The 71,288-nt window shown below is 46.1% G+C and overlaps 1 protein-coding gene and 4 long non-coding RNA genes across 5 annotated transcripts; 3 read left to right on the top strand and 2 right to left on the bottom strand.

Annotated features, from left to right (window-relative positions):
- Window positions 1-17,103: 17,103 nt before the first annotated feature.
- Window positions 17,104-22,842, bottom strand: LOC147572147 (uncharacterized). The gene is made up of 3 exons (XR_015247029.1): window positions 22,693-22,842; window positions 17,723-17,865; window positions 17,104-17,496 (listed from the first exon to the last, which is right to left on the bottom strand). It is a non-coding gene; the product is annotated as an uncharacterized LOC147572147 (long non-coding RNA).
- A 7,181-nt stretch (window positions 22,843-30,023) lies between these two features.
- Window positions 30,024-40,349, bottom strand: CLXN (calaxin). Its single transcript, XM_086695962.1, has 6 exons — window positions 40,209-40,349; window positions 35,014-35,172; window positions 34,189-34,293; window positions 33,363-33,514; window positions 32,973-33,077; window positions 30,024-30,132 (listed from the first exon to the last, which is right to left on the bottom strand). Exons 1-6 carry the CDS (start codon window positions 40,264-40,266, stop codon window positions 30,073-30,075), a joined length of 639 nt encoding a protein of 212 aa, XP_086552088.1. The 5' UTR covers window positions 40,267-40,349; the 3' UTR covers window positions 30,024-30,072.
- LOC147572146 (uncharacterized) lies at window positions 33,451-35,209 on the top strand. The gene is made up of 2 exons (XR_015247030.1): window positions 33,451-33,880; window positions 34,208-35,209. It is a non-coding gene; the product is annotated as an uncharacterized LOC147572146 (long non-coding RNA).
- Window positions 40,350-40,486: 137 nt separating the features above from the next.
- Window positions 40,487-45,373, top strand: LOC147572145 (uncharacterized). Its single transcript, XR_015247028.1, has 3 exons — window positions 40,487-40,646; window positions 42,089-42,193; window positions 44,666-45,373. It is a non-coding gene; the product is annotated as an uncharacterized LOC147572145 (long non-coding RNA).
- A 13,205-nt stretch (window positions 45,374-58,578) lies between these two features.
- LOC147572144 (uncharacterized) lies at window positions 58,579-64,627 on the top strand. The gene is made up of 2 exons (XR_015246509.1): window positions 58,579-59,147; window positions 61,539-64,627. It is a non-coding gene; the product is annotated as an uncharacterized LOC147572144 (long non-coding RNA).
- Window positions 64,628-71,288: the final 6,661 nt, after the last annotated feature.

The following is a 71,288-nucleotide window of genomic DNA, read 5'->3' as shown; positions in this document are numbered from 1 at the left end:
GCAGCATTGTTGATAGGTTTTCTTGTGCCAAGCATCATACTAAGTTGTTTTACAAGCATGACCTCATTTTATTATCACAGCCGCCCTGGGAATTAGACCTTGTTTTCCCCGGTGTGCAGATGAGGAAACAGAGGTTCCAGGAGGATATGACACTGGCTCAAGGTTGAACAATTACTAATTGATGTAGTTGAGTCTCTACCCAGGTCTACCTGATTCCCTAATTAGGGAATAAGAATTCCAAATAGATGCATAGTTCTGCCCTGCAAATATGTTTTCTGTTCTCTTTGAGTAACTTCCTTTCTCAGTGTTTTCTCTCAGTGTAAAGCTTTATCACAAAGCTGTTCGTGACTCTCTTTCCCTTGAAGGCCGACTTTTGATACAAAGAATGAGACACAGTCCAGAGTGCCGATTCTCCAGAATCACCTGACTGAGGGAAGATACCAGACAGAAGCTGAGGGTCTCTTTCCACGCTTAAGTTCACCAGTGAGGCCAAAGGGGTGACCTCCAGAGGGGATTGTGACTTTTCTGCTACATTCCACGACATCCACCACTCCCTGATCCCTCCTTTGGGAAACTCCCGCCTCCCTCGGGTTTCAGACTCCCACAGAACGCCTCACAGCTTGGCCTTGGAGTCAGAGTGACTCCGTCTGCACTCCACCATCTCTTACCACTGGCCTGCTGGGAAACTTTCCCACCCTGAGCCTCAGTCTCCCCACTGCGGTGTGGGGAATCAGCAGGACCAGCACAGGTTTGCTGCAAGGATCGCATGAAGTGATGCTTCTGAAGGGTCTGGTGCACACACTGAAGCATCGTGCGTCCCTTGCCCCTTCCCCGAACCTGGAGACGATATGAACCAGGGCCACTCATCAAATGAGAAACAAGGCACTTTTTAGTCGGAGCCGGATCCTTAACTTCTCCTGCTACAGAGGCCCATTGGGGTCCCCCTTAGTTTCTCACCCTTATTCCGAGGAAGCAGGGCCCCCCATTGGTATTGAAGATGAGGGACAGGGCTTGCCTTGTGATGCCTGCCACCTCACCTGCAATATCCTGAGAGGGAGCATCTCCTTCAAGTTTATGGCCAAGTTCCAGACTGGACACTGAGCATCATCTATATTTCTATCTTTCCAACTAGAACTTCTGGTTGGCCCAACTGGGGTGGAGGAGGAGGCCTCTTACATATTTCCAATGACATAAAGTTGACATTGAATAAAAGTTAGCTGGACACGTGAATTATCATGTAATCACTCTTTGGTTCTGGGGAACCATATGAAAGCAAGAGACGTCGGAAGACTTCTAGCCATTGTATTAATTCTCCTGGGCAAGGATCAGCAAGCTTTTCCTCTGAAGGGCCACATACTAAATATTTAGGCTTTGCCAGCTATGCTCCCTCCATTACAATTACTCAACTCTGCCATTGTGGTGCAAAAGCAGCTGTAGATACACATAAATGCATGAACATGGCTGCGTTCCAGTAAAACTTAATTACGAAACGGGTGCCGGGCCAGATTCGGTGCAGATGCGGTCGTTTCCTGCTCCTGCTTTAAGGGGGGGGCACGGATCTCGTGTTTTAAATTCAGTGCCATAAGCAAATTTTCATACTTGGTGTTTCTCAAACATAAAGCCCTCAAGCGGCTATGCTTACCCTGGTGGCAGGCTCAGGATGTCATTCATTCATTCATTCATTCATTCATTCCATGATATTGGACCCAACGATGGTGAAACATTGTCCTAAGTGTGAAAAAAGAATGCTCCCAGACATATAGTTTTATTAAAAAAAAAATCTGCCCTGAGATACTGCCTCCAGAAGTATGCTGCTTATTATTTCACTTCAGTTGTTACCTGTGGCTTTCTGGAGGTTTCTTGAATGCCTTTTATGCTGTACCTGCCTCTGCAGCATAATCTATATCTTATCTCAGTTTGGCATGGCCTGAATGAGTGCTCTCCTTGCAACTTTTGGAACATTCCAGTGGCTTTCTTGGGCAAAGCCCCTGTGGGATTGGTGCTAGATCCGGGAATGGGACCTTGTACCCTTTCACCGCCTCTTTGGGCTGACCTTCCAGTCTTGGCTCCTGGAAGGAAGCTGGACACTAAGAGGTTTGGTGTATTCCTGATGTCTTTTCTGAAAAAGCAGAGTGTGTGTGTGTGTGTGTGTTTGTGTGTGTGTGTGTAATTTTTTTAAATTGTAACTAAAATTTTAGGAGAAAAGTAGTAAAAATAACAATTTAAGTCATGAGGTGTATACCATTGTTCTATGTTTAGACAAGAATATAATTTAAATGGACACACAGATATTTAATGTTTAATAATTTAATTCAATAATTTCAATAATTAAATAATTTAATCAAATATTAAAATCAATATTTTAATATTAATTTAATATTGATATTAATAATTTAATGATTTAAATATTTAAATTTAAATATTTTTAAATTCGCAATGATACTGGCATAATGGTGTCTGAATTGTTTTGACTACTACCATTTTGGTAAATTGTCTTCTGGGAACTATGACCAAATAAATTTCTTTTTTTGTTTTAATTTTTTTAACGTTTGTTTATTTTTGAGACACACACACACACACACACACACACACACAGAGTGCGAGCGGGGGAGGGGCAGAGAGAGAGGGAGACACAGAATCTGAAGCAGGCTCCGGGCTCTGAGCTGACAGCACAGAGCCTGATGTGGGGCTGGAACTCACAAACCATGAGATCATCACCTGAGCCGAAGTTGGACACTTAACCAACTGAGCCATCCGGGCTCCCCGAAATTTATTCCATAATCAGAATTTATTTGCTTATTTCTATAAAAACAAAATATCCCTTACTGTTTCCTTAGGAAAAACATTTGGGCAAGTAGATCTCCTTCAAATTGGCTAGAATTTTCATACACATGAGAAAAGCCAATAAAGACACTGAGCCATTGGTGTGCTGGTAAATGTTTAGCAACCAGCTATCCAGAAAGAAAAAAACAATGTGTGCATCTCTACACACATAGCTTTATTATGAATAATCCTGACATGAAAATAATTTGCATACAGTTTACCAACAGTAATAAAATACACATGATTCTTTATCATATACTCCATTTGATTCTCAAAGAGTGCATTTGTTGACTTGCTGAAATCTTAGGTCTGTAGCCAACCCAGCATTGCCGCAGATGTACAAACGTGGTTCTGACCTGACCGTGGGGTGATTTACTTGCCTGATGAAGCCAGCAAGTGAAGAGAAAGTGAAATAACGAAGACGGATGTTTTGGCTTCACGGGTTCTTCATGGTGTGAGTGCCTTCTTCACTAACTTGGATCGCCAGTTTTGAAAACGGAAGGAGGATCCTCTCAATTTCTGGTGCTGCCTTCGAGGGTAACAGCTAAAGGCACAACACACGTTCAGGTTTCATCTGCAGCATGAACGTTTTCTTCAACCTTGTCATGAGCCTCAGCAGACGACGAAACACTAAATCAGACCCCAGCTGGTGACATCTGCTGGTTTCTGTGGTGTAAAGACCCTCACCGATGACACGTGACTAAGCACGGACTTAGCTCCGCATCGGGCGGAACTTCCGCCCCACTGATGTCGTGGGGGACAAACCCCTCAAGAGCACAGGACACAGCGAAACAGAGTCAAATGCTCAGGAAGTGATGATGTTTCAGCTCTTATTACCTTGCATTTAATATAGTAAGATATAGGTTTATATACTTGAATATTAAATCACGGTAAAATCAAAAAGCCAAAAAGCTTCCTGAAACTTTAACAGGTGTCTCTTATGTGCCACGATGAGCTGAAACCACCAATCACCCAGTTGAGTTTGGCGAACGGCTCAATCGTTAGCATTAAACGTACCTATAGCTTGAGAAGAGCCTTGTAAGAAGTTGTACTATCTTATTTGCAGAACATGTAACGCTGGTTCCTAACAGGATCAGTTGCTGGCATCTCTTTCATGGAATTAGCTGTGAAGCACGTAATATATGTGGCAACTTTTATTGAAACATATCAGAATAGATATACGTATTGCAGTAGTGAGCCAATTAATTGACCTAATTGCTAACACTAGACGTTGTGGGTTGCCTATTGACAGTGAACATGGAACTTCGTAAAATGCAGACTGTAAATTCCATGGGTGTGGGGACTGGGCCCTTCTAAATTCTTATAAAATAACATGGGTTATTCTTGGTAATTTGCATCTAATTATTATAGTCTATCATTATGATAATGTGTCATCCATATTTAAACCACTTAACACAGGTAAAACCATTTGTGAGGTTTATAAAGTAGAACTTGGGACCCAAGCAGTGATGATTGAGTAAAGATAGATATGAAGGAGGACAAGGCAGGATATGTGATCTTAGCGTGAAAACTTTGGGTCTCTAGGTTACTTTTAAAATGTGGGAGGATTCTCTAATTATTCAAGTGGCATTAATGTGAAATTAATTGACTTCTTTCAATATGCACTTCTTTCTGTTCTGCTTCCTGCTAAGACACCTGCTACTTCATAGTGAACTGGAATGGTCGTGGGTCCTGTGTGTGAAAGCCCCAGTGTGTGGGGCTGCTGCTTTGCACACATGTGTGACTCTCCAGAAGGCAGGAAGGAAAGAATGAATGAATAAATAGTGTGCGAAGCAGAGTATCGCTGCTTGGGAAGTGATGGCTATTGCTGGAGGACAGAGACCTCCTTACAAACCTGGCCAGGCCAGGCGTGGGGGCCAGGAGAGCCATCAGCACACTGGGCAGCGACCCTCTGGCTTGTGGCTGAACCGGGGACCTGGAGGTAACACCTCTCTGTGACCTGGCCACCTCTGTCGTCTGTGCAAGTGTCCTTCACCATCAGCTTTAAATGTTTAGCTCACTTTTCTTACTAAGGATGCGTGATTTTCTCCCTAACTGAACTCACATTTTCCCCTGGGTGATCTGCTTATATGTATAAAATTGGATAGAACCTTTGCCAGCAGGGTGGAATGCACTCCTTGGGTTTCCTCTGGGCTGGCTGGCCCGTCAGGAAGAGCTGACATCCCAGTAATTGGGCCACGAACAGCATTTCCTTTGAACCCGACCCGAGCAGGAACAACAGCTCTGTAGCGAGGTGCTGTCACTCATACTTTATGATCCCTCTCCTCAAAGACACAGGTAGACAATATGTACAATAAACACAATTAATGAATTCACAGGGAGGCCGGGCCCATCCCTCCTTGGCATTGTTAAACCCGCAGCTTCAATCACTGTGAAAAGCTTGATCGCTCAGTTCCCATGCTACGTGCAGGCTTCCCAGATTTGCTCTACCGTAGGGCATCTTGCGCTGGCCTCTAATTGGTCTGCATGCACAGAGGATGCATATTCCGCGTATTGAACTAGGAGGTGCGACTTGGAATCTGTTGCAGGAAAAGGTCCAAGGACAGGACAAGTGCCCCCCCCCCCCAGAAAACGATCCTGCTCGTGACCCCCAGAAAATGACCCTGATCGCTCCCCTACCCACCAGTCTGAAACAAAACACACAGCCCAAACTACATAAGCTCACGCCAACATCTGCACTGGGGGTGCACGCAAGGTCACCACCACCTTGCAGTGTCCATTTCACACGCGGTTGCCACGTTTCAACAAATTTTATTCCACGACCGTGGTTTTTAGGTGGGGCTAATGAGAAGAAAGTCGGATCACTTAATCTCAGGTTCGACAAAGAATGAACTAAGCCTTCCTATGGAAGATAATCTAAACACGTAGAAATGGTGTCCTAGGGAACCAAACTCTATCGGAGAAAATGCTTCTAAGAAGTTATATACTAATAATATTAATTACAATGTAAATAATAGGTAACACTGTCCTCAGTACGTACCATATTGATATCAATTCCTTATTTTCTCCTCAAAACAACCCTCAGACATCAATAGCAGCTTCTTCTTCCCCAGGTCGGAGAGACCTGAAGGTGGGACGGACGCCTGCTGTGTTCCAGCCCTGCACGGTAGATGGGGTCTTGGAGACATGGCACCTGACGGCTTTGGGCACCTTCTGCTTATACCAGAGCATCAGGTCCTGTGCACCTCACAAGTGGGGCAGGAGGAAAGGGGCTTCCAGACGGAGAGAGCAGTGAGAGCAAAGCCTTCAAGTTCTGCAAGGCTGGAGAGGGCATGCCAGGAGCTGTCCCTCCATTTGCTTGGGGTGTGTGTGTGTGTGTGTGTGTGTGTGTGTGATAAAAACAGATAACACGACTTCTACCCTCTTAGCGAATTTTTAAGTGCAGGGTACAGGAGCGTCAACTGTAAGCACGATGTGATACAGCAGGTCTTTGCAATGTATGCGTCTTGCAAACTGAAACTTTATGCCGTCTGAACAACAATGCCCCACTGCCCTCTCTCCAGTCCCTGCCAGCCGCCATTCTACTTTCTGTGAGTTTGACTGCTTCAGGCATCTCATAGAAGGGGACTCATGCGGCATTTATCCTTCAGTAACCGGCTTATGTCACTTAGCGTAATGTCCTCCAGGTTCATCCATGTTGTCCCGTATGGCAAGATCTCCTCCCTTCTTTAAGGTGGACTGATATTCCACATGCCCCACAGCTGCTCTGTTGATAGATACCAGGTCGTTCCACAATTAGGAACAGAGTTCCCGTATGATCCAGAAATGCCCCTTTTGGGTACTTATACAAAAGAAGTGATATTAGGATCTCGAAGAGAAGTTCACATCCCATGTTCATTGCAGCACGTGCACACGCTTTCGCACGTGTATTTTGGGATGGGAGGAGATCAGACTCTCCGATGTCTTGCCAAGTGCTCAGCCGCCAGAGCTGTCACAAAGAGCTTGGAGTGTGTGTCCTGTTGAAGCATCAGGCCGGAGCGTCGACACACGGAAGGATGTTTGAAAGCAGGGGGGGACTTTGCCAAGGCTTTAGAGCTGGGGTTTTAGGCAAGGATTATCTAGTAGCCTATACGGAGGCACCCCAGGTGTCTGGGCCTCACCACGGAGCCAGGAGCCCCGCGGGACAGTGTCAGGAGCCACAGCAGCCACAGGAGGTCTACTCGCACTCCTGGCGAGGGCCCCCTGCCTCGATGCGCCTGCATCATAAAACCAACGGGTAGGAAAGTCACGCGTCAACACTCTCTGTGGGACTCTCTCTTCCCCCAAAGAGGTAGATGGCCTGGCTGCATTCTGCGGAAGGATAAAGTACAGAAGCAAAATGTCTCCCTGAGCTAACCTGCTCTCAGGATCCCTTCTTCTGTTGTTCCTTTTCATTCCCTCAGCACCCCGACTGTCATGGCGACGAGACATCTGTCCCCTCCAAACAAGAGGAGTGACCCACCCGGCGTGTGAACGTTGCTCGGACTTTGTCTGGGGTTCCTCCCTCAAGCACTTCTTCCTAAGTTCTTGAATGTACGAACCACCGGTGCTTAGACTGAGACCTGGGACTGGCCTTACACGGGTACGACTTGGGTACAGACGTCCCTGGGGCTCACAAGGGGGGCAGAGAAACCTTCAGGCTGCGGTCCCTCATGAGCAGAAGCCACCTCTGTGGGAAGTCATCCTGAGGAGAAAACGGCTCAGGCCTGCTCTGAAAACTAGACGGCCTAAAGCGGAGTCTGGGCCCGCAGTGCCGGGCCCCGTAGAGGGACTGGTGGCGGGGGGAGGGGGCGGTATTCCAGGCCACCGCAGGGGCTCACACCAGCATCAGCTTCACCAGAAAGTGAGTTTCCTCTGTGACCTCTGTTCGGACCTCAGGCCCCACGGCCAGCAGGGCTGGGAAGAATGGAATAGTACACAAACAAGGCACGCCACTGTAAACTGCAAAGGGCTCCCTTGAGAGAGCTGCTGTGGAGAAGTGCAAGGAGATCTCTGCTCCCCGCCTGGCTGGGAGCCCCCAGGGGCTTGCACCTGGGTCAGAGCCCCCACCATAGCCCCTGTGGCCCTGGGGCGGTGCCGGCCGGGGACCGGGGGTCCACAGAGCGTGGGGATCCAGGCCGCGCCTCGTGGCCAGCACCGGGAGAGGGTGCTGGTGCTTGGGATGGGCCGCAGCAGGCAGGGGTCCCGGCGGTGGTGGTGGGGGCCGGGTGTGGGTGGCCGTTGCATCCTGGCTCCTCCACGGAGCCGTGTGTCTGGGTCTGTGATTACTGGAGGCAACCGGCTGCAGGCCTGGACCCGCCTGTGTGCTTAGCTGCTCTGAATGTGCATGGGCCCTTCTCGGGCGCAGAGCTCCCCAGGGGCAGGTGAGCAGGTGCGTGGGCCTGGCAAATGTGCCTCTTCATGACCCCCCTGGGGCCCAAGGTGCGTCCGGCTGCTCTCAGACTCCATTGGGAAACTCACGGAACAGAAAGTGTTTGCCACTGGAACGCGACCGGAGGTATAGAAGACGAGATGAAAACCGAGTCTCCGATCCCCCATATTTCTCTGTTGCTGAGAGAATATCCTCTGGTTTATTTACGATCTGAGTACCTCATAAGAAAAGCAATATGATATTGAAACAAATAATGTGTTAATGTCCTATAAAAACAAACCTATGCAATACAACTTATGAGAAATGTGATTCCACACAAATATCTTTGCACTAAGAAGCCATATTTATTTACCTTTGGCATTCCTGTATAATCCGAAACCTAAGTGGCTCGCGGCAGACGCTCAGAGGCCTTGGCTGGTTTGAATCGGGTGCTCTGACCCCGGAATCCTGTAGGAACCAGGTGTCCTTTATCAGCAGTGGTAGGCCACATGGCCCATGACAGTCTGAGACTACAACGTTGGATCCCATATTACCCCTTTTTTCCACCTGTACTTTTTAATGCCACATTTAGGTCACTCGAGCTCCCTAATGACGTCCTAACCAAGGGGCACGTGGATATAATCTATTTCCATATAATCGCTTTCCTTTAATCGTATTTATGTTATTTGGTGCATTTACTACACTGGGAAGAAAGTTTATAGGCCTTACAGAAGCCACGCACAAGGAGGTTAAGGGTGCACTCCAGGACTGACGGGAAGTCCCACATCCCTCGGCTCACTGCCACCCCTCAGCCTTCGCCTCCTCCCCAGCCCGGGAGTCTCCAGGCCTGACACCCGGTCCCACAAAGGAGGGCACACTCCCCTGCTTCAACCCACCCTCAGACCGGCGGCTTCCTCCAAGGCCTGACAGTGGACAATGATCCTCTCTGTCATAGGGGTCCCGGGCGCCACACAGGAGTGTGGGCTGGCCTCTGGTCCTCAGGAGCAGTTGTAGGATTAGCTGGGTCGTGGCTCCCGGAGGACGAGCGCTGTAGCCTTCGCGGGTAGTGCCCGTCAGGCCCGCCCACCGAGCCCGGGGGAGCCGTGTTGGGGGCCACAGCGTCTTTTTCGGTCTCTTCATCGAAGTCTGAGAAAGTCTGCTGCTGGCCTTGCCCATGGCTGTAGCGACTCCTGTGGGAGGTGCATGTGCCCTGGCTTTGCTCGTGTGGAAAGCGAAGAGGCAAAACGTGGAACATGGTATTTGCTCAGAAGAGACGTGCCGGGGAAATCACACGTTGATTGTAGGGCAGCAGTGGAGATTTGAGCTTTTCTTTGCACACAAGGCATCAGCCCCCCTGGAGACAGCAGTGTCTTCTGTGCTGTTTGTTGGCCGAATTACCCTGGACCCATTACTTGGTGCCAGTTTCCTTGTCTGTAAAATAGGGTAGTATCAGAATCTTCCGCTATGTTTTCCTCAGTCCTAGATCTGTGAGCTAGCTATGAGTCCGGGCCCCATCTGGGCCACACTCTCCTGTCTACAGGATGGGCCCGTGATCTCTCTGGACCCCACTGTCTCCACCTATCCCCCAACCCCAGGGTTAACTAACTAGGACTTAAATGAAAAATTTGAAAATAAAATAAAATTAAATTAGATATAAAAACATACAAATGTCGGTGCTATTTCAAGACCCTTTTCAGATGTATCACATTTCTCCCATTAGTGAAGGGCCACAACTGACTTTCCTTTGCTTCAGTTGGTACAAAGCCAGCCATGCCAATGGGCTTATGCTACTTCTCTCTCTTTTTTAAATATGAAATTTATTGTCGAATTGGTTTCCAGACAACACCCAGTGCTCCTCCCAACAGGTGCCCTCCTCCATGCCCATCAGCCACTTTCCCCTCCCTCCCACCCCCCATCCACCCTCAGTTCATCTCAGTTTTTAAGAGTCTCTTATGGTTTGCCTCCCTCCCTCTTTGTAACTTCTCATTGTTAGTATTTTGACTGTTTGTTTTTTATTATGCGTGCTTATTTTTTCAAATTGATATACTTCCAGACCCTCGTAAGTACATAGGTCTTTCTGAAGTTCACGTTCCTCTTCCTGAGCTGAGAAGCAAGCTCTTTGACTGCATTCCTCCCCACCTAGATTTTCTATTAGTCTCCCCTTGCGAAAAAAAAAAAAAAAAAACCCACAATGCACTGAAACTGGGAAATCCCTCACCAATAGGAGTTTTCCACCACATGTGGCTGTGGAGGGGGCATCCTGTGGGACCTTAGCACCTTTCACCGGCTCCTTCCACTTCCCACGGGGAAGTCTCCATGTGACGGCAAATCTTGGCTTCGTTGTCTGTGCTACAAGGAACCCAGTGTGGTTCCTTCATTATTACGGCACTATTACCCGCCCCGCCCCCACTTTTGTTTTGTTTGTTTTTAACCGAGAACCCTTTGCACTGCAATTTTTGTGGGCGGTATCCTTTCTATGATTTGGTGGAAGTGAGAAGAAAAGCCAGAGGGAGGTGTGATTCAACACAAGGTGGCAGAACTCTTTGTCAAGAGGAGTACTTCCTCAGAGCCCTTGTCTCCTGTCTCCACGACTCCTGTTTCCAGGCAGTTATTGGAGAGACAGGTGTGTGTGCGTGTGTGTGCGTGTGTGTGTGTGTGTGTGCGTGTGTGTGCGTGTGTGTGCGTGTGTGTGTGTGTGTGTGTGTGTGTGTGCATGACGGATGCGTAGGAAACAAACTGAGGCCTTGAGGGTCTCCACTTCCGGGAAATCTCCTCGCTATGGTTGAGGCAGAGAAAACAAAATCCCTGATGGTCTCTCAACTTAAAAACCCTTTTTGTTTGTGTGTTTGTTTACAGAAGTTTAAATATTCGGCAGTTTGGTGATGATAGTGATGCAGTCACTTTTTTTTTTTTTTTTTTGAATTCTTTGAACTTTTTAAAGCCCTTTGTGTTTTCCTAACTGTTACTCACGGGGCCGGGAGAGGAAAAATGCAGGCAGGCTGGTGCCTGCTTCTGAGCACTCAAGTTTGAGCAATAGCGTGCCACACAAACTCAGCTAGTTACATGTATGCTTTTCCCTGGTGGTGGCAGCAAGAAGTTGGATGGGTTTCTGGGCACGTCTTGTTCTCCGGTCAAATGAATGATTTCCTTTCAGCCCCGCAGGTTTGAAATGAGTTCCTGACACAGGCTCTGTGTCCTGTTGGGAGCTGCTTGTCTGTGAAAACAGCCATCGGACACAGGGCTCCAGGCAGCCCAGGTCACTCTGTGCTCACCAGCCTAGACGCCACCTTGTCTACCTGAGGGCTGGGCGGGGGCGGGGGGGGGGGGGGAAACAGGCTGTCACCGCCACATTGACCCCTATCTCCCTCCAGGTGTCTTAAGCCAACTCCGGGCTCTGATGTTTTAGGACATGTGGTGGGATGCTCCTGGCAGGAGTTGCTGCTGCTTTTGAAGTGGCCTTGTGGCCGGTCTTGGTGGGCAAATGGCCAAGAGATGCTATCTTTCTAACATCTGCTGTCCTCTCTGTTGTGTGGGAACTAATGGCTGCGTTTGAATAATTAGGCCCGCGCACACAGCACAACAGAAGCACCCACCGCTCCATTAAAACAAACATAATTATCGTGGTGCACGGATTCAAAGCCCCTTTCATCCCTTCAGAACCTGCGGCCTCTGGGAAGGTCTGTGCGCTGGAGTGTTTGCTCGGGTGCCGCGGACGCGGTCCCCTGCGGGGTGAGGACGACTCTCTGGGTGGAGAGCGCATGTCTGGGGGGTTTGGTCTTCGGACCTTCCTCTGTGCTCCATTACTCGTTAGTCAGGCCTCTGCTTTCGCGTTCATTGTCTCTTGGGCGTCGTTTTTCCTCCTAAGCCGCTGGGGTCCTCTGGGCCAGCACCGAGATCCTGTCCACAGCCATTTCTCTTGCACAGACTTTGGAGCTGAAGTCTGCTGACCTCTCTGCGCCTCAGTTTATTCATCCATTCATCATCACTTCTGCCCCAGCCACTTCCAGGATGGCTGTAAAGATCAAATGCAGTCATGGATATAAAAGTGATTTGCAAAGTATAAAAATACCACACAGATAATAAAAATCCTACAGCTACCTGGGTTAGGGCACAGATACTATTTAACCAGCCCTGCCAACCATTTGACTCAGGATGTGGCTCTTCAATGAATACTTTTGAGAGAGAGGATTTGTGTTCCTGGTGGCCAGGATAACTTTAAAAAATGACAGTCCTATTTATGAGAAACTCTGGTCTTCAGCTTCCTGGGCGCTGTTCCCTTCAGATCAGTGATCAGTGTGTTCTTTTCATTAATCAGCTGATCAACATTTATGGAACACGTGTAACGTGGAAGGCACCGTGCCAGTTAATGCGAAATACGAATATGCATGCGGGCGGTGGGGAATATAAGGCTCTCCAGTCCCTTGAATCTATCAAACTGCGCCAATTGGTGGTAAATCCAAAATGGCGTCAGGAATTCAAAGGACAGAGACGGGAATTCCTGGACACCGCTCTCTTTTTCAATTTTTGCTATTTGCTGATGAACCTAGGGCTGGAGATGTGTCATGGAAGTAGAATTTGACGTGAAGCTTCAAGGACGAACAGCCTCTTTGTCAACGGAGTTGAGATGCACTCATAAGATGTACTCATTGATGTATTGATGCTAATCATATTTTGGAATTTTCCCTAAGATAGTCAGCCACCTATTGCTTCCCTACGTGGCTGTACGCTCCACAGTACATGTGATGAGCACTCATTACGACTGTCAATTATGGGAAAACCCAAGGTTAGCCCGAGACAGACAGGAATCCTCAAGGAGCTGGTGGTTGCATTGCATTGTGGGTGAAAGGGGAAATGGGAGGTAGAACTCTTCACTTATGTCAGCTCCTGAATGAAGAAGTGTTTTGTTCTCCCATTTGGAATTTTAAGCCCCATAAAGAAGGATTCAAATAGGTTTTGTTTTGTTTTGTTTTGTTTTGTTTTTAGATCTTAGCAGTACTCCTGGGGTGCTCTAAGTTAGAGGATCCAGACACCCTTCTATCCTCTGCAAATCCTTCGGCTTTATAGACGCTGCCCAGGCTGCATATAGAATCCTCACATCGGTGAGATATTAACAAGTCATACGCAGACGAATAGGCACATTTTATTCCTGGAGGAGCTCATCTTTTGTAGAGTATAAAGGTACACCAGGAGGAAGTTGTAAGTGGCTGAGTACCTTTGGGGAAATGTCAGCGTTCCATAGAGTTGATGAATTTGGTCTGAGAACACTCTTCACGTATCTGTCACTTTAGTGGAGAATTATCATATGTCAGATGAAGGCACTGAAGTGAATTAGGTCCCTGGCCCAGGTGAAATCAAAGTGGATAAATGAGTTCAATGTTCTGTGATGCCATAAGAGAGGTCTGCACCACGGACCCCGTACTGGAGGTGGGGTGGGGTGCAGACCTCTTGGCCAAGACCGGGAGGGTTTGCAGTGGAGGTGAAATTGGACGTAAAGGGTAAGTGGAGTTTGTCAGGCAGGACGAGGTGGAAGGAAGGCCATTTCTGAAGCAGGAGTGGAGGTGACAGGACTCCGGTGGGCCAGCTACGTGAGCATCATGGCAACAGTGGCCTGAAGGAACTCGCACAGTCAGCTAGCTGTCTTATGAAAGCCCTCCGGGACGTTCGAGAATCGGGCAACCTTTCAGAAGCACCAAACTGCTCTCACACGTTCTCCGCATCTTAGAAATTGTCCATTTCTAAAATTCAACAGATGACTGCTAAGAAAGGAAGATTTTCCTCGGCCAGGGCAGCCCTTACCATGTAATCCCTAATCCTGTCGACCTACATTACACACTCCCTTCCTTTGGGAGTTAAGATTTCGTGGCTAGCCATGCACTGAAAACCATGAGATTCGAACCTCTCGGCATTTTCCCTTTACTCAGGGCTTGGAACAGCAGTAGAATCATCATCCTCTGGAAACAATGAGCCCCTCCGTGGAGGGGCTCATCTTAGCCATCACAGAATATGGGACAAGCCAGTTTTTTAAGTTTCACAACGATGTTTGTTCCTTAGCTGATTGCCACAGCTCACTGTGGCCGTATCAGTAGAATAACCTTCATTTCGGTCAGACCAAATTTACTCTGCACTTCAGCTGGAGTCTATTTACTTTTGTTCCATTATTTGGAAGATATATTCCACTTAATAAGCTTCCATGTGTAGAGTTCCAGGAAGGCCTTGACTCAGGTCTAACTCTTCTCCAGGCAAAGAAATGTTTACCCCTGTAATTTTCCCAGGTACGTGAGTGTCCCTGGGACACTCATGAGGGAATAACTCATCTTATTCCCTAAGGGGCCGTGTTCAATTTTGTTTGCTGGCCGAGTGAACAGGATGCTACTGAGGCCCGGGTGGTGATGAGTAGAATAAAAACACTGCCTCCTGCTCATGATTTCATACAATAAATCAGAGGCCCTCAGGGCTGCTGCGGACCAAGGAATGCTAGTTCAGCCTTCCCTTTGTACTGTTGAGTACATAATAGTGTACATCAGCCTCCTCGAAAGACAACGCTACCTTGAGGACACAAACTCTTTTGAGATCCGATATAAAAAAATTGATTTTCCCATAGCACCTGTCTTGGGATTCAGTCATTCAACAAATATTTATTGAGTGCCTACTATGCGTGGCGTCAGTGAAGACAACCTTAGCACTGACAAGGTCTACACGTTCCTGCATTTACATGCTGGTAGAAGGAAAAACCCAAGAAAGAAGTAAATAGAAAAAAAGAATATAGCAGAGAGTGACAGCAGGCCGACTTGAGGCCTCGGCTAGAGACCGAACCATGTGGAGGCCAGGCTGGGCCTCCCCTCTGAGGGCTGAAGTCGTAAGCCTGAGCTTCCCTTTCATAGTACTGAGGTGGTTTAAGACAGTAAATGGTGATGATGATGCTATTGAACTTCACCTTTACCTTCTAAAGTTTAGGTGGCTTAGCTTCAGGCAATGTTTCCCATTTTTTGATAAAATTACAGACAGCAGTATTAACACTGTCTAAGGATCAAAGGCTTTTGGAGAAGCACAGGGCCGAATGAAGCTGTGTGTTAGGGGCAGGGGTCCCAGTGTAAGTTTTCAATGTCATGTAGACATCAGAACAGAGGAGAGCCCTCCTAGAGAGGTTGAGGTCCTGCGCCCTGGCAGTGGCCATAACGCCGTGTTGGCTCCCCGGATGTGCAGAGAGGCTCCCGGTGGCAAGCAGAAGTTCTAGGCCTCTCGAGCACTGAGTTCTGGGGGGGGCTGCGGGAGTCACGGAGCCCAAGGATGGCTGAGGGGGAAAGGAAAGAGATGCCCCGTGTGGAGGACGGGAGGGCAGGGCTGAGTGGGAGCCGGCAAACCCCGGCTCCACCGCAGGCTCTGGGGAAAGGGGAGCCCTCCCAGGGCCAGCGGGGCTGTGCGGGGCGGGTGGGCGAGTCCCCCCCGCCCCACGGACACTGTCCTGCCGGGTCTCTGCCCTCTGCGACTGCACCTCACTTTGGAGCAGCCCGCGTGTGTCATCAAAGCCGCCAGAGCTGGAAACTCCACCAAACCCCTCCCACCGCAAACCATAATCTTGCAGGCAGACAATGAAGATAGGACAGCTATTCAGAAAAACGCGTGGCTTTGGAGGCTCAGGACATGTCCCAACTGCACCTGCAGGTTTTCCTTTCCCGGGGCCGCCGGGCCCTGGCTGTGCTGCACCTGCCGCGGGCCAGCTCCCTGCCTCTCAGTCACATACCTCGTGCTGGGCGTGCAGGCCCCGGCCTGCTCCGCATCCTGCTCTGCCCTGACGACAGCGCCTCCAGTCCTCGGACTTCCCGACACGCTCCGCGAGGGAGGCCGTGCCTCTGCTCTCCGACTTGGGATCTTCTGTAATAACGTGAAAAAAGAGAGAGGAGCACCACTCTCTTGGCCCCCTCCTTGCCATAGTCCACGGTGGGCCCTCACTTGTCTTTGTCCGATCCATTGCTTGTCGGTTCCTGTCCTTATGATGGTTTTCCACGAAGCAAACCGATCTGATATACATCGGTTTAAGCTGTGGGTGATCTTGGAAGAGAGATAACCCCAGTCGGGGAAACAGGAACTTGGGAGGGCTCACAGGCTTCTTGGGGAAGGGGCCGGTTGTGCTTTGCTGTCGGAACGCATCGATCAGCTCTTTGTGAAACCAAACGCCATCTGCTACCCTACCTGTTTTGAAAATTTCAGAATTTGTTGCAAACTCTAGGAGAAATCTACAGGAATGGGATTGTTCGGAAAGACGTGGTGGGAGACACCAAGAAAGAACTGGCCGTGTCAAACTCTTCAGCCGTGTGCATGCACGAGGGAGGGGCGGTGGGCTGTTCCACTAAGTCACAGATGGCCCCACTCCTCTGAGCTCTGTGAACTACCTGTCTGACTCACTAGTGAGGATTTGCCTGGATGGCTTTTAGTAATACCGCTTCTGTGATGTGTTACTTAGCACTAGAACAATGTGAAGATTTTGCTACTAATGGTTAAGCACATGCCATAACTTTCCTGGCCCAGGTAGTGATGAAAGTAATGAAAATATTCTCTAATGACAGGAGTTTAAAGTCTTGTTATGTGCTTCAGTGGATTTTTTTTTTTTTTTTTTTTTTTTTTTACTTAGACATTTGTGTTTCCTTCGAACTCCTATTTTGTGTAGGGCTGGGACGACACTGCAGCCATGCGTGACTGGCAGGTGGGGACAGTCCTGGACGATGGTGGCACAGAGCTGGAGGCTGTGAAGTGAGTGTCAGGCAAAAGGGAGAGAGGAAACCAGGTTTTACCCATTTGTTCAAACGTCCCTCCTCCTGACACCCCCTCATGCAGGAAACACTGTGTGTGTTGGGGGGGCGGGGGGCTGGGCCACATAATAGGAGCAGTGTAGGCTGAACAGGCAAGAGGAGGTAAAAATAAACAAGATGATGTGTGTCTTAGGGGGAGGAATATTTTCTTGAGGGATTAAATCATGGCGTGAGTACATAGCAAGCCACAAATTACTGAGGATGAGGCCCGTGCTGTTCAACACGCCAAAGGATGCTGGCGATTGCAGGGAGGCTGTGACAGAGCAGGGGGCTTTCTGGGACGTCCTCAGCAGCCCCTGTGTCGCTCCTGACCTTCCGAGTGAGGGTCCGTGTATGTGCACGAAAGGCAAGAGGGAACGCTGGGTCCGTTGGATGTACACATTGAGGTAAAATCTTTTCAACGCTGGGTCTACTGGGAGGCCTTCAAAATCGTATCAGCTCCATTCCTTCCCGTCTATAAGCCCATGATCGTTTCAGCTATCCAGACTGCTGTCCTTAGGCTGGCTTCGAACATTCCTGCAAGGGAAAACACATATGCTATTGTTGGACTGATGATCTATCAAGACGTTCTTCTTCACATCTTACCAAATCATTTCTGGCTGCAAGAAAGACCATTGCCCAACCCCCCCCCCCCAACCTTTTTTTTAACTTTTTTGGCTACGAGCAAAATCAGACTGGCATTTGGATGAAATCAACTGCCCAGTTTTGTTGTTCGTTTAGGACTTGTGCAGTGAAATCGAACCTTGGTTTTCATTTCTGTAGGTCAGATGAGTGATTTCTTTTGCAATGTGTGATGTTTGCAAAGCCTTTACCGGTCCTGAGGGTCATGCTTGGTTCATCTCCAGAGCCGAGCTTCTCAGTCATGCCTAGTCTTCTCTGCAGGATCTAGGGAAAGGAGGGTTCCTACTCAGCCGGGCTGGTGGGGCCCGAGACCCTGCATTCTAGCTCCCCGAGAGCTATTGCCCCTCTACGGGCAGCAGAGTACAGATGCTCTGCGGCCAAATGGGTCCTCGGTATGTCCAGATCCGCCTTCTAGAGAGAAGGGGGCGCCCTGAGGTGAACACGCACTTGCACCTGTGCTGAAGCACGGGCCCGAACAGGGAGACTCCATCCTGCGGTCGAGGGGCGCGCTCTGTGCCCTCCCATCCCTGTGCTCACCTCCAGCACCCTGTGTCCTTCCTGCTGTGACCAGGGGATAGGGTGACCTGAAAACAGGTCATTCATTCCCAGGAGCTCTTTGTCATCCTACCCGCCCCCGGTTTATCGAGCTGGGCCATGTGCCACGAGCGTGGGATGCACGGGGACACTACTGGGAGCAAGGCGGCCACTTTCTGCTCCCTACACAGCCTCAAGTCTGGTCTGTTTATTATTCCTGGAGCCTGCACTGAGTTAGTTCCCCCTCGTGTCCGTCAGAAGTGGCTTTTCCTAGAGAAGGTAAAACACGGCTCTGTTTTCCTAGACCACACACCTGGCAATCCCTAGATAAGGCTGAGGCTCATGCCGTTCTTTCCTCTTCCTTTCGTTTACCTTTCTCCCTCTTGCCTCCCCTCGTCTTCTCTTCTCTTATCTCCTTCCCTCTTCCCCTCACGTGCACCTGGCTTGGCATCGGCCGCGGACAGCCAGCAGTCCACACTTCTGTATACGCTCCTGTTGTAGCCCCAGATTGGCACTCTTTTGTTGACCGTTTATATTTTTCAAGGATACGGGTTTCTTCTAAGCAGCAGGATTCAAGGAACTCACTTGCGTAACCATATAGAGTTGTGTGGCCTGGCTGACTCGGGTTTTCCTTCCCCGTCCTCTCGGCACTGGGCACGGGGCACGAGGCAGCTGGCTGCCCCCCTGTGTCCGCTGAGGCTGGAGCCCAGAAGGGCACTGCTTTTGTGGATGGGCCTCAGGGAGACGGTGACCAGGACAGATTTTGGTCTGAAGGCTGTGGTCAAAGTCCCGGAGGCGTATCTGTTGCTGTGATCCCAAGACTGTGTCCAGCTCGCCTTTATTTTCTGAGCCCCGTGTGGGGTTTATTTCCACATCATCTTCCATGAAATCACCAGAAATGGTTAACAAGGGGAGAGATCGGCAGGAAGAGAAAAGCACACGATAATCTGGAGGCATTCAAGTCAGTGCAAAGACAGGTGGAGCTGGGCAGCGGAGACCTGAGAGACTCAGAGGGAAGAAAGCCTCGCTGTGCGGACAGGTGAGTTCAGGTGTGTGCGGATGAGCACGTTCGTGGGCGCGCACACACACGCACACACCACATGCAACGGCAGCTTAAATTTGGGCCAGATAAGAAAGCACACTGAAGCTCCCATAGTAATGGATTGTGGTTTCGTGGTTAGTAATAGATGTGAAAAAGGATTCCTGGGGCACCTGGGTGGCTCAGTTAGTTAAGTGTCTGACTTCAGCTCAGGTCATGATCTCGCAGTCCGTGGGTTCGAGCCCCGCGTCGGGCTCTGTGCTGACAGCCTGGAGCTTGGAGCCTGCTTCGGATTCTGTGTCTCCCTCTCTCTCTGCCCCTCCCCCACTAGTGCTCTGTCTCTCTCTGTCTCTCAAAAATAGATAAAAATAAAATGTAAAAAAATAAAAAATTTAAAAAAAAAAAAAAAAGAAGTAGCCTGTGTGCCTCTAGGATACTATTTTTGTAAGGAGAAATCCCCTGCGTGTTCAACCAATAAGGATTCAGATTATGACCAGGAGTTAGCATCCTAGGATGCTTCCATTCTTAGCTAAGAACTTTTGTAGGGAAGGTATTTTTATTTGTTTGTTTGTTTGTTTGTTTGTTTATTTAACATCCAAATTAGTTAGCTTATAATGCCACACTGATTTCAGGGGTAGATTCCTTTATGCCCCTTCCCCATTTAGCCCAACGCCCCCTCCCACAACCCCTCCAGTAACCCTCTGTTCTCCATATTTAAGAGTCTCTTGTGTTTTGTCCCCCTCCCTGTTTTTATATTATGTTTGCTTGTAGGGAAGGTATTTTGCCTCGTATACTGAGGAATCTTCATCACCGTTTAACGGTGGCTGAAATGCACCTGCCTTGGCCCCTTCCAGGCACGCCCCCTTAGGACGCCGACCCCTGGAAGAATTCCAGTCCTGCTCAGAAGTGCAACAGATTGGCGGCTGGTGGCCCACACTCAGTGCCGTCTGAATGCTGTAAGGGGTAACCAAGGGACCAACTGACTGATCGTACGGCTACTCTTGAAATCATGACACCGAATAAGAAGATTCACGAAGTGCAGCCAAAGCATGCAATGTTTACATAATAAGTCATCTGTACCGAATAATACCAGGAGCTCACATTTATTGAGCATCTATTATGTGCCAGGCACCACCCTAAGTGTTTTTAATCTATTCACATGTTTAAACCCTCTGCGGCAGACGTTCTGCTGACCCCCACAAAACTAGACCGGCATTTGGATTAAATTAAACTTTACGGTCGTGTAAAGTAAGGCAGAGCGGTCAAGGCGTCTGTCCTGGGCCACGTGGGCAGATGGTGGGAGCAGTGCTCAGCCCTGCCTGGCTTGTAGAGCCCACGCTGAACCCTGGCTGTGTGACCTTTCCAGGTATATGCAAAGGCTACGGGGGTGGGGTGCTGTGCATGGTTTCGGAAGGAGGGTACCCCATTCCTGGCATGCTGCCCAGTGGCCCTACCAGAAGTCATGCTTGCTTGATCCTGGGGGTGCAGCTCTGGGTTCTGGGGTGGGACAAAGCACAAGTCCCAGGGTCCCTCCGACTCAAACAGGAGCAAAGGCCTTGCTAAAGAGGGGTGCTGTGGGGCGCCTGGGTGGGCTCAGTCGGTGAAGCGTCCGACTTCAGATCAGGTCACAATCTCAGGGTTCATGAGTTCAAGCCCCGCATCAGGCTCTCTGTTGACAGCTCAGAGCCTGGAACCTGCTTTGGATTCTGTGTCTCCCTCTCTCTCTGCCCCTCCCCTGCTTGTGCTCTCTCTCTCTCTCTCTCTCTCTCCCCCCCCCCAAATAAATAAACATCTAAAAATCTAAAAACAATAAACAAAGAGGGGTGCTGTGCTGCACCTGCTCCCGTGGGGCTGCGGGACAAAGGAGTTCCACCACCTCTGGTTCTTCGCGTTCAAGGCTACAAAAGCCTCAGTCCAACTCCCCGGGCCTCCCGCCCCCCTCCCCGCGTCCTGGGGTCCAGTCTCAAACTGTTCTGTATTCTGACTTTGTGCTATAACCATTCACACCCTCGCAGCCTCCAGAGCAGGGCTCTCCCCTTTCAGCATCTGAAAGGATTTGCTATTCCTGCATTCTTCCCCTGGAAGCAACAGGTCCTGACAGGGCATGCGGTTGGAGCCTCCGCCTGCGTGCCCCAGGTGGACGGAGGCAGGCCAAGAATGAGAGGGGGAGGTGTGGGGCGGCCAGAACGCAGTCACCTGAGAAAGGAGGAATTCAAGCCCGAGTAATCCCTCGCCCCGTTCCGTGGGTGCCCCTCTCCCCACCCGCCTGGATGCTGCTGTCTGCCCTCCCGGAGCCCCACAGGCCAGGACGTGGGAGGAAGGATCCAAGCAGATGTGCAGGGCCTCCCCAGCACGCGGCTTCACGGGACACCTGCCTGCCTCTCGCTGTCCCGGTGGCCTCGTCGGCCCCCCTCCAGCCGCACCTCCACACGGCTCACCCTCGCCTCCCTCTGGCCTCTCTCCAGCCACACTGCCGTGGGCTGTGCCGTGGCTTGCGTGGCTCTTCGGGGGTACTGCTAGGGAAAGGACCAGAATGTTCCTTGCTGTTTTCTCGAACTGTTGTTCTGGAGGCCTCTTCATGCCGCAGCACTGCCTTTTCTGCCTCACTAGATCTTTCCCCTGGTTGCACATCCGGTCAGAGAGCAATTCCTTTCCCTCACACTCTCCTCGTTCCTTCGGTCATGGGCATTGCTACAGCAACTGCTATGCCTCTGTGACTGAAATTTCTAAAAATACACTCTCACATTTAACACATCCTGCCCTCCCCACCCCCCTTTCTAACAGACCTCTCTGGACAGGGTGGGAGTTTCTCCTTGACCACGTACTGGGAGTTCTCCTCTTTCCAGTTGAACGGGACAGTGGCTTCTCTGCAAAACTGCCTCTGCTCACAGGTGGCGAGAGTGGCCGAGAGGACCTTTAAAAAAGGACACTGAGCCACAGCAGCGGTGGTGACGCTGTGCTGGCTCCCGGGATGTGCAGAGAGGCTGCGGGTGGCAATCGGGAGTTCTAGGCCTCTCGAGCACTGAGTTCTGGGGGGGGGCTGCGGGAGTCACGGAGCCCAAGGATGGCTGAGGGGGGAAGGAAAGAGATGCCCCGTGTGGAGGACGGGAGGGCAGGGCTGAGTGGGAGCCGGCAAACCCCGGCTCCACCGCAGGCTCTGGGGAAAGGGGAGCCCTCCCAGGGCCAGCGGGGCTGTGCGGGGTGGGTGGGCGAGTCCCCCCCGCCCCACGGACACTGTCCTGCCGGGTCTCTGCCCTCTGCGACTGCACCTCACTTTGGAGCAGCCCGCGTGTGTCATCAAAGCCGCCAGAGCTGGAAACTCCACCAAACCCCTCCCACCGCAAACCATAATCTTGCAGGCAGACAATGAAGATAGGACAGCTATTCAGAAAAACGCGTGGCTTTGGAGGCTCAGGACATGTCCCAACTGCACCTGCAGGTTTTCCTTTCCCGGGGCCGCCGGGCCCTGGCTGTGCTGCACCTGCCGCGGGCCAGCTCCCTGCCTCTCAGTCACATACCTCGTGCTGGGCGTGCAGGCCCCGGCCTGCTCCGCATCCTGCTCTGCCCTGACGACAGCGCCTCCAGTCCTCGGACTTCCCGACACGCTCCGCGAGGGAGGCCGTGCCTCTGCTCTCCGACTTGGGATCTTCTGTAATAACGTGAAAAAAGAGGGACGAGCGCTAACCCCCTTCACTCTCCTGCTCGCCTCTGTTTTCTTTGAAAGAAGTCACTCCAGGGAAACCTTTGCTCCTACTCAGTTCATCTTATTTTAGTTTCCGTCTCTTCCTCCTCCTTTCCAGGAGGAAACCTCCTTCTCCTGTTTTCCGGGACAACAGCAAGTCTCATTTCCCAGATGGTTTGCTCCTGGCGGGTAGGGACAATGTCCCTATCCCTTTCTCTCTCCCTGTCCCATATCCCTTTTCCATGTCCCTTTTGCTGCCCGGCGTATAGTCTGCAGACATTGGGTATAGCACCGTGCACACATGATGCATAAATCCAGACATGATCTTCAGGGTCCTTGGAAAGAAGGAGGGTGCGTCCCCTTCCTAGTAAATAATTTGACGGTAATTCCTAAGGCTGCTGTATTCTTTTCTGCATGTGCACGCATCAACATACAGTGATATTTAGAAATTCAAGGAGGACAGAAGCCTGTTTTGCCCTTAGTCAAATTTACACTATCCAATTTAAGAACACAGCATGTGGACCAAGGTGTGAGCTTGGCTAGTTGGAGCTCACACATGGATGTAAGTTCATGTTTACTCACGGGTTTCTGACTCCTGTGCATTCACACAAACCACGCATCTTGTTAAGTTCTCTCTAATACGTCAGCACGTTAGAGCCAGCGTAACAAACACATCAAGCCTTGAATGTCATTAATCACGACTGTAGACGTTAACAGTATGGCGCCGATGGCCTTAGAATTCGTGGTTATCTTGACTGGATGAGAGAGAAATTCAAGACACTCTGATGTGTCTGTTAAATAGAATAAACTACCATGTGTATGTCTGTGAGTCTAAGAGAGATGTGTGTGTGTGTGTGAGTGAGTGAGTGAGGGTGTGGGTGGGTGTGTGTGCTCACAGGAGAGGTAATTTCACTAACACTAACTCCAATCATGAGAATTCCAGTGTTGGTTGCACTGAAGTTTTGTCCTAATTTCATGAGATTCGTTTCTGTAAATACATTAGATTACTAAAGATATTTTTAGAGGCATCCTTCAGCTTTCTTTAACTGGCTGAGTGGCTTGAGCAATGTCAAGCATGTGGTCAAATGCCTCTCATTTCCAGGTTGTTGATGTTCTTATTGACTCATCGTATATGAGCTCCTACTGAGAACACAAACATGTCCCAATGCAGGGTGTGTGTTCCACTGTCTAGCGCATTCCAATATCAATCTATGTATTTATATCATACTTCACAGTTTACAAAATGATACCGTAGACATGAGCTCATGCAATTCTTACAAAAACCCTGTGAGGTGGAGACACCAAGAGTTGGTATTATCCCCATTTTACATGAAATGTAATTTGAGTAATCTGTAGCCTATAAATGGGTGGCATGCATATGGCTTTGCCTGGGATGACACTGTCCCACTGTAATTATGAGCATCTCCTTCCTCTCTCAGTATCTTTGGTCTGGATGACAGATAACCATGGTGGCCCCCACCAATATACACACCACCTTTCACTTATATCAGACTTTTTTTTTTAATGTCTATGTATTATTTTTGAGAGAGAGAGAGAGAGAGAGAGTGTGTGTGAGAAGGGGAGGGGCGGAGGGAGAAGGGGACAGGGGATCCGAAGTGGATTCTGCACTGATAGCAGTGAGCCCGATGGGCTGAAACTCACAAACCTGAGCCGGTGGGACGCTCAACAGAGTCACCCAGGCGCCCCTATTTACATCAGACATTTTAGGTTCATGCAACCTATGCAAGGCCATGTGATACCTTGTGACAATTAGAGTCAGTCGGAGCTACAACACAGTGGGGCTGGGCTACAAATCCAGCTACACCTTGATTAGCCTCCTTGGGCCAGTTACTGGCACCCAGTAAGGGCCATATCATAATTGCCGGTGATAGTCTCTCATCACTGGCATCTTCTTCAGATGGACGTCTTTCTTTGGCATCACCCAAGATGGCCCAAGAAACATTCTTTGTCCTTCTCCATTTGAGGGGCCCTGCCCTTCCTCTCCTTCTGGAAGGACTTCTGTCTTTCTCCTCACAAACCAGCAATGGTCTCAGGCTCTGATTTCTCCTTCTGTTGTTCGTTGACCCTCACTTCACTTTTCCCCCTTTGCTGACCATGGAGTCACAAGGTCTGAGGGCCCGGCCACCATTCATGAACCCCATTTACCACAGGTGGACTTTGACAAGGCAAGGTCCCAGCCCAATGTCTAGATTCCTATTGGTACCAACCACAGGCACACCTTTGCATCCAAATCGGAGACTGCAACTAAAGGAAGGAAACTCCAAGGTGTTTCCGATGAGGACCGTGCCCTGGAGAGAGTTGTCAACATCTCACTTCCTGGCATGCCACATACCCAACACTTCCAGGGAGCCATGAAGGGGCGCTCCGAAGACTCTTCAGGAAGCAGGGGTGCTCAGTTATTTCAAACATCAGGGGGATGTATGGCAAGAACACATACTGCTTCAGAGAAGGATCTTCAATGTTAGAACTAAATGCAGCCTGAGTCTTGGCTTTGTTCTTTACCAGGGTAGGACGTGGAGAGAGTTTCTTGATTTTCTTACACTCCTATTTCCTCAATCTGCAGGATAAAGAAGTAACTGATGTTTATGTTTACCTCTTAGGACGGTTGTGAGAAATGAGTGAGATAGTAAATGTAGAGTGCTTATCATAATACCTGGAACAAAAGTGCTCATTGGATTTTTGTATAATGTGTTATTGAGATTGCCAGGACGGTTTTATCCCACTTGCCCACTATATTGCATTTCTGAAGGACTCATTAAGGAAGACTTGACCAAATGGTTTTAATTACTCTTCGGGAGTGCTTTGGGCTTTGGAGCTAATCACTCCTACCAGGAGGTGGTGACTCAAGCTCTCAATGTCTCTCGCAAGGGAGAACTTGTAAATTCCTCTGCTTCCTTCCAAGCCATTGGCCATCTTCAGGCTCACTGTTGCCCGGCTCTTGGCTGAGGTATGGCCTCGGTCCACATGAAGACTCTGGAGACAGGGACAGGAGACGGGAAGGTGCACCTCGGGTGAAGGGGAGGACAGCCTGTATTTCACCCAATTTATTCAAATGCCCTTTAAGCTGACAAGCTTCTCACCCAGGGAACTCTCTGTGAGTCTGGCTGGGGCCACATAATAGGAGTAGTGTGGAGCTCAACAGGCAGGAGGGAGGTAAAAATAAACAAGAGGATGTGTGTCTTAGGGGGAGGAATATTTTCTTGACGGATTAGGTAGGAGGCAGGAGGTACACAGAAAGCCACAAATTACCAATGATGGAACTGTGAGCCGTTAACCGCTGCTCAGGTTAATGGCACTCTGATAAAGACGTTTCAAGTGTGGAAGCATGCAGCAAATTTCCTGCCTTTTTTCCCCCCTCGTTTGAAACTGAGCAAGTTTCCTTGAGAAGATATCTCATGAGAAGGGGACGTTGATTTGCTTGGTATGTATTTTGGCTTCTCCTTCAGGAGTAACTGAGACTGGAAAACACTTAAAGAGATCGTCTGCTTCACCCTAACAGAGAACATGGTCACTGAATCAGGAAAGACACATGTATCGTTTCTCCCTCTTTTTGAAATATTACCAGCCAATCCTCAAGACTTGCTAAAGTGTAGGTAGCGTATGCATAGGTTAAGTTTCTATTTCATTACAGATTGTTTATAATAATCTCTGCGTGTCAAATGCAATGGCCATCCTTTCTTGGCCACACCAGGTGAGAATTACCATCCGCTCTGGATGACTGTGCAAGACTTGGGGTGGCGGGGGTGGAATCCTGCGAGGGAACGGACACAGATTAAATGCAGTCAGCAAAACTGGGCCGTCCAAGGAGCTGTTCCGCGTAGCCTTTCCCAGACACGGCTGTCCCCACAGTTTCGAAGTATATTTCATTCTAACTCCCTCTAACCACGTCCTCTAATTAAAAATGACATAACTTTTGGGGGGAGGGGTGAAGGGCAGGAGAGGGGCCGTCACTGTGCTTCCAGGGAGTGAAGGGGATGACACAACACGGCTGTCGCAGGCACGAGTGAGGTGACGGCAGGGTAACCCAACTCGCGCTGTGTTCACCCTCGCAAGGTGGGAACCTGGTGAACGCTGTGGATGACTTTATGCAAGCAATTGCAGGCTTGGCTTCTTAGCAAGTGCGATCTTGTACACAAAGCTATCTGCAGGTTAAGAATGCGGGACTACCAGTTTTCGGGGGTAGTTTCTAAATCCTGTAGTCTGAGACATGTGCTTGATTGTTTCCCAAACAGACTCTCTGCACGCTGTGAGCGAGGCAGCGTGTCTGTCCCACCGGGGCCCGGCTGGCTTTCTGCTGGTCACCCGAGGGCAGTGGGAGAAGGGAAGCCAACGTTCCGAGGAGCCGGTGGGAGGAAGGCTACGTTCGGTCCTCCAACTCAAACTGCTCATCCACGGTGCCGCCCCAGCCACCCAGAGGCAGGCAGAATGGGATGGGGTGAAGTCAGGGCAAGCCGGCAGCAGGCAGGCAAGGCCCGGAGGAGGCCGCCGAGCTCGGAGCGAGAGGAAAGAGGCTGTTTCCTCAAAGGTGCTCTGTGTCCTCGGATGGCCCTGCTATCGAGCTGGGAGGATGGTCAGTGTGAAGATCATTTATGAGTTGTCGCAGCAGGACAAGTGAGAGAAACCGGAAATCCAGACACAGGCACAGACGGAAATGATTTGGGCGGACACGAGGCGGAACAGCGTAGGGGGTGTGGTCTGTAGTATTCGGGGCGGGGCGAGGGCGGGGCGAGGGCGTGGGCGGGGCGAGGGCGGGGCGCTCTCACACGGAGCTCGCGAGTCCGTACAGTCAAGTGCTGACGCCATCTTAAGTTCCACCGAAATTACTCGGGCGTATCTAAAAAGGCCTTTTCCGGGGCGCCTGGGTGGCTCCGTCGGTCGGGCCTCCGACTTCGGCTCGGGTGGTGAGCTCACACTCCGTGAGTTCGAGCCCCGCGCCGGGCTCTGTGCGGACGGCTCAGAGCCCTTGGGATTCTCTGTCTCCCCCATCTCTCTGCCCCTCCCCTGCTCGTGCTGTCTCTGTCTCAAAAATAAATAAAAAAAACATTTAAAAAAATAATAAAATTTTAAAAAGGCTTTTCCAGTTTTAAATAATGTCAAGTAACAAAATAGGGTCATTCACATGTAAGTCACTTTTTATACAAGGTACAGTACCAATTTCAGGTGCAGGTGTAGAAGAATAGTTCCCTAAATGATAACTCAAAACCATGGTCAATCATGGTCCACAACATCCGCGAAGACGTTAAAAGAAGGTGCACCCCAGAGAAGCGGACCGGGCAGACTGGGCACCAGGCACGGCAGAAACCCCAAAGCCAGGCCCCTAACCCAACATTCGCTTTTACACACGTACCCCGAGTAAGCCCGCACTGATGCATGTGAAGAGATTTATTTACGAGGACAGTTCACTTTGGAAATTAACTGTAAAAAAAAAAAAAAAAAAAAACCCAACCAACCAACCAACCAAAAAAACGTGGGAACAACCAAAATGTCAGTGACGGGGAGGAGCTTAATCAAGTCTGTTGTGATGGACCAGGTGGTCATGGCACGTCAGGCTGTAGGCAAATAGAAGTCGACCTGAGAAAATGCCATGAGCGGGAGGTCCATCAAAAAAAAGCTTTTGACAAAGGGCATTTTCAACGTGATCATCTAAAAAAAATCTATAGGTCTACTCTGGGCAAAAGTATAGCTATACTTACAAATGCCTTCAGAAAGCCTGAAAGAATGTATACCGGAGTATTCATGAACATTTTATTTTTTAATTTCCTAAACTTCTGAAATGGTCTTCAGCGAACCTCTCCTACTTCATAATCAGAAAACCATAATTTTTACAAAATCAAAGCACAAGGCAGGAAAATGGTGTCGAGGTCCATCTATGTAAGAATCTAAAATTTTAAGAAAATACATAGGCGGTAAAACACCTTTTATTTCATGGAATCACTTACTCCATTTATTTGTATCAGTCCTTTTTTTTTTTTTTAACACAAGGTACTCTTTTGCTTAAACTTAATACGTATGTTAACGAAAGGGATTTGATGTCTCAAGTAGGCTCTGAGTGTTTATCTGTGGACGGAGGGGAGAGCTGCAGATCTATCTGCACGCTCTCAGCTGCCTGCACGCATGTGAGAAAGGGGTGAACGGCAGCTACCGGAACCTAAGCGGGCCCCATCTTTCTCAAGCTGCGCCCAGTGCCTACAGGCACCTGCTGGACGGTAGGAGGCCGAGGAAGCAGCTTTGCCTTCGGGAGTTCACGGCTGGAAGGAGGAGATGTGACGCGCTCCCTGTTAAGGGGTGCGCGAGGGGATGCCAAAGGTGGGGGCATGACACGAGGCACCCCCAGGTGGGGCGAGGGGGGCAAGGGATGGGGCTGAAGCGGAGAGGCAGAGGGATCCAGCGCAGAGAGGGGACTTTACAACCGGCCGCAATGCGTGAGGAGCCTCGGGGTGACCCCAGAGATGGACCGAAAGCTGTGGCCGCATCACGCGTTATGTCCAGAAACAGCCCTCTCTTCCCCCTCCGCTCACCAAGAGTCTGGATTCATCTTGCAGCACTTTGCGCTTTTCCCTCCACGCTGTTGACTGCGTACCCATTCTATGCAGGCGACTGTCCTCACCGCTGTGCCAGACACAAATATGGGTTGCGGGGATCCCTGCCTTCAAGATGCTTACTGTCTCCAAGGCTGTTCTGGCAAAGCCTCAAGCAATAATAGGCATCATGCTGAAGTAGGTCCCATGCCGCTTTCAGCTCTCGGAATGTCCCTCCAGGCCTAGCGGAAAGGTGTGGAAACGCTAACTGCCATTACCCTTTCCTTCTTTTGATGTGGTCTTGATTTACCGCTCCAAAGGAAATTCAGTAGTCTCACTGATTTTTCAGTGTATACCCAGCCATCTTTCTGACATGACGAGTATCTGCCTCTGCATGATTGTATAATCGATTTGTTTCACGACAGTTCAACGGATAGTCTACGTGATAAGATATCTGGCAATGTTAAATTGCCAAACGCACACTCAGAATGGGGCTTCTTGTCTCCCATTTGTTCATTTGCATCTTCCACCAAGGTTGGATGACACCTGTTGGTGAGTCCCCTCCCCCGCCCCAAACACAGGACTCAACATCATCTTTCTGAGCTAAGGAGGAGAAATAAACAATACGTATGCGCCTCCTTTTTTACTCACTCGAGACAACACAGACATTTAGGTATTTATATATCATTGAATTCATTCAGATCTTTAAAAACTTGGGCTTCAAATTCCATCTCGCTCTGTAAAAAAAAAAGTGCTCAAATTAGCACAGACTTCCAAAAAGGTAAGGAAAGCAAAACGTTCTGTATGTCTCCTTCATGTTTGAAGAGCTACAAGATAACTGAAGAAGAGTGGGGACCAGGAACTTGTGACACTCGTGCACTTTCCACTCACGGGCAGGGACAGTGTTCTGTTCCAACACAACACTCGGTCTGGGGCCACAAAGATGAGCAAAGGGGCATGACGCAGCTCTCGAGGAGCCTCCAGCCTGGTGGCCAGGTGGCCACAAATGGAGCTTAATTCATGGCGGGGACGGTGTCAGAGGGTGACTACATGGGAGCTGCGGAGTCCAGGAGGCCTCGTGATGTCACAGCCAGGCTGCGGCCGGAGCCGAGCAGCTGCACTGAGAGCTGGGGTGGGGAAGGGATGTGGGCCAGCAGGACAAGAAACCAAGAGCTCTGCGCTTGGGACCTACTAACAAGTAGGGTGTTGTGACCTCAGCAAGAGCAGTTTTAGGAACGGGCTGAAGAAACCGCGGTGGTGTGGGTCACAAATACAGACCATTCTCTCACGACGTTTGACTGTAAGGAAGAAAGCCATTGGACAGGAAATAGAAGTACATGTGGGATTAAAGTCCTCCCTTCCTTCCTCTGCCTTTTCCTTTTTCCCTCCCTGTTTCCTTCCCTTCCCCTCCCCCGGCCCTTCCCCTTCCCTTCCCCCTTCCCTTCCCTTATCTCTCTCTCTCTCTCTCACCATTTTTCAGATTAGGCTAAATTTAAATTCTGAAGGGCAAAATTTTGTAGTGAGGTAAGAGGTTGAAGATGTAGGGTAAAGAGAAAGGCCAGTGATAAAGTACTTCCTGAGGAGATGGAAAGAGGCAGATCTAGAACTCACTATTGGGCACTCCTGAGATCCATCCATCCACTCAGCATTTACTAAGCACCTACTGTATACCATGTGCTACACATGGTATATGGGGAAATATGGTGAAAAAAAAAAGACTAAGTTCCTGCCCTCAGGGAACTTCTATCCATGTTTCGAGACAGACAAGAAGTAAATGAGTAGATAAATACATTCTATATGGTGATAAGAACTACAAAGCAAAAAGGGGCAGTGGTAGGGGGCGGAGGGGATGGAGTAGTTAAAAGGGTGGATGGCATCTGCTCAGAGACTGAGTGAAGTAAGCATCTGAGACATGCTGAGGTCTGGGCACAGGACACTCAGAAAGAAGCTACAGCAAGTGCAGAGGCACCTTCTGTAGGGAGAACAGGCAGGTGGCTGCTCCAGGGGCAGGAATCTTCCATTGGGAAGGTAGTAGGAGACCATGGTTTGGAGAGAGACATAGGGGCCACCGAACAGGCATCAGAACACACTGGGGATTTCAAGCAAGAGAGAGGCACGACAGCATTTGTGTTTTCAAATACACTGGATGTTACAGAGCATAGTTTGTGGGGGGCAACATCAGAAGCAAGAAAGCCAATGATATAGGCTGAGTGTCAGGGTGGCAGCTTGATTTAGGTTGGCAATCACACACATGTGGAGAGGCTATACTCAAGGCCATATTTTGTTCATTTTTAAGAGAGAGAGAGAGAGAGAGGCAGAGAGCAAGAGGGACAGAGGATCCGAAGCGGGCTCCACACTGACAGCAGTGAGCCTGACGCGGGGTTCAAACTCAAAAACCGCAAGATCATGACCTGAGCTGATGCCATGAACTGACCATGAAGGTGCCCCAAGGACATATTTTGAAGTAGGAGCTGCTATAAGAGGGAAATTAAAGGTGACTTAGGTTTTTGACTGAAACTGAGTGCAGAGCCATGCCATTTACTGAGGTAGGGAAGATGGGAGAGAAGTGATTTTTAGAGGAAAACCAAGAGTTCATTGAGATTATCTACTGGACATGTTGAATAGGCAGCTGGATAAAACAACCAGAGATTGGGGAAGCGGGTATATGGTAATATTTATATATCACGTCACTCCACCTGCTTAAAATCTTCCAATGAATCCTCATGAGCTTCAAGACAAAATCCAAGCTCTAAGCACCATAGGACTTGGCTCTCCTATGCATGTCTAGCGTCAACATGAGTCTCATACTACACTGAATGCTCTTCTAACACAGTCCTTCTTTCTGTCCCCTGTCTTCCCCTCCCATGCGTATGTCTTGCTTAGACTGCTCTTCTCCATTTGGACCTTGCTAACTATTGTGGCCTTAAAACCCAGCTGAGCCTTCCTTGTGCCACCAGCCATTCACCAGTGATTCCATCCAGCTGGATTAGATGCCCCCGACCACCGCGGCACTCTCCGGCACATATCTCTATGGACTGGAGCACCAGGGCGCCCAGGGTACTCCGTAACTGGTGACCGACCTGGGGCAACTCGCCAAAACTCTCTGATGCTCATTTTCTTCATCTGTAAAATGAGGATAATAATACTACCTCCTTCATAGCATTGTTGGGGGGATTAAATGAGGTAATAAACATCGCCTGACATAGATGAAACACTTAACAAGTCGGCATTATTATAGTAATACTTATCACACTGTTGTGTAATTAGTTTCATGCTGGCTTTTCCCAGGAAAATATTAGCCCTTGAGTGCAGACATGGAACCTTTCATCTGTGTTTCTGGAGTACATTATGCTTCAATAATTGTTTCTTACCTGAATGAATGAGTTAATGAATGGGAAAAATGGCATTAGGCTAAAACGGTACTATGAGATGAACCAGCAGGTGGGCTTTCCCTACTTAGAAGCTATTCCTCGTGGGTGAATATAATTCATCTGATCCTTCACTCACCAAACCTACAAGTCCTGGGTTGTTGACTCTCCGTTATGTATTGGTCACTGTTCAGTGAAAGCGATATTACCTTTGGATCAGGTAGACATGGTCCGAAAGCTTCTAGTAGAAGGGTCTCTTCCCTCACAGCCTGTTCATAATCTGAGAAAGACAGCTTCCCATCATGATCATGGTCCTGGGGGGTGACCAGCCACACATCAGTCGACATGAAAAATGCTTACTGCAAACACAGACTGTCTTTTGTTGGTCAAGTATTGACAGGAGAAAGGTGATGGGAAAATGAGAGACTAAATAATGAAATTGAAAAGAACTTTCAATATTATAGTAAAAAAGAGCAACAATGTAAGTGTTTCATTTTACCAAGCAGGAAACTGACAGTTACTATAATTTGAGTTCTAGTGCCTTACCCCATATCTGGCCTGTAAATTTCAATATAAAATCCTAAATTTCCCACATTTACCATTTTTTTAAGAGTTATTTCAACCAAATCTTTAATTCCTTCATCAGGGTCTTCTTCAGACGGCTGTTTGAGAAGGCTGTTCTTTAACATATGGAACATCTCCTCCTTTGAAATGAATCCATCACCATTCAAATCAAACACCTCAAAGCAATCTTTTAAAAAAAAACAACCAGTTATGAATCTCATACTCTCACTAAGGGAAAATGTGCTCTTATACAGTTTTCATGGCCAACATCTGTATTGTGGATGTTCATGTCAACCCCGCAGGCTGTAGGGCAATCTGCTTTTCATAGTAAATGCTTCATGGACGCTTGCTGTATATAGTGAACGACCCTTAGAAAATGAGTCCTTACACTCATTCGGCTGTGAACAAGCATGCCAAGGAACAATGACCTGAGCTCTTGGAAAAACTGACTGAAATATGATCCTTAAGCAGAGTTCATCAGCATGAATTAAGAATGAATTAAGAATCAGAAGACTTGAACCAACGTTCACTACTTCTGTGGTTAACAGCTCAGGTAAATATGTAAAATACTTAACACCTTGATACATAACTGCATACGCACACAGTCAGCATGGATAGTACATGCTTATGCAGGTTTGCTCAGCATGAATGACTCCCCAGGACCTCTTGGTTTTCCTTTTCATTAATTTTTTTCAACCTTTATCACTGACTTAAACTCGCTCTGTAAAAGAGGCTACAGGGGATTCAAACTAACCGACCAAAAGACAGACCTTTTCACTGGCAGGTTTGGAAGACGGGAGGTAAGTTCTTTAGATGTGTTAATCCTAATGTCCAAAGCAATAGAATAACCTGAAATCTTACATTTCATTTTTTCTTCCAGAGTTCCTCGAAGAAATACTGATAATCCAGAAATCCACTCTGATACGTTTACACAGCCGTCGTTGTCCTTATCAAAACCTCGGAATACTGAGAGAGGAGACAAGTACAACATTACAGCTGTGCTGTGTTTTCTTTTCTCAGAAGTACGTTTACACTGGTGCCGCTCACTTCTAAAATTTAGACAATTTCAGGATTGGATGGTCCAACGTTCTCACTCGACAAAGGGGAGAACTAAGACATAACATTGGGAACTCTTTTATTTAAACTTTGACACTTTCCCTTCGTATTTTGTGGGAACAAAGTAAATTCTGAGCATCTAAATATATTAATCAATAATTATTAACATATGAATATACTAGTATATTAAACATGCTGATATATTAGCACAAAATACATTATTTTATATTTTTCTTACTTAAGAAAAGTAATGCTATTACATGATACAGAAGACTATAACTTAATTTTTGTTGAAATACTTTTGATGATGCAAAGTTTGTATGTCCTTTTAAAACTATTATTTTCATCATTATGTTTACTAAGTAGAAATAGAACTATTTGAGGCTTTCAGATATAAAGTAAGGAAAACCTAATTATTCAAGCTAGACTTCTTTTAAATACACAGAATACAGAGGGTAGAATCTCCTTCCCTATGATCCTCCCCTATGCATATACAAATCAATTTTTTATATTCAAGTGAAATTGGGAATTCAGAACATTAAGCTTCCTACCAAGGAATATGTCTAAACTCCAAACTTTTTTTTCCAGTTATGGCTAGATGTAGCCCATTTGAATATTGTGTCTTCTTACCTCTGTCCATAATCATGTCATCTGTCATTCCAAATGTCATGTGTAAGATGTTTCGAAATGCATTACGATCTAGTCCAGTGACCATACCTTGCCGCTCTGTTACATCTCCCACCAGGTTATAAAAAAGATTTATAAGACATTGCACTTCAAATTTATTAACTGTGAAAAAGTAAAATTAAAATGTAACAAAAATGCATTTTAATCTTTAATTTCTAACTTAAACTTTACATTAATGAGTTTATAAACAACATCAAGGCCATCAAATACTCAGTTTTCAACAGACGACTATTCTGTTTTAAGATTCATGACACTTAAATTAATAGTGGGTGGCCACTACAGAGGATTCCCCATTAAAATAAGAGAAACAGCCTTCCCACCGAATAAGACTTGAATATTAAACAGATGTACACTCAGTCACGTTTAGGAAGAAAAGAATATCAGCCAAGTTACCTGAAGAACGATTGTGGGGTTGGATCCTGAACTTTAAAGGCAGTAGAGGTGCAATTGAAAGTAAGCAAGGTAATGTTTAAGAATGGTCACTTTCCCCCAGCATTTTGATTATACGCATTTATGGAATCACTTAACTTTTCCCTGGGAATAGATACCAGACTCCTGAACACCAGGCAATAATTTTCACTTCCCATCAGCTTTGGTGAAATCATTAAGCCAGATTTTGGACATCAGAATCACCTATTTTCCAATTCAGAAGCATTTAACCATCTTCTAGCACCCATCATGGTCCTTGTTATATGTGAAAATCAACACACAAGGATTCAGTAGTATCGTGGTGGAAGGGGAATTTTTATTTAAAATAGATACACAGACATGTACACTGGCCCAGGCACATAATTGCATGAAGGGTGTTTATAAACCCTGAGCTAATTATTTGTGTTCCAGTTCTCATTTGACGTACGTAGGTGGAAGTGATTACCTGGCATTAAGAACATAAAAGGGAGTTTAAATATGAAGTATAGGTGGGGGAGGAGAAAGATTTTATGTCAGAACAAAACAAAATTATGACTTGTTTTAAAAATCAAGGATGAAACCTGTGTGAATATAAAGGAAGACAGTAGGTAGGATTGGAGAAATCACACCTCATCCTGCAAGTCAAGACAGGATTGAATGTGATTATCTGGTTTTGGGTACCACAATTTAGGAGGAACATTGAATATTAGGGGAAATTAAAGATTTGGTAAAAAAAAAAAAAAGTGATTAAATAGGGGGCGCCTGGGTGGCTTAGTCGGCTAAGGGTCCAGCTTCAGCTCAGGTCATGATCCCGTGCTCCGTGAGTTCGAGCCCCTCATCGGGCTCTGTGCTGACAGCTCAGCGCCTGGAGCCTGCTTCAGATTCTGTGTCTCCCTCTCTTTACCTCTCCCCTGCTCACGTTCTGTTCTCCTCTGTCCCTCAAAAATGAATAATTGTTAAAATAAATTTCTTTTAAAATGGGTTAAATAGTAGAAAACAATATAATGGTTATAATTTTAAAAAGAGCTATTATGGGGCATCTGGGTGACTTAGTTAGTTAAGCGTTTGACTCGTGATTTAGGCTCAGGTCATGATCTCATGGTTTGTGAGTTTGAGCCCTGTGTGCGCCTCTATGCTGAGAGCGCGAGCCTGCTTGGGATTCTCACTCTCTCTTTCCCTCTTCCTGCCCCTCCCCCCCCTCTCTCTCTCTCTCTCTCAAAATACATAAATAAATTTAAGAGAAAGAGAGCAGTTAGTTGCTATAGAAAATAGCATACCAGTTCTTCAAAAAAACATTAAACATAGATATTAAACTAGGTCACCCAGTGACTCCACTGCTGGGTATATGCTTAAAAGAACTGAAAGCAAGCGCTCAGGTGCTTGTACATCAATGTTCATAACAATGTAATTCACAAGAGCCAAAAGGTGAAGGCAAACCAAGTGACCATCGAGGGATAAATGGATAAATAAAATGGAGCGTATGCATATAATGGAATATTATTCAGTCTTGAAAAGGAAGTAAATTTTGACACAGGCTACAACGTGGATGAAACTTGATGACATTCCGCTGAGTGAGAGAAGTCCGATACAAAAGGACAAATATTGTATTATTTCACTCATATGATGCACCTAGAGTGGTGCAATTCAGATATGGAGAGTAGGATGGCGGCTGCCAGGGGCTGGTGGAAGGGGAAATGAGGAGAGACAGTTTAGTGGGTACAGTTCCAGCTGAGAAAGATGAAAAAGTTCTGGAGATGGATGGTGGTAATGGCTGCACAATGATGTGAATGCATTTCATGCCACAGAATCGTACACTTAAAATGGTAAATTTGATGTTACATATATTCAACCACACACACACACACACACACACACACACACACACACACACACAACTCTAAAAATAAAGGAACTGTTAGTGGCTGAAGAAGAAAAGCCTGCATAGGGGCGCCTGGGTGACTCAGTCGGTTGGTTAAGTGTCCCACTTCGGTTCAGGTCACGATCTCAGGGTTGGTGGATTTGAGCCCCGCATCACGCTCTGTGCTGACAGCTCAGAGCCTGGAACTTGCTTTGTGTTCTGTGTCTCCCTCTCTCTCTGCCCCTTCCCCACTCAAGCTCTGTCTCTCTGTCAAAAACAAATAAACGTGAAAAAAAAAAAAAAGGAAAAGCCTGCATGAAGAATGATATTCATGTATATGAAATGTTAGTAGAGTGGATGTTGATTAGCCATTTTTCCATTTGTGCCTGAAATAAAAATTAAAGAATATTACCTTAATTTATTACCCAAAAGATCCAAGATTGGCCATAAGAAAGTCTTTCTTGCTGCAATGTTTCTTAAATTCTAGAATGAAATACTAAATGAAACCAAGGGAAATTCAAGAATTGATTTTCATCTCTTTGGATTGGCCTACATGTGCTCAGCACATCATATTTGTAGAATGGGAGGTTAGCTGGGCAATCACTTAAGATATTTTTTTCTCTGATTCTGCAGAATTTTTCCATTTCACCCTGGTAGGATTATCATCTGGCAAGTAAAAGAAAATCTGACTTTAGGGGAAAGGTTCTCTGTTTCAAACAATGTTTTAATGATAATGTCCATGACTTGTAACTATCTGTATAGAATTGAACTAGTCATCATCTAGGTTTTTCAGGCCCACTTTAAAAATTTTATGTAAGGACAAAAGGAAAAAGAGTTGGCTGTTTTACCTGCCAGGTTGTCACTTACCTTTTAATACATCCACCTTTTGACTGTTCACATACACTGTAAACTTACTGAACAGGGACCAAATCAAATTCAGCATTGTGGATAGCAGTCACTGCATTGTTTATTCACAATGTTCACTGGATGTTTTAAGATGTTTTTTTTTTTTCCCTTCAAATGGAATTATTTTGAGAAAAACAACAACAGGACAAAACTCTCACCAGATTATAATAACGATAATAATCCCTTACGTTATAGGATGGCTTTTTTACTAAGAAGCTTCAGATGTTTATACACACCCTAACTTTTAGCTACAGTGACGCTCCACTAAAGGGAGCTGTATTTAGATACTAAGTACAACTAGAAGACACCAGATCCTAAATCTCTAGGACTACATTACACCTTTTTGTTCCTCCTTTGCACAATGGGGGTGGTCCTGGGATTACGGCTTCTCCTATTTTCTCAAGTGGCCATTAGTTTTGCAATCAGCAAAACAATTTGTAAGCTTGTGCATCAGACGTATCTTTCTCATTGCAAACCATCTCCTAGCTTCCGTGCCTCCTCGCCCAAGTACAGTTCTGGATACAATTCTAAAGTTGCCTGTGAAACTCTAGGACCGTGTTTTGGAATGTGTGATTGGAGCAGACCTCTTCAACAATTGCTCATTTTGTCGCCTGCGGTCTCCTTTACCTGGCAACCCCAGCAGCAACTGCAAAGTCTAAGTTTGGAGCCGGGAGCAGGTTCTTGACTGTGTGTTTAGCTTTGTAGAGCTCTTTGGTTTCCAGACACACTTCCTTGCTCTGAGGTACAGGTTTTTGTGACACTCAACTCATCTTTCCTATGGATGTTCAGCTATCGATAACCGTTTTTCCCTGATGGATTTCCTGGTAAGTTTCCAGAACTTGGATCCTGCCAGTTTACTTGCTCTAAATAGAGCTAGGTGGGAATGCAAACTGGTGCAGCCTCTCTGGAAAACAGTGTGGACCTTCCTCAAAAAGTTAAAAACAGATCTACCCTATGACCCGGCAATAGCACTGCTAGGAATTTACCCAAGGGATACAGGAGTGCTGATGCATAGGGGCACTTGTACCCCAATATTTATAGCAGCACTTTCAACAATAGCCAATTATGGAAAGAGCCTAAATGTCTATCAACTGATGAATGGATAAAGAAGTTGTGGCTTATATACACAATGGAATACTAGTTGGCAACAAGGAAGAATGAAATCCGGCCATTTGCAACAACATGGATGGAACTGGCGGGTATTATGCTAAGTGAAATAAGTCAGGCAGAGAAAGACAGATACCGTATGTTTTCACTCATGTGGATCCGGAGAAACTTAACAGAAGACCATGGGGGAGGGGAAGGGGAAAAAAAGAGTTAGAGAGGGAGGGAGCCAAACCATAAGAGACTCTTAAAAACTGAGAATAAACTGAGAGTTGAAGGGGGGTGGAGGGAGGGGAAAGTGGGGGGTGGAGGGAGGGGAAAGTGGGGGGTGGGCTCTGAGGAGGGCACCTGTTGGGATGAGCACTGGGTGTTGTCTGGAAACCAACTGGACAATAAATTTCATATTATAAAAGATAAATAAAAAATACAAAGAGCTAGAAAGCAGGTGCATGCTGGCTGCTCTAGTTTTCTTGAACCTGGTGGGTTTCAGTACCTATTTTATGCATGTGTCTGAGGCGAAAAGCACACGTGTCCTGCCAGTATATACGTAACAGTTCTACAATGGACAGGCAAGTTCAGAAGAGAGTTTGGGAAGCAAGTGAGTGCCTGCACGGGGGTGTAGTGCCAGACGCCCGGATACCTGCGTACCGGTCCTTAAGGTCATGGGCAAGCGTGGGTAGGCGGCTCGAGGTAGCCCCGGGGATTCCCTTCCAGACTTCTCCTGAGGGCACGGAAAGTGGGGCTCCACGGGCATTCAGACTGGAATCCGAAAGCGGGCCGAGCCGCGGACACTAGTGCCGGGCTGGACCTGCGCCCTGGCCAGGAGCTCTGCTCGCCCAGCACTCGCTCCATTCTTACTTACAGTGCTTGCAATTTTTAGTTAAGGTGTCCGTCAGCTTCTGCAGCTTCTTGCGGTTCATGCCGGGCGCTCGGGAATCGGGCCGCGGCGGCTGTCGGGGGGCGCGAGGTCCCCGGGCCCCGGGGCAGCTGGGCCGGCTCGTCCCCGCCGGGCGCGCGCGCGCGCGCGGCCCTAACACACGCCGTGGCCATGGCAACGCCCGGGCCGGCTGCCGATTGGCTCCCGGCGCGCGCGGGGTGCGTGCGCGGTCCCAACGCGCACCGTGGCCATGGCAACGGCCGGACGCCGCCTGTTGGCCCCGGGGCTGGGCGCGTTGGCCCCTCCCGGGCCCCGGGCCGGGGCAGTTGGAGGGTCTGCTGTTTGCCGGCGTCGGAGTTTTAGCCCTGTCGCTGTCCTTTGGGCCCACAGCCCCTTGGAGGGACTGCACTGCGAGTCCCCAAGGTCTGAAAGTATGCTGTGCACGCGGCCAGAAGGGGTGTTCGGGATGGGGCGCGTGGCACCAAGCGAGGCTTCAGATCTTCGGGGAGATCTGGGGGAGCTGGGAGGAGCCTCAGGAATTAGCGGGTGTGTTAGCCCGACGAGCGTTTTCGGGGTGTAGGACGGTGAGGAGCCTGCCCTTAAAGCTGAGCCACTCTTTTTGGTTGTCAGTCTTTTTGCTGTGATGCCCGGAGGGAGCCTGGAACAAGGTAGCTTCACAATTTTGGTAATGTTGCTGGGAGCAAAAGTAGTTGGGAATAGTTCTCCCACCCTCCTTCATTCTTGGAGGTGGGGGTGGAGGCTGTCTGTGGAATCTGGAAAAAGCCTCGGGCAACGTTTCAGCTAGTGAAAGAGGCAGCCTCCCAAACAGACAGGTTGACAACTGCCACTTGGCTGTGGGGTAAAACCCAACCTTGCTTTTCTGAAAAATATCCCAGTAAAATCGGTCCTTTACTTATTTGAAAGACAGGTTCTGTGTCCTTTAATGTGGGAGGATTTTCTGCTCTTAATCACAGATGGGACACCCTCTTGGAATTAAGACAGCAATAAAATGGGTTAGCTCAGCCAGGAGCACAAAACCTACAGTATTCTCCAGTCTGTCTCCTGGTTTTACAGCAGAGGGGAAAATGCCTTTGAAAACAAATTATTTCATAGTATACATAATGTCATTGTCGGGCTGAAAGCGGAAAAATTCTGCCAACTGTGAGTAACAATCCAGAATGAAATGGTTCCAGGGTTGAAGTCTCTTGATTTCCTCTCCTTGTTTCATTTGTTTATCAAATGAAGAACCGGGAGGCTGTTTAAAACCAGAGTCAAGGGTGCTTGGTGAAGGCAAGGACTGGGTTATCTTAAAGCAAGTTCTCTGAGAATAGTTAACCAATATGAAATGATAGTAATTGTGAGTTTGCAACAGTTCTCTGGTTAAATAGCATTCCTATATGTCCTCTTGTCTAGCAGCTGTGACACTTTTTTTTTTAAGTTTATTTATTTTGGAACAGGGGAAGGGCAGAGAGAGGGAGAGAGAATCCCAAGCAGGTTCTGCTCTGTCAGCACAGAGCCTGACGCAGGCCTTGATTCCATGAACTGTGAGCTCATGACCTGAGCTGAAATCAAGAGGTGGTCGCTTGACCGACTGAGCCTCCCAGGTGCCCCCAGCTGTGACACTTCTGATCAGATTGTAGAGAACAAATGGAGAGGACTGGACATATTCTAATTACACTTACCTGTGAAACACTTGTGGCTTTTGTTAGATGACAGCATTGTAGCAAATATTTCATTTACAGAGATCATTGCAGTATTCATTTTAAAAGACAAGGGTCAGTAGGGATGAAGGGAATCCGTGGCCCCACCTGTGTTGTGTTGGTAGGTCTATTAAAAACTACCTACCTATGAGGTGTTCTGATCAGACTCCCTGCTGGCACATCTTGGGAGCGGGCCTCCATCAGTGGGGAGAACGTTGATGGGCATGTCCAGATGTGTTTCTGCAGACATTATACACTGAGAGCTTGTTGGTGAGCATCTACGGTTGAGCTAATCACTTCTTTCTTCACAAGCTTCAGGCTTAGGACCATCTTCCCTTAAGGCCGAAAGTCTGGTGTAAGGACAATACCACAGGAGGTTGAGATTAAAAGAGCCCAATCTGTTCTGCCAGGCAAAAAGTTTTTAACCTGCGAAGAAACCTTTGTGAGGCACTCTTCTCCCGTATGTCCCCCTCCCCAAGTTCTTTTCATCCATGCTGTTCTTTTAGTGAAAAATTTCCCACGGCATTATTATGTGAAACTTCTCTAAGACAGTGGGCAGGGTATTTGTTAGGAGAGTGTTTTGTCAGCATATTGGAAATCTTCGGTGCGTTCATTACGTTCTTGTGACGTTTTTGAATGTAATCTTTTTAGACTTTAGGGACAAGCTGTAGGCCTGATGAGACTCAGTTAATCACATGTCAAAGCAAATTGAAATTCCTATTTGTAGTTTTTAGTTGCTTGTGTTGAGTAGACACAGGATCACTTTCCCCCTCATGGCCTTTTTCAGAGTAAGGCAATTAAACCTGAACAGTTACTTCATATCAAGTCGATCGATAATAGAATAATAAAAAAAAAAAAAAACTGCATTTAATCTGTGCACACATTTGTCCGCACGTGACCAGATCACAGAACTTTCCAAAATTCGACTTTGAGATGGATGCTTTTGTAAATAAAAAAGTACATTACAGTGACTATCAATGCTGTAAATGTTTCCTTTAATTTTGTGTGCAAAACAGTCTTCCCTTTGACTCACAATTAATTGGAACTTTGCCATGGTAAATAACCTGAACCTTGAATTGATGAAAGCCTTTTACTTTACGTGGACCTTTTATGATGAAGGCTTTTGGAAGCTGTTCAGGAAATGACATCATAGAATTGATTTCCAAATAAATTACAAATCTATTATGAAATTACCTTAATGTAAGAAAAATATAAAGGTCAGTTATCTACATAATTTAAATTCAATTTTACCCATTTCATTATGTAGAGAGAATGATGAGAAATTCAGAGGTGACTTTAACGAACTGTTTGGGTGGTTGAATCTCCACTACTGTCTCCTGCCACTTTGTCTTTACTGCTATGATCTGTGACCAGCTGCCTTCAATACCTCCAACCACCCAGCTCTCTGCCCCAGGATTTCTGCACATTCCTCACCCATCTCCAAAGGTAACTCCCTTCAAAGAGCTTTTGACTTCACTGTGTAAAGTGAATCCCTCTCTACCCCAGGACCATTCTCTGCCTCGGGACCATTTTCTTTCTAGCACTTGCTACAGTGAGTGATTACTTTCTTTCTCTGATCTCTCCTCCCCACTAGACTGTAAATGACGTAATCTGTCTCTCTTCCTATATTCATGTCTATTTTTGTCTCTGGATTTCTAGATCTCTCATCTTTCTGTCTATATCTCTGCAGTTTGGCCACACAGTCCATGTTATGTTGTCTGTATTAAGGGAGGGGGTGTGAGCATTTGCCTGAGTGGGGGATGAACCCTGAGTTTCCCCGCAACACCCCATCAAGAAGAGCCCCTTTGAAGGGATAGCAGGGCCTTTAAAGAGGGCTACGTAGTAAAGAAAACTTTTCCCAAAATACATTTGTATTCACTGGTGTTAACACATTTCTAGCTAGCATTTTTTAAAAACACACAGTCAAGTGACTTGTGGGTAATGCAAATGCCTAAGGTTTACTAAGGATAGGATTCTTATCTTCTTCTATGACATTGTAAATTAGATGTGGCACATGATAAGTAATTGCAACAGCAATAATGTCATCAGGTTGAATAAGGAAGCTGTTTCTCTACACCCGGTAGAGCCGACCAAGAAATCCCAAGGGACCTGCCATGCTCCTTACTGAGTGCTGGGTCGTGGGTGCCCAGAGCTAGGTCATGGTGGCTGTGCTATTTACAAAAGCACAACAGGGACAGTAGATACTCCTTCCCAGGGGATCCTAGAGTGCCAGGTACCATCCTGGAACAAATCACGGCCCCCTGCAGCTGTCACACACCTCCCATGCAGAAAAGGGCCACGCTTATTCTCCCAGACCACACCCGGCACTGCCTGGCCCTGTGAGCCAGTGCCGACCACAAAATGACCGGAACCAGTCCAAATATTTGGGACCACATTCTCTACCTCTGTTGCTCTTGATCACTCCGGGAGAGAAGGAAGCTCCCAGAATTGCCTATGTCTAAACAATCTTACCCCCATCACACTCTCTTTCTTAGCCTAGATCTCTAACCCCTCTGACCCGTCCTCAACAAATTGCTTCTTGACTGTGAACATTCATCTTACACAACCCGTCGATCGGTACACAGAGCCTTTTCTCCTCGGAAGCCTGCTTCTTTTGTAGACACCCCACAGAACAGGCTGCCCATGGTCTCGTGCCCACTTGCTCACAGCCGGAAGGAAGCCAGTCCCGTTGACCCACATCATCTCTTCCTTACTGGATTGCTCTTTCCTTTCTCTTCATAGGCCTTTTCAGAAAGTGCAGGCTGTGCCCCCTTCCTCGCTGTGCACCTCCTGCCTCATCCATTGGCTCTCCCATCCATTGGCTGTCCCAACCAGCCCCTGCATTAGCCTGCTGTCTTCCATCGCGAGCTTCTCAAAGCCATCCACATGGCTGCCAGGAGGATTTGCACTGATCCAACTGTGTCTTCCTTCTGCTCCATGACTTCTCAGGTCCTATAAGAAGACCATGTCCACACCCAAATAGTACAGTTTCCACAGGTCTCCAACATCTGGCCTCTGCCTTCTATGTAAGCCTTTCTCTGACCAATCCCTATGTATTTAATGTCTGGAGCTTTAGCCGCCATCTTATACCATGAGGTTCACTGGAAGCTTGGGGCCACTCAGAGTGGAAGGGCAAACTAGAAGGGGCTGTGTCTCTTAATGCTGCAGGCACTCCTGAACAGGAATGTACAATAAGATTTTATTTCATTTATCCCATTTATATTTGGAGGTTTGCAATTACTTTCAGTCATACCTAATCCTACAAACATAGTCTTTAAAATAATAAAGTTGGACTTCTTTTCATCTAAAGATTCTTCTGGCTTTGAGATTCTTAAAGACAAAAATAAAATTTGATTTCCACCTATTTCCACAAATTCTTCACTACGCCGGACCTTATGAAAATGTCAGCAGTTGCACACTTTGATCTATAAAACACTGACCCCATATCAATCTAACGTGTCATGGTATCTTTGTATGTTTGTTCAAGATTTCCAATCATCCAAGCAAAAGCAAGATTTCCTCTGCAACATCAAAGTGGCTACCTCATCTTTTCGTCATTCAAATTCCCTGCGATCCCCATTCTAGATTTGTAGTATGCTACAGGAAGGAATTTGGAATAGTTTTCTTTTAACCTGTCTCCCATATTGGTGGGGAATATACCCAACGGCTGACCTGGGGCAGGTTGTACCTGGAGGAGCCCTGCTCTATTCTCACTGCTTGGGGATGACAGAGAAGACTGTAGTGAGGTATTTTCTGGCTTTTCATTGAAATTAATAGTTTACTGGGCAATCCAGCCACTCCTAACACACTTTGTTTAGCACTTGAGAATTGCGACTATGTTTAAAGAAAACCCTTCCTGCTCTGATCTAATCTTTAATGGGGTTACGTTTAGGAACATCAAAAGGGCATTGTCTTTGTAGTAGTAGAAACAAAAGCAAATCAAGAAAGGCAATTTCACACTCAAAATTGTAGAAAGGATGTGGCCACCATTATTATCTTTATATTTGTGGATGTTGTTTCATTCTGCTTTAGAGAGGAAGACTTTTTTTTTTTTTTTTTTTTAATGATACAAATTCCAGGAAGTTCATTTGGGTCAGTTTCCACGTGGCATACTTGTGTATTTATTCATTCATTTAATCAATATTTTGGGTGCCCGCTATATACCAAGTGCGTCACATCAGGTACTCATGAATTATGCCCAGTTCCTGCCTGCTAGGCTCTGACCATCCGTGGTGTAAAGTCACTTGGTAAAATGGTATATGTGCTAGTCTGGGAAGAATGTACCCTGAGCTGTGTGCTTCCGCAAAGAAACTCATTCCCTGGGACCTGCTAGTTCAGGCAACGCTCCCTAAAATCTCGCGTTAGGGAGGGCTCAATTTGTTCACTCATCCAAACGTGATGATGAGATACGACCTGTATTGTTAGGAAAGCAGGGGCTGTCTACAGAAGTGAGTAGCACAGAGAGTCAGCGGGTCCTAGCCATCCTTTCCAGAGATGCTCTGGTAGGAGGTCACAGTTAATCTGGCAGGGAGCAAGCCTGGGGCACAATGCATCTACCCTTGTTGCTCTGTCCCATCGTCTTAAAGGCAGAGAGTAATGGTCTGCATTTGGAGAAGATGACTGAAGAGGGGTGTATACCTTCATGCTGTGCACTCGCTCATTCGTTCATTCCGTTGGTCAGTCAACAGCCACGTATGAAGCCCTCACCATGAACCGAGCATTAGCTGGGACATGGAGATTCAAGATGAAGGCGCGCGCCACTGAGTGAGAAGACAGCTGCTGCTGAAATAATTGAAAACATAGGTAACAACAAGCTGTGCAACGTCTTGCGAAGGAAAAATGCAAGCAGTTCTGGATGCTGCTGAGAGGCCATGGTTACTTTTTATTAAAATAAAATCACCCGACAGGAAGAACAGTGACCAAAATATAGCCACCGTCAGTCTAGCACTCTGGGATCCAGATAGATTTGAGTCCGATGTCTGCCCTGTTATTAACTAGTGTGGGATTCTGGCACCTTCCAGAGCTTTCCACGCTCCTTTGCCGCACTGGACAACGAGCACACAAATGGCGCCCACCTCGTAGGGCAGCCAGGAAGGCAAACTGCGATGATGACTTTGGAGCAACTAGCTTGCTGTCAGGCACACAGTAGGCTGCACTCAGTGCCCCTTAGTTAGCTGCTATCATTGTCCGTGGTAGTGGGCTCTCTGTGGGGACAGGGTTACAGTCCCCAGGATTCACATCTCAATCCCAGGACTGGAAATACGCTACCTCAGATGTCAAGAGGGGCATTGCGGATGTCATTAACGTTACTAATCTGCTGACCTTAAAACACAGAGCTTCTCCTGGATTACCAGGTAGGCCCGATGTAATCACAGGAGCCCTGAGAAGCAGAAGAGGACATGGAAGGGGAAGGCAGAGAGAGTCAAAGCACAGGAAGGACGGCACGAGCCATTGTTGGCTTGAAGAAGGAGCGGGATACATGTCAGGGAAATGAGAACCCAAAGCCCTACACCATGAGGAAATTAATACTGCCAACAGGCCGACTGAGCCTGGAAGTAGGTTTCCCCCCCAGAGCCTCCAGATGGCTGACAACTTTCATTCTGACCTGCGAGACCCGGAACAGAGAACCAGTGGAGCCTGCCAGAACTTTGTGTTCTTGTTTTAAGCTACTAAGTTTGTGGTAATTTATAACATAGCAATAGAAAATAAGTACACCATCATTTTCAAGTTTAAAAAAAAAAAACGTTAGCAGGCGTTGTAATAATAAAATAATAAACATTCAGATCCTAAAGAGCTATTGAAAAGTTTTATTGAGATGAAATTTACATAAAATAAAGATCACCAAGTTTAAGTATAGAATTTGGTGAATTTTGAAATGGATGGATTCATGTGACCCTCTACAATAACCATGCTATAGAATGCTCTGTTACCCCACAGAGTCCTCCCTGCCCCTTGGCAGTCAGTTACTTCCCTACCACACTGTCAGACACCATTCTGCATATTGTCCCTTTGCTTTCCCCTCTATGCCATATAAATGGCATCAGTTTCATACCTGGCTTCTTTCATGTAGCATAAATGCTTTTAACAAAAAAATTAACCTTTATTTTTGAGAAAGAGAGAGAGAGACAGAGCGTGAGCAGGGGAGGGGCAGAGAGGGAGGGACACACAGAATCCAAAGCAGGCTCCAGGCTCCGAGCTCCTAGCTGTCAGCCCAGAGCCGGATGCAGGGCTCGAACTCACAGACGGCGAGATCACAACCTGAGCTGAAGTCGGAAGCTTAACCGACTGAGCCACCCAGGCACCCCCTAGTATGTCTTTTTAATAATGAGTTGTACGTGTTCTTTTTTCTTTTTAAATTGAGTATAGTTAAGTGTTCTTTCTACATTATGGATGGAATACCTTTATCAGATACCAGCCAATTCGTTTTCTTTTATTCTCTTACTGGTGGCTTTTGAGAAACAAAGTTTTTAAATTTTGATGAAATCCAATTTATCAAATTTTAATTTTATGGTTTCTGCTTTTTGTGTTCTATCTAAAAAGATTTGCCTACTACAAATCCACAAAGATTTTTTTTTCCTGTACTTTTTTATGTGGTTTATGGTTTGTTTCTTACACTTAGATCTCTGGTCCCATCAGTTAATTTTTGCGTATTCGTGAGCTAAAGATTAACGTTCATTATTTTTCATATGACTATCCAATTTGTATAGAAGACTATCCATTTTCTATTGAATTACCTTGGCATTTTTTTCAAATGGTTACATAAGTGTGGGTTACTTTTGAACTCTCTAGTCTGTTCCATTGATCACTATGTCTATCCTTATGCCAATATCATACTGTGTTGATTTCTGTAGTTTTGTAGTGAGTCTTCAAGGCAGGAAGTGCAAGTTCTTTAATGTTGTTCTTTTTCAAAATGGTTTTGATTAACTAGCATCCTTTCCATTTCATATTGATTTGAGAATCAGCTTGAGACACCTGAGTGGCTCAGTCGGCTAAGCCTCTGACTCTTGATTTTGGCTCAGGTCATGATCCCAGGGTCATGGGATGGAGCCCCACATCATGCTCATAAGATTCTCTCTCCCTCTGACCCTCTCCCCATCTCACATGCACTCTGTCTTTTTCTCTAAAGTTAAAAAAAAAAAGGATCAGCTTGTCAATTTCAAAAAAAAAAGAAAAAAAAAAGCCCAAATAATCCTGCTGGGACTTTGAGTGGTATTGCGTTGTACCTATATAGAAATTTGGATAGAATTGAAAGCTTAAAAATATTGAATTTTCTGATCTCTGGACATGGTATACCTCCCATTTATTTAGGTCTTCATTAATTTTGAAGCATTATTTTGAGGTTCCTGATCAGGAAACGTCAGGGTTGGCACAACAGGGTTTGTAACCACTCACCCTCTCGTTGTGAATTGTTGTCAGGGTTTCATGATATTTTAAAGACTGTGGTGTTTTGTTTGTTTGTTTGTTTGTTTGTTTGTTTAATAAAATGGGCTACATTAACGATTTCGTTCACCTTGAATTTGACTTCTTGACTGAAGTACTATGCCTACAAATTATGCAATAGATTCATTTTAGCTCTGGTGCCATCTCGATAGCCTTAGTTGGTGATTTTTGTTTCATGTTGTTTATTCATTCGGGTTCAAGGTTCCCAGTTTTTCAATAAAATATTTTTTTCTTTATTTACTACTTCCTTTTGTGTTAGTATATGGGTACTTTGGTACATTTGGGTTTTTTTTAGAGGCTCACTAAATTTCTTTCTGGAAGCAGAATTGGCAAAATACGTAAGTTCAGACGTTTTAGAAATAGATGATGACAGTTTAAGACACACCTTTAATATCCCCTACTAATGATATAGGTAGACTATACTTCTCAGCTCCTTTGCATTGGGGCTGTACAATTAGCCGGATCTTAGTCAATAGGACATAGACAAAATTGCAAGGAACTTCATCCAGACCTGGCCACACAACATCTCTCTTGATTGCTTGGTTCCTGCTCTGTGCAGCTGGGAGACAGAATGCTAGCAGTATGAGCCTCCACAGTTAACCCTTGGAGGACAGAATATCCTGTCAAGAAGAATTTCAGTGGACATTGAAAGAATAAGAAGTCTATCCCCATTGTTCTACAACATTGGGATTTGGGAGTTGTATTCTACAGATCACCTATCTGACTAATATAAATCTATATAGCATCATGATGTAGCCAATTTCCCAACTCAGTGACAGGATTCACTCTCTCTTAATGTTTTAAATCAACATAACTATTTTATAAGCGTCTTCTAGTCGTTTTTTCTGAAGAATGAATGATTTCTATATTGTTGGCCTATTTTTTCCATGTATTACTACAACATATTTTATTTATTTATTTTTTTTTTTAAATTTTTTTTTCAACGTTTATTTATTTTTGGGACAGAGAGAGACAGAGCATGAACGGGGGAGGGGCAGAGAGAGAGGGAGACACAGAATCGGAAACAGGCTCCAGGCTCCAAGCCATCAGCCCAGAGCCTGACGCGGGGCTCGAACTCACGGACCGCGAGATCGTGACCTGGCTGAAGTCGGACGCTTAACCGACTGCGCCACCCAGGCGCCCCAACTACAACATATTTTATAGAAGAAGGGGGAACAAATGTTTTCCAAAGATATTTGGATTTTATTTTTTGGCTTCCACTGTTAAGAGACCAAGCAAGACTTACATGTATTTCCTGCTCCCTTAATTAAAAATTTGTAAAGTTCTTTGTTGAGTATTCACAGCTTTAAATATCTTTAAAAATTATAAATATTTTCTTAGTATTCTATTTATTTCTAATTATCTTACTCATCATGCTATGATTAATTTATATATATACAATGGAGTATTACTCGGCAATCAAAAAGAATGAGATCTTGCCATTTGCAACTCCGTGGATGGAACTGGAGGGTATTATGCTGAGTGAAATTAGTCAGTCAGAGAAAGACAAAAATCATATGACTTCACTCGTATGAGGACTTTAAGAGACAAAACAGATGAACATAAGGGAAGGGAAACAAAAATAATATAAAAACAGGGAGGGGGACAAAACAGAAGGGACTCATAAATATGGAGAACAAACGGAGGGTTACTGGAAGGGTTATGGGAGGGGGGATGGGCTAAATGGGTCAGGGGCATTAAGGAATCTACTCCTGAAATCATCGTTGCACTATATGCTTACTACCTTGGACGTAAATTTTAAGAAATTAAAAATAAAAAATAATAATTTATATTTTAAATCACAATGCACACTAAATTCAAGTTTCCTCTCCAATGATACATTTATAATCTCATAATTCAAATAACCTTTCTAATTAACTTTTTTTATTATTATTGTTTTGGCCAGCTTCTTGCAGATCTGGCGAGATCACCGTAGGCTGTATTTTATCCTATGGTTGACGGGGGGGGGGGGGGGGGGGGGGGCATCTCTGCCTTTCTTTTGCTGCCGGTGTGCATTCCTCATTAGTATTACTCTCAACATGGCCGTTCCGTGAAGGAATGATTTTAACCTATTGGTCCTTTTTTTCCAGGGCGAGTTTGGTAAAACCGGATAATTTAATCCATAAATTAGCTTAACTAGGTACAGGAAACTGCAATACCCATGGCATTGTAAAAGCAAATACACAAATGAAGCGGCCACCATTACCTTCCCCACCTTCCCAGAATGCCTATGTTAGAATACTCACGTGACCCTTCTACAATCAGGACACATTATTTTGAGAACCTGCCTGAGGATGCACTTCATGACAACAACAACGACAGCAACAACAACAACAATAAGACAATTCTAATTTAATAACTCATCCTAGGGAAATTCTTCCTCATGATAATCTCTGAGATCTATTTCTGCATTGCTTTGTTCATGATGCTCTGTAGGTACCACGCTTCTGTGCATGCATTCTCTTTTCCTACTTCAAACAGAGAATAGAGGGTATCCTGTGGGAAGTTCTAAATCGTTACCTTTTTTCCTCCTACTCTGAGAAATTTCATCTACCCTTCCTTCCTGTCTTAGGGAAGAAGTGTTTTCTCCCTGACAAAATAATCTTTATAATGTTTCCAGAAAGCACATCAAATTCTTCAGTTTTTTAACTTCTATTCAAGCATGCTTTTCAATGCCATCCTTGAAACTTTGGAAATTAATTTTCTATTTTTTTTTCATTTCTATTGTCTTTGAGCATCTGTCTACCTTGAACTGTATTGTATTCTGTTAGGTGATATCATGTCCTGTGCTAAAGAGATATCATGTTAAACAATAAAACGTTCCAAAGAGAGCTTTAGTTATAATGACATCATTTGACATGTCAACGTTTGGTTTGAATTTGTAGATAATTAGCTTCCTACAACTTTCTGGCTGTTCGTCATCTATTCTTTAGGCCTCCGGTGGCAAGTCGGCTTTAAGATCAGCTAGACCTCACTTTCTCTTTGACGTTCCAGAATGAGGTCTACCATGAAAAGAAACAGCATTGTTGGTCTTCTGTTTTCTTTTAGCCATACACACAGTGCAGCTACACTTGAAGAGCTAGAGCCAAGAGATTCTTTAATAAGATATCAGTGTTACACATTTGACCTTACTTTGTTTAGGGAGAGCTTAGGAAGACTCAAATACGTTTTTCTTCTTCATCCATCCCTGGTGAAATCAGTTCCTGATAAGTGTCAAGGTTTTCCTTGGGCAAACCTTAGAGTCTCTTATTAAAGCTTTGATTGCATACACGGGACTGTTCAAGAGTCACAATAGGCAAGAGGTCACGGTACAAAGGCTGGTGTTGTTTTTGCTGCTTTTCCTCAAAGTATCCAGCACGTGGGAAACTGTATCAATGGAGTCTGTCAGTGAAACTTCCCAATTGATGCATCTTTTTGGAATCCCCTGGAGCAGAACCATTCAATTCAGACCCGGGCATTGATGAAACAAAGTGTGACTAAAGTTGCTTTTAGAGGACATGCTTAACAAGACAAGTGCTGTGGATGATTTAGGAGAGAAAGTCCAAAGCACTGACTGAGCATTGTTTTATAATTGCTAGGGCATTAACTGATGGGTTTTCTGCAGGCTTATCAGGTATTATGGGACCAGCAGTTACTTGGAGAATGAGAGGAGACCAGTAGATCTTGGTGGGAAGATAGTGATTCAATTTTAGGTCTGAAAAGGGTCTCTGGGATTGGCCTGTGCCGCCATAAATTCATTCGAGATCTTGTAATTTCAAATTAAATCTAAGAACTTAAACACTGTCTTTTTAGTGGTCAGAAATCCTTACGTTTAAACAAAAACTGAGCCAGGGTTGTAAAGCCTCTTTGGTAATTAAATTCTAAAGTGTTTCTTGCTCTGGATTTCAAGTTTTTTTAAGTTTTTTTTTTTTAAACATTTATTTATTTTTGAGACAGAGAGAGACAGAGCATGAACAGGGGAGGGTCAGAGAGAGAGGAAGACACAGAATCCGAAGCAGGCTCCAGGCTCTGAGCTGTCAGCACAGAGCCCGACGCGGGGCTCGAACTCACAGACTGCGAGATCATGACCTGAGCCGAAGTCGGACGCTTAACCTACTGAGCCACCCAGGCGCCCCTGGATTTCAAGTTTTTAAATGTCTTTCTTTCAAAAGTCTTTTGAGTTGTTGATATCTATCATACTCATTCTAAAACTTACCTTATCATCGAGTGTGCATGTATCAATATAACCAGGAACTAGACGAACACGTTATTCTTATTTAGATTTAAAAATGGTCCATTTCAATGCTGACAAGGATCCAGATAATGGGCAAATGCAGCGCAGAGAATAACTGAGGTATTTAGCGACAGTACGCAGTCAAATGTACTCACGTTCTGATCTTTGGGCCTTGCATATGCTCTTCTGTAAGGCTTTGCTTTAAAAATAACACGAGCTCTAGTAGTACAATTGTGAGCTTCATGTAAGCAAACGCATTTTGGGATTAGTCTCTTAACAGTGGCCGAAAAATAATTATTTAATGAGAAGCTGAAAGGGAAATGTAAACTTCTGTTCAGGGAGGCTCCCCTCCATGGTAAGGCCTTCACCACGTCTCTTCTGCAGCAGGACCGTGGAGCTGAGCTCAACGCAGACCCTGGGTTGAGCAGGGCTGATGCGCTCCACATCGGTTTCACACTCCTGGCACCACCGCTTTCTGTGTCCCTCTGATTGCCTGACTAGGGTGAGATTGGGTGCTTGTTTTCTCTCCGCTGTGGATCCCACCAGCTAATCTACTATGTCTCTCAGCTAAGCCCGAGGAGCCTCAGCGAAAGTGGCATAGTCACGTAACTTATCTCTCCTTTTGAACGGTTAGCTCCAACTTGATTTTGGTATAAGTTTCCTCAGGACAATTCCTGGGAGAACCGGCCCCTTCGGATGGAACGGTGGCCAAGCCTACTGCTGGTACACTAAGTCTCTTCCTTCCGTCTGCATGCAATGGGCTTTGTAGCTGAGCACAAGCCTGCCCGGACAGACCCCGACCTCAGCCTTTCCTTTGACTAGGAATGACCTTGTGAGCAGGAGAGATTATTACTGCCTTACTCTGTACTGACTTACTCTTAGGTCACAGGCCTGTGACTTAAGATATCCAAGCAGGTTCACTTTTTGCTTCCCATGAGCTGGGACAGAGAGGATTTCTGCCGCCCGAACTGGCCTATGCAGGGGGTGTGATGGAGCCTGCGTGTGGAGGACCGCGGTTGCCTGAAGGGTCTCATGGAACACGGCCACCTGCCGGCCTGAACAGCTCACCTCAGATCTGAAAGAAATAATTACGGATGTGTTTTGAGCCACTAGGTTGTTACTAGATGTCTTGTTACGGTAAGTGAGCCTGGCCAAGCTAACATAGCTTGCCGTGCTAGGTAGTGTTCTAGGATCAAACCAAGGAGCGCTGCCCTCATGGGGCCCTCGGTCTACTGCAGGAGACAGACAGCGAACAGCCCAGGTGCTTAAATATGTGCTGAGTTAGACAGGGTTTACGTGCCACGGGGGACCTGGGGGCCAGGAAGGAAGATGAAGGTGTCGGGGGAAAGGATTGCAATTCTAGACAGGGGTCCGGGGGAGTCTCACTGGGAAAGAGACTTGCTGACACAACCGAAGAACATGAGAGAGCTGGCCGCGCGGAAGACAAGTTGGGGGACAGCAGCCCAGGGAAAGGGAGCATCCTGAGTTAGGGTGAAGCCCGGCACGGTCGTGAATCTGCAACGAGGCCGTTGTGCCCGAAGCGGAGTCGCATCTGCTGTTTGTTTCCATGGGACAGGTCAGCTCAAATCCCAGTGGCTTGAAACCGAAAGTCCCCCCGACTCTGTGTGCCACGTTGTGCCTGTCCACACGAGCCACGGGCCGGCACAGACTCAGGCTGTGGCGAAGTACGCCGCGCCTCTCACCGGGAGGAGTGGCCACCCCTCACTGCAAGGCTCATTCGGGCAGGGCGGCCCGGATCACTGTGGCCACCTGTGCAGCGTGTCCACTTCGGGAGTAAACGAGGATGGCAAGGTCACAAGGGCTGCTGCCCACTCACTTGGAACTCGCAGGTTCGAGGGGCCTCGTTAAGGTACGCTTCTGCGGGCTTCGGCCGGCTATATCAGAAAACGTTCAAAACTTCTTGGAAGCAGATCGCCTGGGTGAGTGTTACATAACCAACCAGCAGGCAGGCAGCATAGTAACCACTGCTAAACGTCAAACCCACACTTAGGGCTTCACGGCGCTGGACTGAGACCTTTTGTCCACGGATCTCTTCATTCAGAGCAGCGCGGCAGGGTGAGGACACCCATGCCTACAGGGCTTAAGTGACTTTCCCAAGATGTCACCGACGGCAGAGCCTGTCAGACCGAGCCCTTCGCTGTGACCCTCTGTGGCCACGGAGATCCTGGCCACGGCCCAGAGCTACCAGGAGACGTGAAGTGAGGGGTATCGCCCTGGGAATACTGCCCGCTTCCTTACTTTGGGTCGGGGAGAAAGGAACTACTTAAAATAACCAGAGAGAGATTCCAGAGGAAGAGCCAGAGAGGCAGCTCCCCAGTGTTTTTACTAATATGGACTTTCTTGGTCTTGAGGAAGTACTTTGTTTCAAAAATAGCTGGTGCTTTTCCAAGAGGAGGCTTGGAACTGTTAGCCATTCACCTCATGCCTAAGACGCACTGCTCCTGAGGGCCGGCAGGGAGGCGGGCCGCCATCCCCAAGCCTGCAGGAGGGAGGAGGCCCACCGGCCTCCGGAACTTCCAGGACAGGGTTTCCTCATTCCTGCTGGTGCCCAGATATTTATGCCTGAGGGTACAGGGGACAAAGAGCCCAGCAGGAAGGGAGGGTTTCCCCCTCTTCCTTTGCTTAAGTCGGAGACCTTAGTGTGGAGCCAGCATCCAAAAACACAGCCGAGGTGACTGGACAAGTTGGTTAAGGATAAAGATTTGCCTTAAGAACAAACTTTGAGCTTGATTAATTGGAATCTACCAGCATTTGTAATCAGGGGCTCTTTTTTAACAGGTAGAAAGTCGGACGTGGGGAATGGACCCCAGAAAAGTTGCAACCAAGCATCTACTTCTTGTTTTTAAGAGTGAGTCAGAGTCATTAAGTCCTTACTGCATGCGAGACGCTGTTCTCAGCCTTGTCTGTGTCTTAGAGCGTCTAACCTCACGTGAACCCTATGAAGGAGGCGATATTAGTTTCTCTGTTCTAATTTGAGGAGATCGAGGCTCAGGTGGTTACACAAGTTGCTTCATTTTGCACGCCAAGGGGGCTTTGGTCTCCTTTCCAAATGGACCGATCATTTACGTGCTGCACGTACGTGTGTGTGCACGCCTGCCCAGCTGCGTGTGTGTGTGTGTGTGTGTGTGTGCAGGCACACGTGTGTGTGATGTTTTTGGCAGGCACACATCTGCCTGCATAGCTCCTGTCAAAATTTCACTGGTTTTCCCATCCTCGGGGGGCCATTTGTCCTTTGACGCTATGGCTTCATTTATCACTTGCCATTTCTTATCAGCCTACGGTCCCTGGAAAGCTATTTCCCTCGGAAGATGGATGTGGACGCTGCATTTTGGGGCAAAGAGAATGTTCTGTTTCCACACGCCTCTCTGCTGAGTGTTTTCGGCAGACGTGGATGTGCTGTGGTTTGAACGCCAGGTCCTGCCCCGAGTCTGCTTCGTAAAAGGCTTTGACTTCTGGGCTCAGGGGCAGATTGTTTATATTATTATGTGCGTTACAAAGCAGACTTCTTTCTGCAAAGACAAGGTAAAGGTGAGGAGTAGTGTCTGTGTATCTGAGAAATAAACATGGATTTGTATACTGCGGGTATACGTGCATACTTACTTACTTTGTATGCTTTATCACATTTTATATTATGCCTTAGACTTGACCTCACTCGGTAGCAAGGAATCACCTTTTCAAAAATGGAGCCTGGGGCACCTGGGTGGCTCAGTCGCTTGAGCACCTGACTTCAGCTTAGGTCATGATCTCACACTTCGTGGGTTCGAGCCCCTCATGGGGCTCTGTGCTGACAGCTCGGAGCCTGGAGCCTGTTTCAGACTCTGTGTCTCCCTCTCTCTGCCCCTCTCCCACTCATGCTCTCTCTCTCTCTCTCTCAGAAATAAATAAACATTGGGGCACCTGGATGGCTCAGTCGGTTAAGCCTCCGACTTCGGCTCAGGTCATGATCTCACGGTTTGTGGGTTCAGCCCCACACAGGGTTCTGTGCTGACAGCTCGGAGCCTGGAGCCTGCTTCGGATTCTGTGTCTCCCTCTCTCTCTGCCCCTCTCTCTCTCTCTCTCTTTCTCTCAAAAATAAAATAAACATTAAAAATGTTAAAAAGAAATAAATGAACATTAGAAAACTAAAACAATTATTATAATCCGAAGTGTTTGCTATTTCAGATCTTATCTCTATCTGCCTCATGTCCCTATAGGTACCACTCTCACCTTGCAATGGTTATCAGATTCTGAGTTAATTATTTTGTTCTTTATCTGCCTTTCTCAATAAACCCTGAGATTACTTTCAGTTATTCGAAAGGCCTAGCATATTGCTTCCGGAAGCTGTGGAGATCAGAAGGAGTCTGTGTCTTGGCACCTGGTACTTGCTCAGACTTTGCTATTCCTTCTGCCTAGGGGTAACTTTCTGCTTCTATTTTCTAGAACAGATCTTATACAATTAGTGTTAATTCTTCTTTCAAGTTTTGGTAGCATTCTCCATGGAAACAATCTGTGCCTAGAGATTATGTTTTTGGATTGCTTTTAGATACAAATTAGATTTCCTGAATAGTGAAAAGGGTATTCAAATTACATCCTTCATAATGGTAAGTTTGGAAGTTTCTGCTTTTCAAGGAACGGGTCCATGTCATCTAAGTTGCCCGATTTATGTGTGCAGACTGGTCCATTTTACTCCTTTGTTACCATTGTGATAGCTGCAGGACCCATAGTGATATCCTCTGTTTCATTCCTGGTACTGGTCCTCCGTGTCCTCTCTTCTGTCTCTCTCTGTGTATGTGTGTGTGTGTGTGTGTGTGTGTGTATTGTTGATCCTTTCAAAGACAACCTTTGCATTTCATTGATTTCCTCTATTGTTCTTGTGCTTTTAGCTTCACTGGTTTCTGTTCTTTTCTGCAATTTTCTTTACTTCTGCTTGCTTTGCGTTGGCTTTCCTAGGTTCGGGGTGGAAGCCTACATCGCGGACTTGAACATGCCCTGTCTTCTAATGTCTGCATTTAGTGTGGCCCGTTCCCTCCAGCGCTGCTGGGGCCTGTCCATGCCTTCTCGAGGTGGTATTTTCATTTTCATTCGGTGCAATGTATGGTTTCTTTCTCCCAAGGCTTCCTCTTTGACTCACGGGTATTTAAAGGCGCAGTGGTTAGTCTCGAAGTGTTTGGGGATATTTTTTCGTTTTTGATTTCTGGCCGGACTCCAGTGTGGACAGCAAACACAGTCCATATGATTTCAGTCCTGCTAAATCTGTTGCTTTTGTTTGCTGACCCAGGCTGGCGTCTGTCCTGATGTGTCGACTCGATCCTGTTGGCCGATGGTGTTGCTGAGTTCTTCCATATTCTTAGTGGTTTTCTGTCTGCTTCTTCCTTCAAGTGCAGACAGAGCGGTGTTGAAGTCTCCACCGACAACCGTGGCTTTGCTAGTTTTGCTTTCGGTTCTCTCAGGTTTTGCCTCACGTGGGATGCCGGCTCGTTGTTCGGTGCATACGAGTTTGGGATTGCTGAGCCTTCTTGGTGGCCCGGCCCTTTGGGCATTCTGACTATTCCTCTCTGTCACCTGTCACTGGTAAGTTTCCTCGCTCTGAAGTCTAGTTTTGATAGCTCTTTTTTTTTCACATATCGTCTGTATTTTAGTTTCTTATTATCATTTCAATTTAGTATACTTAGGCACCACAAATCACTCTGAAAATGATGAAGCTTACAGTTACTATTTTTTTCTGACCACATTCAAACATAAGCACATATTTACCTGTCAAACAGAAAATTTTTAAACTCCCATATACATATATATATATATTTAATTTTCTACATGAATTTTTATTTTTTATTCAAGTGTAGTTAGCATACAGTGTTATATTCATTTCAGGTGTACAATATAGTGATTCAACAATCTGTACATTACTCAGTGCTCATCATGATACGTGTATTCTTAATCCCTTCCACCTGTTCCACCCATCTACCTACCGACCTCCCTTCTGGTAACCATCAGTTTGTTCTCTGTTTTGTTTGCTTGTCTGTTTCTCTCTCTCTCTCTCTCTCTCTGTCTCTCCACTATCAAATGTGGATAGCTCCTTTCTTTTAATGTTTGCATACTGTATCTTTTTTCTTTCTCCTTACCTAACTCATTTGAAATGAGTTTCTTATAGCCAGTATGCAATGAGGTGATTAAAAAAATCATTCTGTGAATCTAATTTATACATTTAGATCATTTAAATTTAATGTGATTATTGAATTACCAAGGCTTCAGCCTTCCATTTTATTTTTTCCTTTATTCTGTTTTTTGTTTTCCCCTCTCCCATCTTCCTGTAGCTTACTTAAACATATTCTTAGAATTCCAATGTGAGCGTATCTCTTTGCATGTCTTTTACAGACGTGTATATATATATATATATATATATATATATATATATATATAGTCCCCGCAGTCTACGGGTGTAGATATTTCACCAATCTGAGTCCGGTGTGGAAAGTGTGCCTCTCTTTTATATTACCTTGTTCTCCCTCACTAAAAACATCGTTGTCTTAAATATTCCCCCTTCTCCCATTAAAGACATATTGGGAAGTTTTATATTTTTGCTCCAACTGTCAGGCGTAATTTAGAGAACTCAGTAAGAGAAGGAGAACGTACTGTGTTTTCTCCACTTTTACTTTGTCCTTTCGTCCCACCCTCACTCCGTCCTCCTGAGGCTCTGATGGCAGTCACACAAATGTCTGCTCTGTGGTACGGACTCAGCCTGGAGGGCCCGTGCAGCCTGGCCGGGGTGAACATCTGAGCTCCCTCCTCCGCGTGTGCCGGCGTGGGCAGGGCTGGGCTGTCGTCTCTGTGCAGTGTTTCGACAGAGCGGAGTAGTCATCGTCTGAAAGTTTCCCATCTCGCTAGGCTTCCCCTGGTCTTCACTTACACCGCCAGGTTCCTGGGCTGTCCCACTCCAGGTCTGAGCTATAGGAAGCGGAAGGAAAACCCAAGGAACGCACCACCTCATTGTGTCTCTGGTCCTGAGTGCCTGGCTCATCTGCTGCCTTCTGTCCGCCTTCCAGAGTCTTCTTGTGTTTGTTTGATATGTAATGCTTATTGATTTTAGCTGTACTTGGTGGGAGAAAGGGGAAAAGGCACATCTGATTCATCCTCCTGTAATAAGATCTGAAGACAGGAGACCTCTTCTTGCCCCTGTCTCAGGTTAGAGAGGGACCTTGCAGCCACACCAGCCCAGCTCGCCACCGCTGGCCAGGCGCTCCTGTCTGTCCTTCCCTTCTTTTCACGGCGGGAGTGGGTTTTGGGTTTTGGTTTTGGTTTTTGATTGGTTTAGCTTGTTGTTTTCTAAGCAAGGGTCAGGGTGTTTCTGAGAAGTAAGGACTTAATAGTTCCCCAGTGTTACAGTGAACTCCCAGGCTTCTGAGTGAAGCAGAGAGGCATTAAGTAAGTTAGTAATTCAAGCAAGCAATCCTAAATACATAAAGGTAATTAATGAATATTTCAGCCCAGCTCCCCTAAACAAATAACTTACATGGAATAAGACATCAGTAAAGAAGTAACAAATCAGCCAAATACTTAAACCGAGCTGCCCTGGGTCTCAGGTCACATGCTTAATGGATCAACGCATCTTGATTCGATATCAATATGTATTAGTGAGCATTACAGTTAATAAGTTCAGCACTGTGCCCTGTTGCTGCCTCTTTTATTTCTGTCTAGGTGCTCAAGGGCTTGTATGAATGTATTTTAAATTTTACTAAAGTAGGACCAGTAAAGAACGTACATGATTATTGGAAGGGGTCAAGTCATTGTCTAACAGGAAGCCCCCCTCCCCTTGTCCCCTGATGTACAGGTAAGAGAAACATCCCAGCAGGATAAATGTGTCCTCAGGGAGCCAGCGTCCCATCTTACAAAGTGTGTGTGAACAAGATTAGGAAAGGAATGCACTTTCACTAAGATTTTTTTTTGTTTTGAACACCCTTCAAGAGAAGTGCCCTTGTGCTGAGGGACGTGCAAGTGTCCCTCCGACAGAAGAGTCCCCTCCTGCCCTTCTTCCCGGTGCCTCAGGTCAGCAGACGTAACGGTCCCCTCGGAAATGGCAGCCCCTCAGCTCCTTAGGCTTTACATCTATGATGCCACCAATGGTTTGTCGCAAATAGAGAGGGGCACGTGGCTGGACTCAGAAGGATTCCTCTTCTGGGCCTCTCCTGTGTCCTGTTTCTCAGAGCCGCACAGGACGTCAGAATTCATCAAAACAAAGTGGTTCTCAAATCTCTCTGGAGTCAGAATCACATCTGGAACTTTTAAGAAACGCACTTTCCTGGGAGTCCCCCAAACATGTTTGTGAATCAGACTCTCCGAGGTCAGGAGTTCGGGGACTTTACGTTTCAAAAGGTCCCCGGATGATTCTGATGAGCTGAGGGAAGGTTGGGAGCCACAGTCTCGCCTGATTTCTCTCTCCTTCAGACGGCTACCAGCCAGGCCTCCCAGCGGAAACTGACTCCAGACTCCCAGTCCTGTGCTCCTTCTAGCGTGCAGCCCAGGAGGGGTTCGTGATCTCATCCAGAGGTTTCTCCTCTGAAGAGGGGGGCTGGAGGTGTTTTATTTACAAGCCACGGACGATTGAAGATGTGAGCGTGCCTTCTGCCCAAAGCCCACGACTTCGCGAAGCCACATTCTCTTCCGCGCCGGGAGTGGGAGACTCTGGAGGCCTAGGTGTCCGGGGGGGGTTGACTTCCACGTAAGGCCAAGAGGTCCTCTTTAGACGGGGCCTCGGTCAGCTGCAGAGAGCAGGGTCCCCCAGACAAGACCCCGGGGAGAGGAAAAGGCGCGAAACGTGGCGTGAGAACCGCCCTCCCGGGGCCGTTCGCGTGAATTTTGAAGTCCGGTTTCCACGGCTGGCTCGTTCTCCAGAGACGCAAAGGCCAGGAGGCCGGTTTCTATCTGTGTCTCCTACCCAGTAGAAGGAGCCAGGGGAACGTTTGCTTTGAAAGGACCAAGCTGAGTTTCCCAGTCAGGGATGGCAGTGAAAGCTGCTTTCTCCTCCTCTCCAGAGCACAGATCCTCATCCAAGCAAGAAAAGGAGGGTGTGTGCTCGGGCCGCCCTGGCGGCTCTGGAGCGGGGCCCGTGGGCTGGGGCCAGGGGCAGGAATCCCCCCCACAGACACGGAGTCTGCCGCCGCAGACGGGAGGGCGGCTCCACAGAAAGCCACACTGTTCCTTGCCACGGAGCAACGCTCACAACACACACACACACACACGCGGCCGCGGAGAAAGGCGTATTTGAAAGGAGTGTTGTTTTTCCCTAGAATACACAGTGCTCTTATTTCCTTAGGGGGTGCAGTAAAAATTAGCCATGAATAGGTTGCCAAATGCAGCCGGGAGTCAGTAAGGATATTTATCTCCACAGGCCGGGGGTGGCTGGGACGGGTCGCTGGGACAAACTTTGAATCCTTCTATAAATCATAAGGAAAGATTAAAATGAGAAGGCATTTGCTAAACAGGCCTGCAAGGAGGCTTTTAGGCCGCTATTTTTTTCCTCACCAGCTGCTGCCGCTTGGAGACTTCACTGGGCTGTGAATCCGATGGAAAATGTGTATTTGTTTGAGGTGGGGGAAGAAAAAAAGCAAAAGCTCCGCGTGCTTGGAGGCTCGGTTTGCACGGGTTTTTGAGGTCAAAGACAATTCAATTGGTACGTCTAGGTGCATACATCATACTAAGTGTAAGAAAAACAATAAAACCCCCCAAGAATATATCCCCAGGATGTCTGAATACTTAACCAAGGGACAAACCAAGGGCTGAAATGTATCATCTGTTTTCTATTTCATCAACACGTAAGAATCAGTCTTCTTAAAAATCTGTGCAAAAGGCCACCCATCACTTAACAAACCTTTGTGGTCTCCTCGTGAGCACCGTTGGACAGGTGCGGACCGTGAGAAGCCAGCTCTCGGAGCGCACGGGAGGCAAGTCGCTGGCCTCAGTTCCCCGCACTTGTTCGGAGCAGGAGGGAGAACAGAGAGCAGGAGGCCCCCTCCAGCCGGGGAGCCAGCCCTTCCTGAAGTGAGTGAGCTTCCCCAACACCCCGCACATGGCTGCCTCTGTCCGGGAGCCTCTGTGCGCGGCCCCCGGCCTGGCCGCCGCCTCTGAACCCAGGAGCCGTCGGACAGGCGGGTGCCTTCGCTCTCCTCTCTGTCGCCAGGTCTCAGCCACTCACCGAGGGCAGCGATCAGGCCTTAGGCTTGTGTTGTGGGCTCGGGCTGAGTTGCGTCCCCTCGAAATTCACATGTTGCAGTCTCTGGTACCTCAGATGTGACCGTATCGGGAGACAGGGTGTAAAGAGGTGAGGAAGGTAGGATGAGGTCGCCGGGTGCGCCTTAACGCAATATGAAGGGGGTCCTCGTGAGAAGAGTGGATGAGGACACAAGTGCACCTGGAGGGAGGACCCAGGGAGGACACAGGGAGAGGGCGGCCATCTATAAGCCGAGGAGAGAGGCCTCGGGAGAAGAGAAATCGCCGACCCCTTGAACTTCTGGTCTCCGAAACGTAAGAAAATATTGCTGTTGAAGCCGTTCAGTCTGTGGCGCTTTGCTACGGCAGCCCTGGAAAACTAATACAGCTCCTTGTGATCCCTGGTACATAGCTCTGAGCCTTGGGAAGCAGAGGCTCTCAGAAGCTGTTTGTTGGTCCACCAGTTGGCCACGTGTAATATATAACAACATAGATATATGTAACAACACATATAATAGCCTTCTATATAATGCACATAGAATTATAGACATTAATACATTAATATATCATATAGCTAATGTATAATAGTAATATAATTCAGTAATATATTAGTATATCATGTATTATAATGTATATAATCAATTACATACTACATACACAGCACATTATTATATATTATATGATTTCATATGATGTATTATACAATTTTGACTACTATATACACAGAATACATGTGTGATAAGAGGGAGTTGTTATTTTACAAAAACTACAAAAGTTTAATCAATTCCAAAAACTGACCTTGAGTAGGAGGCTTATAAAACACTTCAAATAAAAACTATAAAAATCTAGCAGGCTCCCGTTGGACTTCTACTTCTAGAAAAATGTAACAAATATTTTCCCTTTTCCTCCTGCTATATATAAATTAAAAAAACAGACAGTGTATATAATGCAAACATAAGACTCTTAAAGACAGAGAAAGGAAGGCAGACAGGGAACTCGGGGCCCAAGGTGACGAATGCCTTGGCTTTTGTTTCTGCCTTATGTATCGAAGCATGGAGCTGGAGAACCAGGCAACCCAGAAGTGTTAATGGTACACCATAGAAGCCTCTCTCTCTCTAGACGACTGTCCCTAGCCAAAAGACCAGGAAAGCGGCAGCCCAGCAATACAGAAAAGTTTTAGGAAAGAACTGCTGTATTCTAGCCAAACACAGAAAAACTATAATACAAGGCCAACCCCATCAGCCAAGGCCACATGAGGGGCCTGCTCTCCATTCTCTCTGCACTGTAACGAGATGCCCCAAATGCTCTGCCAGAAGGTGTCACAAAAGGCCAGGTCACAAGCTGGGAATCGCATCGTGAATGGGGGTGTTGAGACCCCCCCACCCCCACCCACAGTGTCAGAGACAGACATCCGCCTCCCCCCAGTGGTAGTGAAGAACTTCCCCTCCTCCCCCCTGAGATGGTGCCCAAGGAGTCCTTGTGTAGAGCCAGGACTTACCTCTCCCGATGCAGTGTCAGTGTCGAACATGTGGGGAGCAGCAACGAGGCACCCCTCGGCAAGCTGGCCACGTGGTATCAGTGGGGGCCAAGTGAGGAACCTGGACTTGAACTCTCACCTGGCAAGATGAAGCAGAGCCCCCTTTTCCCTGCCGCGGCGATGTCACGGGAAGTCAGCTAACATAGAAGGCTTAAATAAAATCCACGCTTTCATAACGTGGTGCCCAAAGTGCCCAGATTTCAGTTGAAAATCACTCATTATACCAAGCATCAGGAAAATCCCAACCTGAACGGAAAAAAAAAGACAATCAACAGACACCATGACCAATATGCAAGAGATGTTAGAATTACCTGAGAAAGATTTTAAGGTAACCATGATAAGCACGCTTCATGAGGAATGACAGACACACCTGAAACAAAGGAACAGAAGTCTAAGCAGATAGAAGATAGAAATTCAAACAAAAGGGAGATCTTAGAACAGAAAAATGACAGAAACCGAAATTAAATTGGACTCAACAACATGAAGAGATCAGTGAACTGGGTGATAGAACAACAGACATTACCCAGTTGGAATGGTCCAAGGAAAAAGTACCAAGAGGAGGCATGAACAAAGTTTCAGGGACCTGTAGCTCTGTTGAAAACATAATAACTGAGTTCTACTCCTGAAAACAATACTTCACTGTGCATTAACTAACTTGAATGTACAACAGCAGAAACAACACTCATGGTATGAGTCCCTGAAAGAAAAGATAAAAAACAAACAAACAAACAAACAAACAAACAAAAACTATTCAATGAAATAATGGCTGAAAAATCTCCCAAGCTGGCAAAAGACATAATTCTACAGATTCAAGAAATTGAGCAGATCTCAAACAGGATAAACCCAAAGAAATCCATATGGAGAAACATCATAGCCACATTACTAATGTAAAGACAAACACACAAACAAAAATCTTGACAAATAGGGAGCAGAAAAGTATATCTTTTCTCCAGGAGAAATACAATTTGAATGGGAATAAAGTTTTCTCCAGAAATTACAGAGCCCACAATAATTTTTTTTAATGTTTATTTATTTTTGAAAGAGACAGAGACAGAATGTGAGTGGGTTAGGGGTAGAGAGAGAGGGAGACACAGAAGCAGAAGCAGGCTCCAGGCTCTGAGCTGTCAGCACAGAACCCTACGCGGGGCTCGAACCCACAAACTGTGAGATTGTGACCTGAGTCGAAGTCGGATGCTCAACTGACTGAGCCACCAGGCGCCCCACAATAATTTTTAATTAGTGAAAGAAAAGAACTATCATCCCAGAATCCTATACTCGTAATTACCTTTCAACAGTAAAGGGAATTCAATCCATTCTGAAATGAAGAAAAAGGAAGAATTCCCGCCATCAGAGATACCCTAAAAAATGCCTAAATGAAGTTCTCTAAACAGAAAGAAATGCTAAAAGACGTTAGATTCGGAACATCAGGAAATAAGAACAAATGAAACAAATTAAAGTATGTATGTAGAAAATAATTTTCCTTCTCCTATTGAGTTTTCCAAATTATGCCTGAACGCTTGTTGGTTGAAACAAAAATGGTAACATTTTCTGATGTGGTTGCAAACATACATAGGGAAAATATTTATGACAATTAGATTTTAAGCAAGGCTAGAATTCGGGATAAAGGGAGGTAAAATTCCTAAACTTTACTCAAATTAGTAAAGTATCTACACCAGTACATGGAGATTTTTTTAAAGCCCTATAAAGGGACACATTAAAAAACACAGAGATAAATCAAAATGAAACTAAAAAAAAAATTAAAAATGAAAAGTTCAACTAACCCACAGAACCACAGGGAAAAAAGACACAGAATTGAAAAACAAAGAATAAACAGAAAAAAATAAAACAAAATGGCAGGCTTAAGCCTTAACAATTTAATCATTACATTGAATTAAGTTGCTTAAATATATCATTTAAAAGACAAAGATGGCAAAGTGGACTGAAAAATCATGATTCAACTGTGTATCGCTTACAAGAGACTCATTTCAAACATGACTATATAGAAAGAAGAATAAGATATATGCAAAGAGTCAAAAGAAAGGAGGAGACACTGTGTTAATATCTGATAAACTAGACTTCAGAGCGAGGAAACTTACCAGTGACAGGTGACAGAGAGGAATAGTCAGAATGCCCAAAGGGCCGGGCCACCAAGAAGGCTCAGCAATCCCAAACTCGTATGCACCGAACAACGAGCCGGCATCCCACGTGAGGCAAAACCTGAGAGAACCGAAAGCAAAACTAGCAAAGCCACGGTTGTCGGTGGAGACTTCAACACCCCTCTGTCTGCACTTGAAGGAAGAAGCAGACAGAAAACCACTAAGAATATGGAAGAACTCAGCAACACCATCGGCCAACAGGATCGAGTCGACACATCAGGACAGACGCCAGCCTGGGTCAGCAAACAAAAGCAACAGATTCATCAGGAATGAAATCATATGGACAGTGTTTGCTGCCCACACTGGAGTCCGACTAGAAATCAAAAATGGAAAAATGTTCCCAAACACTTCGAGACTAACCACTGCGCCTTTAAATACCCGTGAGTCAAAGAGGAAGCCTTGGGAGAAAGAAACCATACATTGCACTGAATGAAAATGAAGACAAGGTATGGACAGGCCCCAGCAGCGCTGGAGGGAACGGGCCACACTACATGCAGACATTAGAAGACAGGGCATGTTCAAGTCCACGATGTAGGCTTCCACCCCGAACCTAGGAAAGCCAACGCAAAGCAAGCAGAAGTAAAGAAAATTGCAGAAAAGAACAGAAACCAGTGAAATTAAAAGCACAAGAACAATAGAGGAAATCAATGAAATGCAAAGGTTGTCTTTGAAAGGATCGACAAAAGTGACATATCACACACACACATGCACACACACACACACACACACACAGAGAGAGAAGAGAGGACACAGAGGACCAGTACCAGGAATGAAACAGAGGATATCACTATGGGTCCTGCAGCTATTAAAATGGTAACAAAGGAGTAAAATGGACCAGTCTGCACACATGTATCGGACAACTTAGATGACATGGATCCATTCCTTGAAAAGCAGAAACTTCCAAACTTACCATTATGAAGGATGCAATTTGAATAGCCTTTTCACTATTCAGGAAATCTAATTTGTAACTAAAGGCATCTCAAAAAGGTAATCTCCATGTTCAGATTGTTTCCATGATGAATGTTACCAAACCTTTGTAGAAGAATTGACACCAACTGTAAATAGAAGAGGCAAAAAAAAAAAAAAAAAAAAAAAATCTTCCCAATTTATTATACTAAAATCAAAACCAGACAAAGCGGTACAACAAAGACAACTTTAGACCTATATCCTTTATGGATTCAGACTAAAGAGTCCTTAACAAAATTGTAGTGAATAAAATAAGAATTATATACAATGAAATATATACCATACCAGGCAAGGCTGGCTTAACATTAAAAAATTGATGAGGGTTATATACCATATTAACAGGCTAAAGAAGAAAAATCACATGATCATATTAATTGATGCAGAAAAAGCATCTAGCAAAATTTAACACCCATTCATGATAAAAAACTCTCTGAACAATAGGAATAATAGAGAAGCTTGCTTAAGTTCATAAAAGTGCATCTATAAAAATGCTACAACTGACATAATACTAACGGTAAAAGACAGTACTGCTTTCCCTTAAGATGGAACAGTCAACAATGTCTGCTCCTACCATATAACCCAACATAACACTGTAAATCTTTTTGCTGAAACCAGGCAAGAAAGGAAAATAAATGGCATGCAGATTGGATAGGAAAAGCATCAAACTGTCGCTATTTACAGATTACATGATTATCTGCTTATAAAATCTGAAAGAATGTACAAAATCTCTTAGAAACAAATGAATTTAACAAGTTCGCAGGATACAAGATCAACATACAAAAATCAATTGTATTTCTTTATAGTAACAATGCACACATGGGCAGCAAAATTATAAATATAAAACTACTTACAAACAAAGCATGTACTATATACTAAAACCTATAAAACTTTTATGAGAAAAGTCAAAGATGTAAATACGTGGAGAGACATACCTGGTTCAGGAATTGGAAAACCCAACATAGTAAAGAAGCCGATTCTTCCCCAATTGCTGTAGAAGTTTAACACACTCTGTATCAAAATACAAGGAAGATTTTTTTTGTAGATACAGGCAAGATTGTTCTAAAATGTACATCGAAAGGCAAAATAAATATAAAGCTAAAACAATTTTGTAACTCTCAAAACTCGACTGTAAAAGGTACAAAAATTTGTATTAGAAAATGGGCAAAAGAGATGAACAGAAATTTTACTGAATAGAGTAGGTAGATGGCAAATGACATAAAAAAAAAAAAAACACATGAAAACTTGTTATCAACATCATTAGCCATCAGGGGAATGTAAATTAAAATTGTAAGGAGATATATCACTATACACCTAGCCAAATGGGTAATATAAAAAATGATAATCCCAAATGCTCGTAAGGTTGCAGAGAAACTAGGTCACTTGTGTATTGCAGGTAGGAATATAAAATAACAATTTACTTGTGCAAACAATTGGGCAGTTTCTTAAAAAACTAACCATGCAACTACCATGAGATTGAACAATTGCTATCTTGGGCGTTTATCCCAGATAAATGAAACCTTATGTTCACACGAAAATGCGCACATGAATATTCAAAACAGTTTTCAGAGCCCAAAACTAGAAACAGCCCAGATGTCTTTCAACACGTGAATGGTTAACAAACTGTGGTATATCTATACCACGGAATTGTACTCAGTAATAAAAAGGAACGAATTACTGATCCAAGCAACAAAGTGCCTGAATACCCAAAGAAATATGCGGAGTGGAGAAAAAGACAAACCCGAAGTTTGTTCGCTGCATGATTGATTCTATTAATACACCATTCTTGAAATGACAAAATTGTCGTGATGTAGAACAGATTAGTACTTGCCAGGACTTAAGGATGGGGGCAGGAGATAGGGACCAAGGGGGATGGATATGTCCTGCGTCTTGGTTGTATCAATGTCAATATCCGCTTGCTATATTGTGCTACGGCTTTGCAAGATATCAGTGGAAGAACTAAAGGTGCGTGAGATCTCATCAAATGATTTCTTACAACTGCACGCAAAGCTACACTTATTTCCAAATCAATATTTTCATTTAATTAAAAAAAAGGTGCAAGTTCTTCAAGTTTTGCTTTATGGAGAATGCCTGGTGCCACAGGGACCTTCGCTAAGGATGGCTCCCTGTTGGAGTGGGGGCCAGAGCTCCAGGTGCCCTACCGCTGTGACAGCTTAACAGGTCTAAGTATCTCTAGCTACGCATGTTCTCAGAGTTAGGAGTTCTTTGTTTTGGGAGATTTGGAGCCTGGGGATGGGAGAAAATGGGAACTAGATCTCTACAGACGCGACTCAACTGCACTTGAGTTGAATCAATCACTGAATTGATTCCATTCTGCTGAATGAGGTTCTTATCATCTTTAGAACAGTGTGACTCCCTTCCTTCCATATCCCCTCCCCACGCTAGCTTTTATGTGTCTTCTGAGTCATTTAGTGTCCTCTTCCATGCAAATTAATAGAGCTCTTGATCCAAAGGTCTCCCAATGAGAATTTCAGAGGGTAAGTACACAGATGCTACAGACATATCTCGCAATCCAGGTTCTTTCCTTCTCTCTGCCCTTTCTTAGTGTTCATGTGACAGCATTAATGCTCAGTTGTCACATCCAGGCACAACACCCAGAGAGAGACGAGGGAAGATGAATCTTTTCCTGTTTCTTTCTCTTAAGAGATAAACTCCTGTTTCCAGAAGCCACCCCCCTCCACACCTCATAATTTTCTCTCATCATCCTATTGGCCAGAATTGGGTCACATGCCCCTCCCGAAGGGGCCAACTCCCCCGAGGCAGGTGGGCAGCTGTGAGAGGAAGGTCAGTGTCGGAAACGTCATTGGTGGTGGAGAACAGAGGAAGTGTCCG

This window comes from Puma concolor, chromosome F2 (assembly GCF_028749965.1).
Source record: "Puma concolor isolate L17-30 chromosome F2, mPumCon1.1.hap2, whole genome shotgun sequence".
Lineage (NCBI taxonomy): Eukaryota > Metazoa > Chordata > Mammalia > Carnivora > Felidae > Puma > Puma concolor.
The sequence above is the reverse complement of the archived record's forward strand: the minus strand, read 5'-3'. Positions and strand labels throughout refer to the sequence as shown.

What these genes read in the sequence shown, in the direction of transcription:
- CLXN (XM_086695962.1), bottom strand. Translation starts at nt 40,266, where the DNA reads ATGAACCGCAAGAAGCTGCAGAAGCTGACGGACACCTTAACTAAAAAT. An exon ending in AACTAAAAATTGCAAGCACT is followed by an intron (nt 35,173 to 40,208) that starts GTAAGTAAGAAT and finishes ACTTTTTCACAG; the next exon opens with TTAATAAATTTGAAGTGCAA. An exon ending in TGACATGATTATGGACAGAG is followed by an intron (nt 34,294 to 35,013) that starts GTAAGAAGACAC and finishes CTCCTCTCTCAG; the next exon opens with TATTCCGAGGTTTTGATAAG.